Raw genomic sequence first — 70410 nt, 5'->3', positions numbered from 1 at the left:
CAGCACTATGAGAAGAAGGCACCATCCTATTTCTTGAACTAGGAAACTGAGGTTCAGAGAGGTGATGTGCTTTACCCGAGGTCACACAGCTGGATTTGAACCCAGATCTGTCTGACTCCACAGTTTGTTCTTTCTCTCCACTCTGGTCTTATTGGCTTCTGTGTTACTACCTTACCCTCCATCTCCAGAGTGATAAAGTGGATTATTATTAGTGCCAGCGAGCAGTAGAGGGACTATTGGCTCCATTGTCCAGTCATTTGCTATATGTTAACAGTGACAAGGGCAACCATTTGTTGAGTGTCTACCATGCATTGATATTGAGCCGGCTGCTTGAGATCCATTATGTTCCCCATTGAATCCTCACGCACCCTCACTCACAGATGTGCAGAGGTAGAGGGGGGCTATGTGACCTGCACCGGAGCATGCGATTAAAGAGAAAGTGGCCGATCCGGAATTTCACCCGAGTTGGCCTGATGCCGAAAGTTTGCTCTTTCCTTGGATTCTCAGGTTGTTGTAAAATCCATGGCCCTAAATAGCCAGCTCAGTCTGGGTGGGGTGACTCGTCTGTTTCAGGGTCTGATACACCAGGTCCCTCTGCAATAGCTGCCACTGAGACGTCCCCAAGGCGAGTCATGAGCCTTTGAGGCTCTCCTTCCCTTCCCACCCCACGCCTGCCTCCTCAGCTCCATGGGCCCTGTCCTTGCTGCCCGGCACACCATCATTGCCTGGCAAACACCGAAGAATGATGGCAGCGCTTGGCGCCCGGCCTCTGCAAGGTCTCTGTTTAACATCCAGGGAGGCTGGAAGGAGGAGATGGGCCAGCAGGGAGTGAAGTGGCTGCTGACAGTCATGATTGATGTGGTCTATGCCGGAGCCTCCTTGAGAAAGCTGCTTCGGGAAGGCAGTCTGCTCACCTCCCAGTCGTCTTCACCGTCAGTCAGCCTGGCTGCTCCGGGAACAGCAACCTCTCCCAGGCCCAGCTTCCCTCCCAGGGTCACAGCCAGGCTCCTGAGTGTGGCATTCAAAGCCCTTCACATCTAGCTCCAGGCTCCCTGTCTCTCCAGCCTTATCTCTTGGTCGTTCATTTATTTAAAAAAGATATTTGTTGATCACTTATGTGCCGGGCAGTGTGCTAGGTAGTGGAGAGACAGCAGAGAGCAGAGCAGGTCAAATCTCTGCTCTCCTGGGAGGAACTGACAGTAGGCAAGTTAACAAATAAAGGTATAATGTCAAGCAAAGAAAGGGACTTAAAAAACATACAACACCCCAGACTCCCCCCAAGGGATCTATAGGCCGAATTCAGGGAGTTGGTGAAGTTAGAGGGGGTGGAGGGGATGGAAATTGCCTTTTTATTTCATTAACCTTTAACTGAAATATAGCGTTTCTCTCCAGTGATAAATGCTGGCCACACACCTTGGTTGTATTAGCAATGCCTGAGAAGTCAGATATTTCCTATCACGTTAGAGTTGTTGCGGATGTTTCAAAATATCATTGACACTCATCATTGCTTCAAAATTGTGGTGGTTAACAGAGCGGCCTCCGGATCTGGTTATTTAATGCATTAATAAAGAAGCACAGTAGCACTCTATCGTACATTTGTTTTGCAAATATTTTGAAAACTGTATTTCAATATCATTGATTTCCTTTGTAATTCTACATATTTTCTTCTACGCATCTGGGAAGGGGTCTCCAGGCTTCCCCAGAGGCCCAGGAGTCTGAGGCCCCAAATGGGTTAAATTCTGGAGAACAGAATGATGCCCAGGCGGGGGTGAGGTAGAACGGTCAGGGGGCCTCTCTGGGGACATGGTATTTGAGCAACAAGCTGGAGGAGGAAGAGGAGCCTCCACGTGAAGGTTCTGAGTGAAATTCGCTCTGTGCAGTGGGAAGAGCTGGCGGAAGGGCTCCGGAGTGGGAGGGAGCCAGAAGGCCAGCATGACTGGAGGGAATGACCGGCAGCGAGAGACAGGGGCTACAAGCACGGCCTTGCAGGCCTTGGTGGGGACTGGGGCTCTCATTCTGAGTGAGATGGAAGCTACTGTAGGGTGTTGAGCAGGGAGCCAGTCTTTCTGATTTATTGATCAGGGGTCACTGTAAATGCTGGGCAGAGAACAGGGCACTGAGCAGTGGGTCAGAAGGGAGCAAGGAGACCAGGTACAAGGCTGCTGCTATGATCCAGGTGAAGGTGATGGTGGCTTGGACCAGGGTAGGAGGGGGAAGAGTAGTCCTATGTTGGAGATGTGTAGAAACTGGAGCCAGTAGGACTTAGACGGAATGCAAATGTGGGACATGCCCTGAGCTTTCACACCTTTGTGCCTTAGGGTGTGCTCTTCCCTGGGTGCACCCTGCTGCTGTGTCGATCCCCAGGCCCAGAGCTCTCCTCTGATTCTGCACCCATGTAGCAGAGGCTGCTAGCTGCCTACTCTTTATTCAGTTCCTCTTTCCTCCTTACTAATAGATCCCCAATATTACCTGGGGAAGTAATGATGTACCCATCTTAAAAGCCACACATCCCAGTCTCCTTTGCATCTAGGGGTTGCCAGGGAGATATAATTACGGTCACTGGGTGAGACTTCCAGAAACAGGCTTCCTATAGGAGGCTGATTCACCCTTTTGCCCCTCTTCTTCCTCTTACTTCCTCCCTGGGGCATGGTCCTGATGCGTGAGGCTCCCTCCCCTACTAGCTCTTTTGAGACCATGAAGGAAAGGCCAAGGGTATCACAGTGATCTCAACCCTGATATCCTTGAGGCTGTACCTCTATTGGAACTTCTCATCCTGAGGAAAGTAAAACCTTTGTGGATTCAAGCATTTGCAGTTGGGTCTCTGTTAGGAGCAGAATAAAACTCTTACTTGATACAACCACAATCCAGCTCCTTATTGGATGACTCCATCTGAATAACACAGGCCCTTCTGATCCAATATGTCTAATGCTGGGTCTGCCATCTTTCCCTGAAGGAGCTTGTTATTGGGGAACACAGACATCTTGGAGAAAAGAGAACTAATAGTACAAGAGCTGTACCTATCCACCTACCCACCCACCCATCCACTCTTTCACCCATCCATCCATCTACCCCCCCATCCAGCCATCATTCATTCATCCATCCACCCATCCATCTACCTACCCACTCACCCACTCATCCATCCATCTATCTCTCATCTATCCATAGATCCAACCATTCATTCTTCCATTCATTTATGCGTCTAACCATCCACCCATCTGTCCATCCATCCATCCATCCATCCATCCATCCATCCATCCATCCAACCTGTTTGTTTGTTCATCCATCTATCTGAGAAAGTTTTATAAAGTATCTACTATGTGCTGGACCCTGTGCTAGACGCAGGAGCTAGACATGTGAATAATGTATTTGATACCCATTTGCTTTGATCTGAGCAGAATATCTCTGGAAACCATGACTGTCCCCACGGAGGGAGACTGGGAACCAGAAATCATGGCTATTTATTCCTTTTAAACCCTTTTAATTTTGTATAACATGCATGTATTCACTAAACATTTTTAAATTCAAAATATATGTACATCTCATCTGGATTTTCAGAATTTGCCTTGCTCCTGAAAGGATTTGAGGCAGCTTATAGCACAGAGATGAATAGATGCAGCCTGCTGTTGGGGAGTTGACAGTCTCGTGGAGAAAGGGGTGAGTTAGCAATTCCAATACAGTGTCATACGAGGGGCAGAGGGACATGGGATACCACATGGCAAGGTCTCGAATGATGCTGGTGGCTGCCCTCTGCCATGGCCCCCAAGCCATGACCTTGACCACCTTCATCTCACTCCTGGCTGGACTGGAAAACCAAGATGCTCACCTCCAGATTATATGGCCAAGACTTCCCCTATCTCACCCCCTGACCCCCCACAGGTTCAGGCACATCCGTGAGCTGACCCCTAAGTCACTGAGCCACGGTTAGGTGCATACACCCAGGTCAGGGGTGACTGGAAAAGCAGCCTGGGCCCGGGGAGCGTGGAGGCTCCACGCAGGGGTGTTGGCGGTGTGTTTATGTCGCCTGAGCCCTGCGGGCCTGGGGCTGAACACACAGAGCACAGGAAGGAACCTGTCTCTGGTGTCTTGGTGGCCAGCACGGCCGTGACTGCTTCCACGGCCTCGGGCCGGGCAGGGGGCTGAGGGCTGAGGGCAGGCAGGGCTGGGAACGCGCGGCCGGAGGAGAGAGGCGCAGCCCGGCTGCCTGGACAATGCAGCTCTTTTCAGAACAGTCCTTTGAAATCGAGCAAGAATAACTTTAAACAATAAGATGCTTCTCTCTCCCCCTCAGCTGTTGCCCAGGCAACACCAGAGTGCTCAACAACTGTTTAGTTTTTTAAGAAACCAAATCTCCTTTCCTTTGGTCAGCTACTGCCAGGAAGATGAAGAGACAGCGGAGGCGCCCCTCGCGGCCCATTGTGTGGGAACCCGGGTCAGCCGCCTGCAGCAGTGACATTTAAATCTGACGTTACGTATTATATATGAACCCGGAGCTGCGCTCTCTCACCGGGGAGGCTTCAATCTCCCGCCCTGGACTCCTCGCCAGCCAGCCTGTAGCTCTGGCAGTTTGGGGGGTGGCAGGGTCACAGCAGAGAGGCTGCCCTCCACCTGCAAAGCATCTGGTGGCCCGTGAGGGTGTCTGAAGGTGCTCTGTCCCCAACCCTCCACATCTCCTGACCCAGGAGAGTGCTCTTCCAGGGTCATTGTGTCTATTGGGGGAAGCGCTCAACCCCCCAGAGGCTCCCTGAAAATCCCTGCCTTTGAGGGGCCTTGACCAGGAACCCCTGCAGCTCGCCAGTTTACATTTCCCTGCTTGCCAGGCTGAGTGATGCCCATTATCTCTGCGGGGCTCCAACAGCCCAGCGAGCGAGGTTTTTTGTTATCCCCGGGTTACATATAAAGCAGCCCAGGTGCAGAGTTCTGAAACAAGGCTACTGGATGTTAGGCACTTTCAAACAGAAATCCTACGATCGTGCAAGGAGGTAGGTGTTGTTACCGAGAGTCCACTTTGTCAGAAGTGGAAGCTGAGGCTCCAGGGTCCATGTGGCAGGTAGGGGGTGTGGCAGGATTTGGACCTGGGCCAGCCTGTCTGCAGAGCTTGTGCAAACTGGTGTCTCCTCCCAGACTGCCTAGGTGAGGCTCTGTGACCTGGGCACAGAGGGCAGATCTTTCCTGGGTCCTGAGACTTGGTCAATGTGCTCTTCTGGAGGGGCGATCGATCCCCTACTTTGCTCCGTGGGAGGAAAATGATGAACTTTGGCAACATGAAGTTCTGGGTTATGCGTCCTTAGACAAAAGAATGTATTTAAAACGTCACTTAGCTTATCTGTAAAATGGCAGCATGGTTGTGAAGATCATAATAGCGCCACTTAGACAACTTGTGCTAGGCAGGGTCCCCAGTACTTTACGTGTATTACTTCGTTTAATCATCACAGTAACTCAGCACACAAGTATTCCTAGTCTCTCCAGTTCCAGATGAGGAAATGGAGCCCTGGGGAGTGCAGTCGCTGGCCCAAAGTCACACAGCTAAAAGTCAGAGCTAAAGAACATGAACCAGAGAGACAGGTCCTGACACATAGTAGGTTCAAAGCAGGTGTTGGCTCTGGTTCCCCAGGAAGATGAACAGAGGGGCTCCTGCCTTCTGGGAAACAAAACATGGGAGAAAGTTAAATTTAGAAAAGCCAAACCAGGTTAGAACAAGCCCCTTCTCCAGCTCAGGTGCAAAACCAGGATGGGAAACTGGCGTTAGCTACAACAAAAGCTGAGGAGGGGATGTCTCAACACTGGTGAAATGAGGAAGGTTGTCGTGGGGGAGGGAAGCCCTGAGACTCCAGGAAGACTGCCTAGCTCTGCTCCTGTCCCTTGGGCTGAGGATGGAGCCCCAAACCTGAGACAGGTGGCCTTGCCCTGTGTGGGAATCCCTGGAGGCCGTGCTGAGTCCCCAGCAGGGAGCAACACAGAGCAGAGGCTGATGGCAAACTGCAGGAATAACAGCTGACAGTTCTGCCCCGCCCGCCCCTCAGGCCCTTCCTCTCCGGGAAACCGGTGATGTTCAATGTCCACTTCCCAGCTGCACCCTAAGGTCCCTGTCCACTCACATCCCCTCACGCCCTACATCTCGTTTAGCACTGCTAAATGGCAAGCCCAGAGGTGTGGCGACTGGAGGGGCCGGGGTAATGAACTCCCATTGGCTTTCTTCACAAGATCACTGTCTTAATTTACGAGGCCTGAGTGAGTCTCATTTCCCCAGTGTGCGTTGAGTAATTAACTATTAATAAAAGCATTACTGAGTTAACCATGGGGGCATGTTTAATTCATGTGGCAGCCCTGCAACAGGACGGAGGCTCTGGCTCAGTAGGGGATTCCTCCCAGAGCAAAATATGGCCAGTGGGATGCTGCCCTGCTGTCCCTTGGCCCCCTGCGGTGGGCCATTCTTTATGGCTCTAACCAGAGGAGCTCAATCTCAGGAGGGTGCTGAGACCACTGGCATCCCAACCAGAAGGCCACACAGTCATGTGCAGGGCACTAGGGTGGGGGTTGAGCCATGGGGGAGGGCTCCTGCTGCTCTTGGGAGCTAGGGAGGTGAGGGACCTTGGGCACGTTGCCCAGCCTCTCTCTCATCTGGAAAGTGGGGCAACTAATAACGCCAACTGCCCAGGGGTGGGCTTCAGGAGTGGAGATCAAGGATGGGTAGGATATGGTGAATGACCCTATGCTCTTCACTCGTGTGGCATTATCTTTAGGACCTCTCCCTCCCCCCACCTGGAGACACAGGCAATTGCTGAGTGTTGGTGGAAGGGGAGAGCTCCTGGAAGGAGATACCAACTTATTCAAGAGCAACTTTGGGGAACAATTCCTATCAGGATGCCTCCTGGTGTCTTTTCAAAGGAGGGGACCCCTCCCCCTCCTCTTACCCAGGTGAACTAACTCCTACATACAGTACCCAACACACAGTTCCCAGCCTCTGTCTTTGCATCTGCTCTTCCCCCGTCTGGTATGCTTTACCCTTACATCTGCTTGGCAACTCTGTTGGTCTTCAAGACAGTTCAAAATGGTCAGCTTCTCCTGAAAATCTTTGTTCTCCTGCCCCAGGCAGAATTGGTTGCTCCTTTGTGCGTTTCATTCATTCTTCTGTTATGACATCTATCCATCCATCTACCCATCCACCCATCCATCCATTCATACACCCATCCATCATCCGCCCATCCATCATCTATACTGAGCGCCCATAGTGTACACCTCTGATCATGTTATTTTACAGTTTGGGGCAACTTTGGCTTTCCCTAGACCAGTGGCTCTTAATCTTTTAGGGGTCAAAAGTACCCTTCCCCAGAAAAAATGCACAAATGCACATACATGCCAGATGTTTTTTTCCCTCTTCAGGGGCCCCTGGTGTAGAGCAGGCTGTGATGATCTGTTCAGACCCCCTTGGGGAATGAAAGACTGTTTCTGTAACTGCCAGGAGTGGGGCTAGATGGCCCTCAGCTGTCATAGCTCTTTGGAGGTTCTCTCAATTGGTAGGAAACAGCCTCACACAAAGCCACACCTCCTGCCAGGGGTCGGTCCACTTCCAATGACAGATCCTTGTAGAAATCAAAGGCCTGAACCTTTCACCTCACCTGGGGACAAGTCTGAGGGTTGTCTCAGCTCAGGGCTCCCGTGAGGTCCTGGGCCCTTTGTCAGGACTCTGCTTCTCCCACTCCCCAGCCGGTGTCCTTCTCCTCCTTCCACTTGCATTTCTCCCACGACCATTTTCTAAGCCTCATCGACACTCTAATCTCCATCCCTGAGTCTGCTTCCCAGGGAACCTACTGGATTAAAAGATCTGGCAGAAGTTCCTTGAGGACAAGGATAGTGTCTTAATGACTATACCTCCAGCAGCTCTCACTGGGCAGGGTGCATTGTAGATGCTCTAGAAAAATTTATTAAATGCATTTCAATGCGTTTTCTCCTGGTTCTCTGTTCTGTCCCTCTGTTGTCCCAGCAGGAGAGTTCTCATCAGACATCCAGGAGAAGGGGACAGCCCTACCAGCAGGATGCCAGCAGAACCAAGGCTGCGGGTCTGTTCCTGGGAAATGTACTAGTTGCCAACGAAACTGCAGATAACCATGGGAACAGAAGTCAAGCTAACTGGTTACTACAAAGCAGGGGCAAAGGGGACCGGCTGATGTCAGAGTGAAGGCTCAGGGGATGGCTGCGGGGCTAGGGGCTGGCAGAAATGGGTGGTGGACAGCTTTTTCCTGCAGGACAAATCATTTAGAAGTGAGGATGGTCCCTGGAAAAAACCCACTTTAATCCCCACTGTTGGAAATTCCTGCACAGAACACGTACCTATTAAGGGCTCTGCTGTGCCAGCACTGCAGCAGCAGGACTCCAGGCTTGCTCCTCCTCTCACTTCTTTGTCACCTAGGCAAGTTATGTCACATCCTCACTGCTGACATTTACTAAGTGGCTATCACTATGTGCCCAGCACTGTGCTGCTGCTTTACAGACACTTCATCTTCACAATAGCTTCAGTAGGAGATATGGATTAGGATTCCTGCTTTATAGACAAGGAAACAGGCCCAGAGGGGATCAGCAAAATGCCCAAGACACGCAGCTAGTCACAGGGCAGGGACGTGACTCCAGGTCTCCGAGGCTCGCTCTCCGCCACCGTCATGCTTAACCTCTATGAGCTTACTTTCCACAGCTATGAAATGGGTACAGCCAACTCCTACTGCACTGGGGTTTAGGAATTATATAGCTTATGTGAGAGCCCTCGAGGGTGCCCAGTATCCGGTCCATTCTGTTATTCTCCCAGTTTCCCTGGTCCCCTGCCTCAACACTTCCCTGGGCTGGGAGGAAGGATGGCCCCATTTGCCGTCTCTACAAGAACAAACGTTTCTATCCCAAGTTCAGTGTCTGGCATGGGATCAGCACTCCCTGAATGCCATCAACCCAAATGGATGATCAGAGTCCCCATCCTCGGTTCTCTGCACATTGGGGACCCAACTCAGTCTATCAACAGTCATGATGCAGAAAGCTGTGGCAAGTATCACAAAGACCATTCTCTTGGTTCCATGTAACTCTACTCTCAAACCACTGGGATTTTACTTTTTTTTCTCTCTCAGCAGAATGGAGCAAAACAGATGGAGGTGATGCCCCGAGCCCTCGTTGCAGAGAGGGTAGAGAATGAAGATGAAGGCATTCCAGGCCCTGCCTGCCTTTGCAGGTTTCTCCCACAGGCAAACTGCAGCTCGTTCCCATCCCCACCACGACCTCGACTACAGACATCCTCCTATATTGGGGGCAATAACCTTCCTTCCACGGTAGGCTCCCGGGAGAGTCTGTGGGCATGTAAGCACTTAAAACTCCAACCTACAGGTCAGCCTACATTCCCTCCTCCCTCTTCAGAAGCCCTGGAGCTGTAGGCTTCATGGGGACAGACACCGCAGCCTTGGAGAGACAAGTCACATCCTCAGCTTCCTGAAACCTGCGCAAGCACCGAGTTACTATGGCAACACTGCAACCCTGAGATGCAATGGCTGCAGAAAGCATGGGTGCTTCTAGGGTGAGCAGGGTCTGGCCTGGGAGGCCAGGTGATGGGGCTGACAGAGGGGGAGGGGAGGGAGCCCTTCTCTAGGATCAGCTGGTAAATTGCTGCTAAGTGAGGGGCTGTCATTGAACCCAACATGCGGGTGGCAAGGGCCCCGCTCTGCACCCTGTAATTACTGCACCAGATAGCAGCTCTTGCTCCCTGTGTGGGAAGACTGGGATGGTGTGTGTGTGTGGGGGGGGATAGACAGGAAGCTCTTGTCCATCTGAGCCAGGGGGCCTCTGGCAGGCTCTCCACAACCCAATCATCCTGCATCCCAAGCAGCCTCCCAGGCAGAGGCAGAGAGGCAGAGGAGCAGAGGGGCAGAGGCAGAAGCAAGGAGGTCCTGTCTCCTCCTTTTTGCTGGTTCTCCCCACATCATCTCTTATGGGGCATAAGCTTCCTTTAATCCTGGCCTCTGAGCTTAGAGAATCCAAGGGGAGCAGAGGTGCAGGGACCAGATAAGGCACCACCTCAGCGGAGCCCTTGGTGTGTCACACCTCCATGTGTGGAAGGAGTCTGAGCCGTGAAGCTGAATTCCTGAGCCTAGAGGCTCTGAGGACCTCAGACTAGTTCCCCCCCCCCCCCCCCCGTTTCCCTGCTGTAAGTCTGGGAGTAGGACTAAGCAATTCTTAAGGTTTCTTCTACAGCAGGGGTTGGCAAACTACAGCCAACAAGCCAAATCCTATTTCTGTAAATAAGGTTTCACTGGAACTCAGCACGCCCATGTTTCTGTATCTGTTGGTGGCAGCTTTCCTGCTATAACAGCAGACTTGAGTAGCTGCAACAGAGACCATATGGCCCCCAAATGGGAAATATTTACTATCTGGCCCTTTACAAAAAGTTTGCCGGTCCTGTTCCTCAAGTATTAACATTCTCCTAGGCTTAAAAGAGCTTTCATGGCTCCAATCTGATCAGAACAGTTCATAACAAGCCCATGTCCAGGTCACCACCCGCAGACACCCACTATCCTCTTCCAAGGACCCCTGCCTGGGTTTGGATGGTGGTGGGAGTTCCCACAATTGGAGTCACCTTGTGGTGCAATGGCGCCACCTGCTGTGAATGCCTAAAAGCACTTCTGCTTGGGAGGATGTGACCCCTTGGCAAGCAGCCCCCTCCCAATCCAGGGGAACCAGCTCACAGGAGCAGGTCAGGCCTCAGAACCACAGCACATCAGAGCTGGGTTCTGGTGCTCTCCCTCCCCATTTGATAAAGTCTGCAGTCTAGAGGGGCAGTGTGACTCCTCCAAGGTAGGTGATGGGAAGGCCCAGAGGCTCACAAACCCATCCATCTACGCTCTATGGACAAACACTGGGCACACAGACCTGGCACAGTGAACCCTAAGTTGGCCGCTCATTTAGGGTCTTGGATCCATGGTTGTTGAAAGGCTTTTCAAAATAAACATACATATTTAAGCTGTTTCCAATCTTTAGGACAACTCTGAGACAATTATTACCCCCATTTCAAAGATGAAAACACTGTGGTACAGAGAGGTTAAGTAATTTGGTTAAGGTCACAGGGCCAGTAAGTGACACAGTCAGGTTGTGAAAGGGTTAAGATCCCCAGAATATGGTGCTCAGTGCATATTACTGTTCTTCCTGCCTGCAGGTGTGCTTGGGCCCCGAGGAGGTCCTGGGACTCAATTGGGAGCACACATGATGGGAAGGCCTGGAGTCTGACCAGTCATCTGAGAGGCCCCAGGCACAGAGACCAGGCCGGACTGCCCCTCCCTGCCCCCACACCTCCAGGCAACAGGAAGTGGCCAGTGGACTGTAAACCCTTTATTTCCAAAGTATAAATAGATCTGCTCTCTAAGCAAAGAGCTCTCCAGGTGATAAGTCCCTAGCCTCTCCATCTCCCCTTCCCAACTGCTCTGCAGTCCAAACCCAGTCCCCTCAGAAAACCATGAAGCCTCTGAAATCATAATCTTGGCAACCAGAGCATGGCAGCAGTTGAGAACAGCGCTCCTTTTGTCCACTGTGACTCCGGCACAGCTTGAGGCCCCTCAGGCCAGGTCTGAGGCTGGCCTAGTGCTCACCCCTCTGTTTGACCAATTCCCCGACCCAGCCCAACCATGTGGTCATGTGCTACCCAAGGCCCAGCCTGGGACACTTCTGGCCCACTGCTTCCAGCTGCTGTGAGCAGTCACCCGGGTCCCTGAGCTGCCATCAGTATAAAGGCTGGGAGAGGCCTGCTTTCAAGCTGCTCCCTGGCTGGTCGCTGCTATCCTTGGGCCACAAAGTACTCATCTTCTTCCTCCGCCTCATCGTGACCTTCCTCTGGCTGGCTGCTCCGGAGCAGCAGCTCCAGGTCAGGGTTGGAGCCCAGCCCCTTCAAGGGCTTCTCACCATCACCTGGGGATAAAGAGACCAGTTACAGCCCCAATCATAGGTCCTTGGTGTGCCCTGATGTGACTGCGTGCTCAGTCACCCAAGCCCCCCATCCCAGCTCCTTAGAGATGACTCCTGTCTTTTCAGAGGAATGGCGGGGTGGCAGAGCCACCAGGCATACTTCCTGAATTAGAGCAACAGCCAACGCAGAGGCGGCTGAACTGTGTAGTCTGGAGCTACTTTGGGGAAGCAGAGGGCCACCTGCCTCTTCCTGGCAGGGCTGGGTTGAGGGGAAATCTGAGGGGCTGTCAGGGGGAGAATGTCATCAGAACACAGACTTCTGAAAGGGGCGCTGGTTACCTTTGGAGTGCAGGGCTTTGAGGGCGACATGCAGAGATATTCCTGAGAGGCAGAGGGCAAAGCCCAGCCAGTTCAGGAGGCTGATCTGATCACCCAGCAGATGAGCTGCCAACAGCAAAGTGCAGACTTCCTATGGGCAGAGAAGCAGGAAGGGGAAGTGATTAGCGGGATGAGTTGGCCCCTTTGCAAGGAGGGCCGAGGCACTGAGCATACCCATGGGAGAGAGCCAGACTCGCCCAAACTCCAGGGCGGGGCAGGCTGGCCTGCAGGGCAAAGAGGAAGCTTCTACTGGGCTCAGAGTGCTGGGCCTGCCTGTAATGCTTTCCTCCCTTTGTGTTACTGAGATGAAACAAAGGAGGTGCTTTCACAGAATTGTCAGAATAAAAAGAGGCAAACCAAATGCAGTCATGTTCCCAGGAATAAAGGAGAGCTGCCCTTCTGGAAGGTTCAGATGGGGAGTTCTCAGCTGCCAGGGGAGAATGCTTTGAGGGACACTCACTAGTCCTGGGTTCTTGGTACACAGTGGCTGCAAATGGCACTATGACATGACTCATTCTGAGAATGACAGCTTATGTCTCCTCATTTGGATGGCAACCAGAAGACCCTTGGGGAGCCCTATATTTCTGCTTTCAGGCAGCACTGCTCCAATATCAAAGCACAAACTCCCTCCATGGCCTGGAAGAGGGAGCGAGACATGGTGGAGAAGGGAAGGGGAAAGTGACGAAGAGAAGTAAGAGTGCTGCCAGGAAGAGGTAAAGACAGGCTCAGCAAGCACAGGCACTCCGACTTAACTGTGCCCATGGCAGACATCATCAATCAACCACAGAACTTGTTACTGATGAGTCTGGATGGGGGCTTCTCAACCCATGGTTCCAGGCCGCTGCCAAACGATCAGAGTTGGCATTCCTGGTAAAATGTAAATGTGTCCCAAACCTAGTGGAGTCAGACCTGGCTCTGCAACCAGCTCAGTCACCTCGCTGTTTTCTTGGGTAGGAGCAGCTCTTCATGTCTGATGACCATCCCCACCTCACAGGGCTGCAGTGAGGGTGGGAGGGGGTACAGATGAAAGCATGGCACTTAGCACCCTAGTGAGGTACCTCTATCTCTTCTCTGTAGGCCCTGGGATGCAGGAGCTGCTGGTGAGAAATACCCTCAGGGGTTCCTCTCTAAGACAGGATTGGGGTCACCTCTGAGTCTGTACCTTAAAAATGCCGGCAATGGAGAGAGTGAGGCTGGAGGTTCTGGAAACCAGGAGGAACTCGGAGAAACCCAAACCAAAGGCAAGAATCCCGCCAAGGAAGAGGCTCCCAAGTACCCGTAGGAGCAGCCCTGTGTCCTGGAAACGGAAGATTTTCTCAGATGTGGACAAATGGAGACCTGAAAGCAATGGGGGAGAGAGGGACGACCATGTCCTGGGTGTGCCTGCCTGAGCGGCCTCACCCTCCTGCAGCTGGGTGAGATCTGCCAGTCGCCGAGCATACTTACTAAGCACCTGCTGACTGTGGGAGGCCCGGAGGACAAGGATGGGAGAAGCCCACACAGATGGCCTGAGTCTTAGGAACGCTAGGGAAGCAGTGATGGCTGCCAGAGCGCCCTGGGGCATAGGAGCCTGAGATCCTAATAGGGAGTGATGGGGAGGGCTTTGGAGCCCCTGGGCTAAATACAGGGGATGGCACCACAGAGAAAATCCACGGGAGCACCCTGCTCTTTCACAGGACATTTCCCTCCCATCTGTGGAAGGAGCAGTGAGGGTGGTGACTTCCTGTGGCCTTGGCAGCTGAGATAACTAATGAGCCAAAGAGAGGTGGGGCAGCCAGCAGGTGAGGACTGTTGATGCCCTGGCCCACGGAGGGAGTCCCTTGTTCTCAATTTCAGGCAGGGAACCTATAAACAGGGACAAAACTCTGTCCTTACTAATCTTCGCCATTTTAATCCGGGCCTATTATATGGTTGTGGGACGTAGCTGAGACATGCCCCCTTTCAGAGCACAGTTTCCCCACTAATAGAATGAGTGGGTTGGGACTAGACCAGTGTTTCTTGAACAGATGGTATAGTCTGATGAAGAGTTCTCAAAAAACAAACACTGCATATAAATACTTGACAAAAGCCAAGGCCCCTCGCTCCAGAGACACCCACACAGGCACCCATGCAGTGAACTTTGCTTAGGCTTTCAGAGGGTTCTTGGCCCTCCAATGCTGCCCATGTGAGAGGATGATTTCTGGGGTCCCTCCCTGCAGGAAAGCCGCTGGGAGCATTGGCAGGATCTGAGGTGAGCCCAGACTAGGCACAAAGGACACACCTGCGGGAACAGGAGGCTGGCCAAGGGCTTTGAGGTTTTTGGAGGGAAGCACCAAAGAATTGCAGAGTGACAGCTCCCCCACCCCCCACCCCCTCAGGCAAATAGCCTCACGATGCAGGACATCTTGTCTGGTGCTGGGCTCAGCAGTACTGCAAAGGCAGGGGCAAATTGGAGAGAATTCGGGGAAAGCAACATAAGTAATGAAGGCGCTTGGGGGATTAATTTACCAGAAAAGATTAAAGGAGCTAAATCCATGCAGCTTTGCTAAGTGACGACTAGCAGGGGCTTTCGGATGAGGGTTTGTAGAGATGGGGAATGGTGTAAGCACCCAGGAAGGGGGGGTGCGTGTGGCACTGGGTACAGGGACATAATGAAGGAATGGGGAGAGATGTTAAAAAGGAAGAAAAATGAGGCTGCAGACGGAAGTTTCCTGGACAACGGGGCTGCAGAATAATTTTCTCAGAGAGGTTCAAGACGCTTCGCTGCTTGAAACTTAAATGAATGTGGGACAGAATTTTCTGTAATGACCCTGAGGACAGAAGGGACTCCTGGAGGAAGGATAAACAGGGGACAAAGTAATCCCAAAACATCAGAGGCAGGAGCATGGCGCTGCACCTCCCAGCCCAGACAATTCTCCCCACCTCTCCTCTCTGGGAGATGACCGTGGAGAGGAACTGCTCACTTGTCAGGTTCATGTGCACAGGCTCCCAGTACCACCCCCTCCGGCCAACACACACTCCATTCCTTTGAGCCTACAGCTCAGACTTTCTGGGATGCCCCGCCCACACCAGCCTGTCAAAGTCCCATTCATGCCCCCAGATACACTGTCTGGGAAACCTTTCTGACTAGCCTTTCCACCCTATCATCCTGAGACAATTCACGACCCTCTGCTCCTAAGAGGCAGAACACAGCCTAATGGTTAAGAGGAGGGACTCTGGAGCCAGCTCCTGGACCTGAATTCAGGTTCATTTATGAGCCATGGGACCCGAAGCAAGGTTATCTTTACTTCTCTCTGCCTCAGTTTCTCTCACCTGCAAGATGAGCATATTAAAAAAACTGCCCCATGGGATTTAGGGGAGCATTAAGAGTTGATATATGTAAAATGATTAGAACAGCCCTGGCATACGTTTGGGACTGAACACATTCACTGTCATTACCGCCTGCTCTATTTCATACACTTTCCACGTAACATTTATCATGCTGGATTCTAGCCATTTGGTTTAAGTGTCTGTCCAGACACCCAAACCAGGCACTGCCGGGGGAGGGGCCACACCTTTGATCTCTGTATCCTCTGTAGCTACCACAGTGCTGGGCACAGAGCAGGGATTGGGGATCTGCTGTACAGAGGTGCCCTGAGGTGGACGGCACAACCTACCTTCAAATATGGCAAAGAGAGGGAAGAGCCCGAGAAACATGAGTGGCTGCAGGTGGAACATGGTGTCGATGGGGTTCTGGAGCCCTACAGGATGGGGACATGGGTGAGCCATCAGGCCTGGCCAGCCTGCCTCCACCCTGCCTGGTACCCGGGCCCGTCTCTCACCAAGTTCAGCCTTCTGCAGGAGTATCTGGGTGAGGGTCCAGCGAATGCCACCAATGAACGAGGCCCCCAGCACCAGGGCAAAGCCCTCCACGTTGAACTGCGTGGACTTGTAGGTGAACATGAAGAGTCCCCCAGCGATGAGGAGCACCACCAGCACCAGCGCTGCACGCTATTAGGATGGGGAGCAGGTGGCAACTAACTTGGGAGTCTCAAGGTCATCCTACCTGGAGTTTGGGGGTCAGCAGCCACCTTGGCTAGCTCTTCTCTCCCCACCACCTTGGCCAGCTCCTTCCCAGAGATAAACACAGGGCTGATGTTCAACTGACATGTCCCCAACATCCCTACCTGCCCTAAAATACTGAAGTGCTTTCCTATGGCTGTCCTAGGCCCCCAAGTGGCTTCCCCCCTCCTCTGGACTAGGAAACAAAGGGTACTGCCTCACACAGCAGGGAGCCTCCGACCCAGCCTGACCTGACCTGGCCCCTCTTCCTTGAACCCTTCCTCCTTTGGTCTTTACCCCTGCGTCCCACACCATTTCTAAAATTCTCAGTAGTGCCCAGTCCTAGGTCCTTCCTCAGCTACAGGAGCTTCTGCCACCTGGACTGGGAATGTCTCTTCTATCACACAGTGATGAGCCACTGCTCAGATCCCTCTTTTCATTTTTAACATCGGTGTGGGTAGGAGGGACAAAAGGGATGCTGGTGCCTCACCAGCTCCTCCAGCTTGAAGATCAGAGAGAAGATCAAGATGAAGAGGACGGCTGAGGATTTGGTCATTGTGTACCTGGAAGCAAAAATTACCACAATGCATGGCTGCAGCCCGGGGCTCATACCTGCCATCCAGAAAGGAGCCCATAGTACAATCAGTGGGCTGTAAAGGGGGGGGAGGCTCCTGACTTCCCTGAGGGCAACTGGCTCTGCTCAGGGCAGCAGGGCAATCTGGGTACAAAAGACCAAAAGAAGGTGGCCTGAGTCACCTGGGCTGATACGTGACCTTTAATCGAAAGAAATCTCAGAGGCTTCTAACCATCACCAGGGAGAAAAGGCTGCGGGTCTGACATTGTGCTCAACAAGGCTATTATTACCCACCCCTCAGTGGAGACCAGGATGGGGAAGAAAGGATGAGGGGGGGAGAAGGCAGGGACGTGCTCTCTGAAGCACAAAACCGAAGAAGTAACTGCCACGCCTCCCTGCTGTGTAGGTGTGTGCACTGCACACCGTCACCCCCTTCCTCCGGAGCTGTGATTGTCCCCGTTCTGTTTGAGCCCCTGACTTCCCCAGGGCGCCTGGCAGGCAGGCACAGCATCCCCTGTGTGCCCCAGGGTAAGGAAGAGGCTGGTCAGTTTCTGGAGAGCTGCTGGGTGTCAGGGAGGAGCTAAGAGAGGGCTGGTCCCACAGACTGGTATAGAGGCTGGCTTGTCGGTCAGGTGTGCAGATAGCCAGCTGGACAGACAGACAGAACTTGCACCTGAGGGGAGGTGGCAGGTGTGGCAGTACTCACAGTGAGACGGTGATGTAGAGGAAACTCCAGTTGGACAAGCCCACATCAAGCGCCGTTGCCAGTGCTGTGGAGACAAGGGATGCCCACCAGACACGCGGGGGAGGAAGGGCAGGCGGTATGGGGGCACCAGTTATTAGAACACTTCTGTGAGGCACCCAAGTGCCCCCTGCTTTGCACTGCTCACCCTGGCTTTCTCTGGAGCCCTCAGGCCTTGCTTTATACTCAGCAACTAAAAGGTTAAGTCCTGACCAAAAGAAGGTGGGGGGGCGGGGGTTTGCTCCAGCATTCAGGCTGTGGTGCATTCTGACTGGCTGGGGCCTGTGTTGTTCCCACTTGTTAAATATTTTGAATACCCCCTGATGACGGGTATTAACCTGATCCTGCAAACTCTTCAGAGAAGTCACGGAGGAGGACCTGGCCCTCCAGGACCTGATCTCTTCCACCCTCTCATTCCTCTCACTTCCCCTCACCAACGCTGAGTTCTCAGCACTTGGAGACACTCTCTGTTCCCTTTCAGACTTCCACATGCACTAAACCTCCAGGGGCACAGAGTGCACTTTCCTCCCAGGACCAAAGGTCCCACTCCAGGTCCCAGCCAACTTAGTCCTTGCTCTGAGGAACCCTCCCTGCCCAGCACCCAGCACCCAGCACCCAGCACCCAGCACCCAGCACCCAGCCCTGCCTTGGTTGGTTCCCTTTCTCTGTGGTCAGTACAGCAAGGGCAGGGACTATAAGCTCTGTTCACCACTATCTCCAGGCCTGGGAACACAGCTCAGGGTGCATGTTCAAGGCCAAGGGAACTAGCTACAAGGCCACTGCCACACTGGGGCTTTTCCAGGTGTGCATGGGCAAGTGAGAAGATGGGGAGTCCGTAGGGGACACAAGTGGGGGTGAGAAAGGCATGCAGACAGGAGGAAACATGGGGTGGGGCAGGGAAAGAGGGGCCTAAGCTTCAAGCCACAAAGGCTTCCTTTTGTTTTTGGCCTATGGCCTCCCAAGCAACTCTCCTCCTGTTTGGCCCTCCCCACAGGCACACACCTGTTGGAGCTACTCTTCTGAGGTAGTCAGTCCAGCTCAGCACCACGCGGGCCCTGTGACTGGAGCACTGGACCAGCGCCCTGGACAGGGCGGAGAACAGGAAGATCACGGCCAGGTGCAGCATCGTCATGAAGAGGGGGAAGTGGAAGCTCTGTGTGGAGCCCAAAGCACAGCCAGCCCAGGCACGGTTTAGACAGCCAGACCGCACCTGCCCCCCACCACCACCCTCCCTTTACTTGGCGGCAGTGGCGCTAACTGGGTGCTTCCTGGGGGCTCTGCAGTGTATGAAGGGCTTTCACCCACACCGCAATCAGTTGGCATGAGAGGGTTGGTCCCAACTTTGGAGGTCACAGAGCAGGTGGAAGAATGGGGCCCAATCATAGCTAGATGCTGTCTCCACCCCTTTAACAGCCTGTTAGCTGCCTGCTTCAGCCCTTCTCCACGACCCACATCCAGGTAACAGCCAGTGTGGGCCAGGACGGCTGTGCCAGTTTTTAGAGTACTGAACTACTTTTCTACCTGTTGGTCAACAGCTGCTGCTTAAGCCCCCCAAGTCTCCCCAGCTCATTCCTCACCCAATTTCCCCTTGATCCAAACATTTCAGTGGAATCCCTGGCGTGTCAGGGCTGGCTGTAGGGCCCTGTCCCATCACTAGTGTGACTGGGCTCCAGTCTGACTGGCTGAAGCCTGTGCCTTCCTGTTGTTAAATATCAGGGACACTGTAGCCCCAGCCACCTCCCTCCGAGTGTCCCACCCCACAGGCCTCCGAGTCACCTTGGTCAGCCATTTGTTGTAGAAGGTGATGCCGATGGAGAAGCAGTAGTAGAGCAGGACCAGTCCCAGGGTCAACACTGCCTTCCACACAAAGGCCACGTCGAGGGCCCACCTCCCCATCTGTGGAAGCGGCAGCTCCCTAGCTGGGGTCAGTGGGGGCAGGCACCTCTCCTGAAGATGGGCCGTGGGAAGAGCCGCTGGCCCTGGGCCACGATTTTCAACAAAAATGTCGCCTGGTTAGAGGAGTTCTCTTCACCTTCATGATTCAAGACGGTGAACGGAGCCCTAGGCGGAGTCCTCACCTAAGGGGCTGGTGGCCTGTGGCAATCCCCTCCATGGTTAACCGGATGCAGGGCTCACAGATCCCCAGGTCTGAGGCTAGAAGGATGAAAAGGCAGCTCTGGTGGCTTGGGCAGAGTGAGGGCCACTTGACTCCACCCACCACAGGCCCAACCTGACCTGCAGGGAGCAGATCAGAGCAGACAGAACAGCGGGAAGGAGCCCACGCAAGGCACAGTCTACCATAGCAGAGCTCCCGGTCACATCCACTCTCTTGTCACCTCAGGCTGTTCTCCATGAATTGCTACCAAAGTGACCTTTTTAAAACATAAATCTGATCATATCAGACCACTGCTTAAAGCCCTTCTGTGGCTTCCAGTGCTCTTAAGATAGAGATCAAAACCCTTCTTGAGGCTAAAAAGGCCTGATAGGGCCCCAGCCAGCCTCTCTGGCTCAGCTCCAGCCCTCTTGCCCCAGTCCTGCCAGCCAGCAGCCTTTCAGCTCCCCAAGCACACCAGGCTTCTTCCTGCTGCCCAAAGGAGCCAACGCTCCACCCTGCCTCCGTTACTTTCTCAGCTGATCTGCTCATCTTCAGCTCAAATGCTGCTTTCTCAGGAACCCGCCCTCGATGTGATGGGTGCCCCTGAGACACAGGCTGCTCTCACAGCTCCCCCATGATTCCTTCATCAAACCTATGCAGGGCAGGACAACCTGAGTGATATCTGCGCCCCGGGGAGGCTGTGAGCGCCACAAAGACAGGGCCCACTATGTCCGTGCTGGCCTTATAGCCCCACCTCGAACACTGTAAGTTCTCCATATGGTGGTGATTCATTTCAAGAGAGGGGGCCTGTGGTTTTCAAGGGACTAATCCGGTCGGTCTTTAAGGTTAGTTAAAATGGACCAGGAAACCAACACCTACCTTGCCTTAGCCTCTAACAACCAGTTTCACAGACATGGAGCCTACCTCGGGTCTTGCCAAAGTAAACCACTTCCTGGCTCCCTATCAACCCAACCAACCCCAGTGAGTACCCAGAGCATGCCAAGACCGGGGGAGACCAGGCAGACACCCCATTCTAGCATTATTCCACCTGCTGCTTCACCTGTGTGTCCCTCCTCCCATCTCCTCCTCTGAAATGTTCCTACCTTGCTGAAATGCCACCTCCTTGAAGCCTTCCTAGAACCATCTGATCAACCAACTTCCCCTCCCCAGGCCTTTCCACAGGGAGTATTTACACTGTTTCTGTACTCTGGAACCTGGGTTATCATTTCCCCTCCCCCAAGGCAAACTGGAAGCTGGCACAAGGCTCAGGTCCCAAACGATACCCTAGGGCTCTGATTCTCTCCAGTGGAACTCTGGAAAACTTTGGTGGTGTTTTGGGGGGACATTCCTAGCTTTTAGTGAGTGGGGACTATGAGGGGGACAGTCCACATAACTCAGAACTGTTCTGCACCCTGCATGACTTTGATATTCCTGTAGGTGAAAGACCTGCTTATAATTACCTGAACCTAGAACCCAACTCTGTTTTAAAGCTAACACAGAGCAGTTCTTCCATGGTTCTCCCAGGTACTAAAATTTCCAAGAACACCTTTACCATGTACACTAGAGGGAAGCTGAACTGTTTTTGATAAAAGGGTACCATGAGCTCCCAGTCTGGAAAAACCCCATCACCTACAGTCCTGGCACGCATGGGTTTTGAGCTTCCCACAAAGCACGTTGTAGCAGTGGGCACTGTGGCCATTGAGTTCCCACAGGTTCTACAGGAGTGGTGAAGGCAGGGCCTGCTTCGTTGTAGCTTCTAGTATCCTGTGCCCAGGAACTTACATATTGAAAGTTCCTTTTATTTCTCTTTTACATCCTGGTTAGGGCATTGGCAATTTTTTATTTTATTTTATTTTTTTGAAACTTTTTTAAAAAAATATATCTTTTTTATTGATTTCAGAGAGAGGAAGGGAGAGGGAGAGAGAGAGAGATAGAAACATCAATGATGAGAGAGTCATTGATCAAGCCCGCAACCCGGGCATGTGCCCTGACCAGGAATCGAACCCCAATGAGCCACACCCGGCCGGGCATTGGCAATTTAAAAAAAAAATTATGTGTAGGCAGTTTTTTTGAAACATAAGTTTCAATTTAAGATAATAAAGAGGGTGGGGGTAGGTTGTTAACACAATATTTGTCCTTAAAAAGATGGTGTTGCATCCATGAGGTTGAGAACCACTGTGCTATTTTGCCTACTGTAACTTGAAATGCCTTCTGTAGGCTGACTTGGCCCTGTTGTACATCCCTCCCTCTGACCTCCCCATCAAATGCAGAATATCCAACTGGCCCCTTGTCCTCTCCACTTGGATGTCTAACATCAGGCGTCTCACACCCAGCCTGTCCAGAAGATGCCTGTCATCCACCCTCTGTCAAACCTGCTCCCCTTCCCACTTCAGCTAGGGGCACCACCATTCGCCTAGTTGCTCAGGCGAGGAACCTCCTTTCCATCCTTGATTCCTCTTTCCTCAGCCCACAGTCAATCAACAAATACCATCAGCTCTATCTTCAAAAAATATCCCCAATAGGATTACACTTCCTGGCCTCCACCACCACCATCTGAGCCCCACCCCCCGATGATGCTTTAGCCTCCTGCTGCTCCTCGCACACCCCCAGTCAGAATCCGGCTAACACAGCTGGACAGTGGGGTCTAACAGATCTCCAGGCCCCTACTCCTTCTTCTAGACCAGGGTTTCTCCACCTTGGCATTACTGATATTTGGAGCCAGATAATGTCTTGTGGGGAGAAGGCCTGTCCTGTGCACCGTAGGACGTTTAGCAGCATTTCTGGTCTCTAACCACTAGATGCTTGTAGCATCCCTGTCTCTCATCCCAAGTAATGACAAACAAGAATGTCTCCAGCCCAGCCTGTGTGGCTCAGTGGTTGAAAGCCGACTCATGAACCTGGAGGTCACCATTCAATTCCTGGTCAGAGCACATGCCTGGGTTGCAGGCTCGATCCCCAGTAGGGGTGTGCAGGAGGCAGCCGATCAATGATTCTCTCATTGATGTTTCTATCTCTCTCCCTCTCCCTTCCCCTCTGAAATCAATAGAAACATATTTAAAAAACAAACAAAAAGAATGTCTCCAGACATTGCCTAATGTCGCCTGGGGGCAAAACTGAGCCCTGATGAGGACTGCTAACACCCCACAGGTGACCACAGGGCATGCTGGCACTAAGAAATCTTTCTTCTAGCACCCTCTCCCTGTGGTTCCTACGCATGACTTCCAAGCCAGGGCAGTCTGCACCCTTCTGTAAATGAAGTTATTGTACCTTCTGCTTTTGCTGCTGTTCCTGTTCCAACCCTGCAATGCCCTCCACCCTCCCTCCACTGTCCAAATTCTGCCCTTCCTTCAAAGAGCCAATCCGGGCCCCCCACCTCTAGGAAGTCCCCATGACTACCCCAGCCCACAGGAAGCACTGTCCCAAAGTTAACAACACTCCTCTTGTTATCATTTGGAACGTCACCGAACCCCAAACACAAAATCGTACCTCAGCTAGTAGGGTTCTCGGAAATCATCTAACCACTTACTCAATGTGCATTTATTAAGCACTTCTGTATACCTAGCATTGGAGATAGAGACATGTAACTGATAAGGTCCCCACCCTTATTTTATGATAAGGAAAACCAGGCTTAAAGGGGCAAATGCTCTTTTTCAAATCTTACTTGCCCAGGAAAGGAACTGCATATTCTGCGTAACTTTCCTCAGGAAGAGGCATAGCTCGGAGCAGTAGCCACATAAACTGGTGCATCACCATAGCTCCTGGCTTCCCTTTATCTCCCCAGCTGGAACATGGGCAGTGCAGCTCAGTGCTCAGAAGTGTGGGCTTGAAGTGAGAAAGACCTGGGATCAAATCCTGGCTCCTCTCCTTACTACTTCATGACCCAAGTTACCTGACTTCTGGACCTTAGTTTCCCCAACTGTAAAGGAAGATAAAATCATGAGCCTCCTGGGAGGGGAGTCAGTGGCATCAGGTACAGCACGTGACATTGGCTCATGGTAGAGGCTTACTCCCCTCCTGGTCCCGTGAAACTTCCCCAGCCTGTCCCCACTGCTCCCCTAGTCACTATGCCCTCCCCGTCACTGCCCCTTCAAGGGCAAAGTCTCTAGTCTCATCAGCATCTTACACAACTGACCACTTCCTCCTCCTGGGAAAACCTCTTGGATGTCAAACCCACACCCTCCAAGGTTTCTTCTGCTTTTCTGAACTCCTTCTTGGTCAACCCAACCTGTGAAAACTGGGTGCCTGATGTTGGGCCCTGGCTTCTTTTACCTATCTTAATTCTGATCTTGCTTAATCTCATCCCACTGATGGACATGCCAATGATTTCTAAATTCCTTACATCAACCCTAACCTTTCCTACAAGCTCCAGGCTAGCACACTAACTTGAGCTCCACTCAAGACACCTAAAATTCATAGTGCCCCACGCCAATTCTTCAACCCATGCCCAAAACATCACTAGTAAATGCCAGCATAATACATCTGGTTACTTAAGTCTAAACCCCAAATCAATGATGGAAGCTATCCTTGACCACTCTTTCCCTTTTTCCTCAAATCCTGTCCTGTCAGTTCCGTTTCCAATATACTTCTGGACCCATCTATGGTCTTCACCTCTACTCCACCATCACAGTCTAAGCCACAGTGATCTTTTCACCTAGTGGCTGCAACAGTTTCCTAACTGGTGTCCCTGCACCGCCACCATCCATCCCCACGCGGCAGCCTGGAAAGGTGGCTTAAGCACAGAAAGCAGGCGATCGGCCACAGGGCAAATCCCAGCTCCACCAGAAGGCCCACCAGAAAGGCCTCCTACCACCTGGGCTCCTTGGACCGCTGCACCCTCCTTCTCCCACCACTCCCCCAGCACCCAGCACGCTGGCCCCTGGAAGTATGGAAAACACATAAAGCCTGTGTCCTTTTTCGCACCTGCTGTTCCCTTTGCCTAGAACACTGTTCCACACACCTCTGCGTGGCTGAAACTCTCCTCGAGGGCCCCTCCCCATCCTCATAGCACCTCCCACCACCTGACGGTTCCTTGTTTGCCCAGGAGTTTCCTGCCGGCCCCTCACTCCGAGCCCACCGCGGGATGCAGCCTCTTTGGGGCAGAGCCGGACAGGCGTGATTCCCGTCGGGGTCCAGGCCCAGCTCTTCGCCGGGGCTCAGGAAATGCCCGGGGCAGCGCGCCCACGAGGGCGCGTGGAGACCGGGTCCCCCCCGCTGCAGGGCAGGATCCCAGGCGCGCCCCACACAGCCCGGCGGGGACCCGCTCCCGCGCCCTCCGCGCCCCCGGGAGCGCGCGGGGGCCGGCGGTCCGCCCACTCACCTCGGCCGCGGCAGCTCCCCGCCCGGCTCCTCCCGCCGGAAGTGCGAGGTGCGGCGCTGCGGGCCGGGAGGAGCATTTCCGCCAGAAGCCACGGGGGGCGGGGCCGCCTGCCCGCGGGGCGGGGCGCGCCGGGTAGCTGGGTCCGCACCCGGGGCCTCCGGGACCCCGCGTCGCGTGCCCTCCCCCGGGGGCACGCCCTCCCCGAGCCCACCGCTGGGCACCCCCGTGCTGTGGGTGTTGGCTTCCCCTGCGCTCAATCAGGGTCTCGCTCTGGAGCCCCGGTGCCTGCTGCAGAGCCCCGCGCACCGCGGGCACCCAGAAAAGAGCCACCTACTTACTAATGTTGAACAGATGGTTTACCTTATTCCAACCCAGTGCTGGGCAACCATGGAAGGAACCACAGAGATCAAGCTCTCATGGGCTTTTTCTTATGGTTCCTCAAGCTAGCTGGGGAGCGCTAAATCAGGGCATTACATTTTAGGATTTAGATCCATGGAACGTAGTAAATAACAAACATTTGTGAACCATTTTCTGTGTGCCTGAAACTTTGTAAGAATGATCTCCATTTCAATAGATCCAGTACAGGGAGACAGAGGAGATGCGGGGAGGAGGATGGGGAGGACAAGAACTACAGCTGGAAATGTAGCCAAGGGCAGGATGCAGTGGTCCCCAAAATGCCAGCTGGGGAGTTTAGATCTTACTCATCTTGCAGGATGGATTAAAGGGGGCAGAGCCAGCAGACAGGGAGATCCATTAGGAGGCCAGGGCAGGCTAGGGCTGCAGACTGAGGCCCACTTTGGGGCTTTTTGTACCTCCCCACCCCAACTCCCTCCTGGGATCTGTGGCCCAAAGACTGGCTGCAAACATGGGTCCTTGAAAATGACCAGCTGGGTTCCCTGGCTGCTCTGAACACAAGGTTCAAGGCCGGAGTGTAAGGGGTTATTATGCAAATCACTGCTGCCCCCACCACCAGCAGCTGGCATTGCACAGGCATTAGTTCATTCTGGGCTTAGCAATCACTTACAATGGCACCCACAACTGCCCAAGGTCTTGGCTTTATTCAGTCCCCAAGGCCTGTACTGCATGTACTATCTATGCCTTTTGAAAGAACTTGTCCTTGCCCCCTTCTGTCTCAGAGGCAAGAGAAAGTATCTGTTTTCATCACAGCCCTCATCCAAGCCTCCCAGCTACCAAGGCTGAGGTTTGGAGCAATAGCCTAAAACCTCAGCTGGAAGGCTGGGCACTAAGCACGGCGACACACAGGGTGAAGAACGTGTTTTCCTTGTAAGGTACAAGTACTCGAGCTGTTCCCTGGCTGTGTCCCTGGCAGGAAGAGGGAGGACGTGTTCACAGAGGTGTACAGTATGCCTTTCCCTTAGGTACTCAGCAGGCCTGAGCAGAAAACACTTTGTCCTGATGTGACAATCTGTGAGCATCTTTACTCAGCAGGGTGTGTGTGTGTGTGTGGTGAAGGCAGGGTGGTTGAAAAGGAGAAAGGGGCTCTTGGAAGGTGGCTGAGGACTCCAGCAGGAGCTCTCCCAAGTCTCCCAGACACAATGAAATGAAGTCTTGTCAAGGTGAAAGTTCCCTTTGGCAGGAAGCCAGTAACAGAGAAAGAACTGTTAGTAGGAAGTAGGTACCACAGTTTGTACATGAAAGAGTATTTATTGAAAACATTACTGACAGGAAGCTCCTGGCTGTTCTCAGGTTACAATCTTGGCTCACAACTGGAAGTGTTACTTTTTTTTTTTTGCCTCCAATTTTATTTTCCCTCAAACATTCCATCCTAGGATAGGTAGAACTTATATAAATATATATACATGTCTGTATAAGTATGGCCTATAGTAAAGAAAATATATAGTACACTCTTCATTGGGTGGTACCTACCAAGCCAGGCTACCAAAACTGAATGCCACTGTGTTCACGTATGTCCAAGGAGAGAGGCTGTGCGTGTGGTTTACAAGTGTGGCAGCACCAGGGAAGCCTGTTGGCACAGCTGTGGCCTTAGCCAGGTCCCTGAAATCATGGCCAATGACAGAAACCACAGCGCTGGGATGGGAAGGAAGGGAAGCCAAACTTCCTGAAGTCTGGAAGGCCAAAGGAAAGCCAAATGGAGGGAGCTGCACTTCAGGTTAGGTGGGAGATCTCTTCTGGAAGAAAGGAAAGATTTAAGTGTAGGGGGAGGGGAGTGGACTCGAGTGACCTCTCCACAGTCTAGGCCCAGGCTTGCCTGGGCTCTCCCTGCAGAGTTCCTTGAGACTAAGAGGGTGGGACTCAGCCTTCATGTCTCTGACTTGCCAGGATGGGAGGCTGAGAGCTTGTAGGGAGAAATTTCCATCTGCCCTAACAACTACGTGGGTGAGAGAGACCCGGTGGCTCTAAAGACGAGAGATGCTAGGGCCAAATCTCAGCAGCAGTAGCATGTTAGCCCTGTGTGAGGCCGGAGTGAGCCCTCACAAAGACGACAAAAGCAAGGGCAAGGCCTCTGCTTAGATCTAGGACACTGGCACGGTTCACCCAAAGGCAGTCTCTCCAAGGCTCTCAACATGCCCAGCATGTCTATCCTCTGCAGGCAGCCTTTCCTGGGCCAGCTCTTGCCCACATGGGGAGCCTGCTGACCACTGGAGAGGAAGCTCAGGAAGAAAAGGTGAGTGGCTGTTGTTAAATCCAGCTCAAGAAGCAGTTTCTTGACCCAAAAGGCAAGGGCATCTGCTGTTCATTCCTCATAGCCCAAACTCAGACTCCACAGTGATGGGGAAGGCAGAGCACCTGCCTTCAGGACTCATAGTAGATGGGGACCAAGAGGAAGCTCTGGGTGGTCAGAGGTGGGCTGGAGGAATGGTTGGCATTTACTGGCCACCACAGTCACCACAGATTCTGTACAAGCAAAAGTCAAGGCACCAGACTGTGAGTGTTTCTCCTGGGCCCCAAATCCCTTCCTGGGTGCCATTGCCTCTGGCTCAGGCTCAGCCGTAGTGATAGACAAAATCATAGCTGCTGGGCTCCTTGGGCACTGGCGGGGGGGCTTCTGGAATCTGGATGTTCTCCAGGTCCAGGAGCCGCAGCTTCATCTCCATGCTCAGCAGGGTGTCCAGGTCACTCTTGGTCAGCTCACTGGACATGTCCTTCCCCAGAAGGGCACTGAGGCCGTCAATCCAGATGCAGTACTAGGAAGAGCAAGTTGCAAAACATCACATGGTGGCCCTGGTCAACAAGGGGTCCTGTTAAAGTTCCTTTTCTAGGACTTACACTGGTCTCTTTGGCACTACTCTGCACAGGCAAAACTGACTTCAGATAATAGAAAAGATAAATTGGGAGCTGATCATTCACTTTCTCAAAAGACCTTTTGGTTTTTATGAGGGATTGACATTTAAATTCCCTTAGATATTATAAAATCTGATTTTTAAAAGTGCAATTAAAGAATACAGCAAAACCAGACCTGAGAACAGGGGCATCGAGTACCTGAAATTGCCCCTGAAATTAGTAATGGGAAGGGGGAGACTACAAACTAGGAGAAAAAAGCAGGACACAAAAGTAACCACTGTGGGACCTTAATTTTGTTTCAAAAAAAATAAACTAAAAAAACCCCCAGTCAATAAATGTTAAGATTAAGTACTGGAGAAATTGAAACTGAGGGTTTCACGATAAGAAGGAATAACAGAGAATTCTCAGCCTATCCTTTCCTAACCCATCCTGTTCCATCTTGTTCTGTGCCTTTGCTTGGCTGTTTCCCTCCTCACCTGCTGGTCCTTCACTTCTTCCCAATAAAGCTCTTCAGCAGCTCAGGCCCTGCCTAAGTGTCTCCTTCTCCAGAAGCCCCGCCTCTAGTTTCCTCTGATGGCTCAGAGCTCACCAGACACGTGGGGTCTCAACCGCAGTGACTCACATCAAATCTAGCATCTCCCAGGACTGCAGATGAAACTGAGAGCCCATGTCAGCCAGACCAGAGCCATCTGGCTTCAAAGCCCAGGCTAGATCTACTACATATGGCCAGGAGCCCTGAGGAGGCGGGATCTGTCGGGTTCACTTGGATAGGTGGCCACATGGAAACTGAAAAAAGGGGAATTTCCCTAGTCCCAAGCAAGTAAGTTACCCCTAGTTGGCACAGTCTTTCTAATGACAACCTACAGCTACTGCTGAAGAGTGATCTGGAGGGGCTGGCTCAGGGGAAAAGGACCCCCGGGTGGCACATCCTCAGTGACAAACAGCCTTCATGACAGGCCACAGCTTCTTGCCTTTAGGGAGACAGGGCGTTCCTGTTTTGCCCACCCCTCCCCTCTAGCTGAAGAATCACAGGGAGGACTCGGCTGTGCGAGGCAGTGCCACAACTGCTCACCTCATACTTATTAGGTGCAATGAAGTTTAAGGTCTCGTCGGGGTCATAGAGGATGGAGAAAGCCAATTCCAGCACCTCCTGAAGGACAAAGGTTTCAGTTAGCTGGAGCAATGGACTGGCCTGGGCTCTGCACACCAAGATCTTGGCCAAAGTCCTAGTAAGTTAGCACCATCACTGAATGTGCTGATTCAGATGTGACGCCATCCAGGGCCCAGAGCATGTGCACAAGAGTGGCTGGAGATGGGGCCCAGTGGTGACTGATCAACCTTAACTCACTCCTTCCCCACCCAAGTCACACCTATGATGTGGTGATACTTTTGAGACTGGAGAAAAGTCATTACTCAAGATTCAGAAGCTTCAGAATGGCAGAGTCCATGACTGTGTATTACCTTAGATATGTACCTTGGTAATTAAATGGAAAGGTCTTAAGAGTTTAAAACCACAATGAAAGCTAATTGTGGCCAAAGAAGGGGCAATTTGAGTATCAACAACATAACTATAATGGGTTGAAACAAATGTAATTTGCTTAAACCCTCAGTTCATAATAATACTAAAAAACAAAACACGTACACAAAATTGGTCACTGTCGGATGATATCAGGGCACTAACTCTTTGTTTTAAAAGAAGGTACATCATAGGAAAGACTCCAGCATTTATTCTCCTTTCTTATACAAACTGTACCACTGGGAAACCAATAGTAGGTGAGAGCAAGTTTCTCTGTAGAGAAACAGTTCAGCTAATAAATGAAAAGGATGTGCTGCACTAGAATACCACTAGTTAGCAAGCCTTAATCTACTAGTGGAACAAGACGAGGCACTGAGCACCCAGGGTACTGACACCACAAAAAGAGAGACGGCCACACAGCATGTGTCTCTTGATATAACATAAGACCGTCTAGGAAGTATTCATATCAAAAAAAAAAAAAGGTCAAACCTGAACTGGATCAAGGCTCTAGATCTCCCCACAGTTTACAGATCTGGGACAGAGGAACAAGTTAAACTGCACCATGGGGAGACAAATCAGCAAATTTCAGACTCTGGGAAACTACCAAACAAGCAACCTGGTTTCTTCAACTAATAAACTGTAGAGAGAGAAAAAAAAGATGGAATAGATAGTGGGGGAACTAATGAATTAAGAAACTTAAAAGACTAATCACATGCCTGGCTGGTGTGGCTCCGTGGTTGAGCACTGACCCATGAACCTGGAAGTCATGATTCAATTCCTGGTCAGGGCACATGCCAAGGGCATGCAGGAGGCAGCCTATGAATGATTCTCTCGCATCACTGATATTTCTCTCTCTTCCTCCCTCTCCCTTCCTCTCTCTAAAAGCAATAAAAAAACATACTGAAAAAATTTATAAAAAAGAGACTAATCACAAAGTGTATCCCCTCTTTGGATGCTGACTTTAGCAAACAAAATGGGGATGAGTGTTTGTATGTACATACATATGTACATAATATAGATACTTACATATTTTTATACAGAGAAATTATGATATCACATTGTATGTGGGAAACGTATTTATACGTTTTACGTTGACTGGTAGTAGAGCGCGCAATAAAAACTACCCGCAAACAATGTGATATAAGACAATTAGTGGAAATTCAAACATCAATGGAATAGTTGACATTAAATAACAACTTTTTATTTCTTTTTAGGTGAGATAATGGTATTGTGATTACATTAAAGGAGTCCTTATAATCTAGAGATACATTCTAAATATTTACTGTGATGAAGTTTCCTTCATAGTAATGAGGGAGAGGGAGGTAGACGTATAGACTTTGCCATAGTTGTTGAGGCTGGGTGATGCATATATGGGTGGTGCATCTATTTTTGTGTATGTTCAAAATTGTTCTTAATAAAACATTCAGGAATCATTTAGAAAGAGACAGGATGCGGACGAGAGAGTGTGCACCTAAAAAACCACCAACTGTCCAGGAATCACTGACAATGACTCAGACTCAGGAGTCAGGTCTGCCTCTCCACTCACCTTGTTCTGTTTCAGAGCACTTTTCTCTTTCATGTGGGGACAATCTTTCCCAGTGACAATGGCCTTAATGTCTGCAACAGGAACTGATAAATGAAGGGAATTAGTTTCTGGGAGCTTTATGCAGTAAGTTGGTCCTTGCTTCGGTGCTCGAAGGGAAGCCTCAGCCCCAGACTCAAAGGGCTGCAATAGCTCAGGGAGTGTGGCCTTGTACTGTTCCCTCCTCTGTGGTCACTTCCCAAGGACCATGGTCTGCTGGACTGTGTCAAATCTGACTGGGGGTCAGTTCGGGGCTTTTGGATAGTTTCCCCAATGCATGGGGCCTCTGACACTCACCTCACTTTCACGTCCCAGTAATGATGATGACAACACCACCATAGCAAACAGCAGTGGCAGCAGCTAACAGTTTCACTTGCTATCTGCCTGCAACTGATTCTAAGTGCTTTACATACACTACTCATTCAATCCTCTTATGAGGGAGACATGGCTGTTCTTCTGACAGAAGAAACCAAGGCAGAGGGGAGAATGAACTCACAATTGATTAGAATTAGTTAGCAAAGCTAGGATTTGAATCCAGGCAGTCTGCTCTTAACCACCACCTTTCAACTTAGTTTTGTATCACCCTTTACAATATGCAAAACCCATTCCCCTCTGGATCTCACTGAATTCTTCAAGTAGCCCTATGAAGTAGACCAGATAGAGATGGCCTCTGACAGATGAGGAAACAGATCCAGAGAGATAATGGGCCCAAGACCAGATAATTAGTTTGAAAGAGCCAGGACTAGAACTCTCCTGACATTGAGTCCAGCTACCAGGACACAGCAACAGAATGAACCTACTTTTCTCCTGCAGGGATTCAAATGTCACCTCCCCTTGAGGGTTGTCGTCCAAGTCACCATAGTGCAGGACCTTGTGGTTCAGTGCCAAGCGGCAGTACCAGAAACGTTCTGGAACACAAGGGAAGCCAAGCAGGTAAGCAAGGACAATTCTGGGAGAGGCCTGGGCACACAAAGGGCAGAAGATGCCATGTTCCCTGCATGGTCCGCCAAGGCAGGCTCCCTCCCCATGCAGTGGCTCTGGGCAGTAAAGACCAGTGCAGTGCCCAAGACGCCCGTCACCTTGCCTTCGGCGATTCCCAATCTTCCGGAAGCTGCTGCCCTCACAGAGCCGGTTCAGGCGCTGCTGCTTGATCAGCTCAAGGATCTCAGGCTGGATTTTCTCCCTCAGCTCCCTGGGGTGGCCATGCACCGGGTAAGGAGAAGGTCACAGTAACACTTTGGAAGGAAGGCAGAGCAGGGGCTGCCTCTCCATCCTCGCCCCCTCTGGATGGCACTTACACAATTGGTGGGGACTGGAAGTCATCCTGGCTCATCCTCTCGGACTGGCGCAGTCTCAGAATCTCAGAGTAGCTCAGGCTGCGCAGTTTGCTCTTGAACTGATCCAAAGAGTTGGGTTTGGAGGGCAGAGCGCGAGTGATCTGCTCTCGGACAACCTGCATAACCTAAGGGAAAGGAAGAAGGTGGCCTGCTCTGACACACAGAGAGGCTGCCTCTGGGCACTATGGCTCAGCCCTTGCCCTGGGTCTTGAGCACAGCAGGCGCTACAGATATGTGCTGGGGAACAGAGCACAAACATGCTAAGGCACACTTCAGATGGATATTTAGGACAAATGACTGATGGTGGCAAATGCCTTATTTCTCATAAATTTCAATTAGTCAATGGTGTAGAATGAGCATAGGTTTCTGGAGTCAGAAAGAAATGGATTCAGATCTTGACTCTGTCCCTTAATCTGTTCCTTCAACAAATCACTTAACATCCTCAGGCCTCCACCTACTCTTTAAAGGGAGAGAGAGAAAGACACATCTTCTGATACATGCTGCCTGAAGGATTATGAGATGCTACATGAAGGCACTGTGCCTGGCATACTGCGGTGTTCAAAAAATGTGTTACTCCCCTAAAACAACAGTTAGAGGAAAAGCAGGATATCACACTGCACATCCAGTCAGCTCTCCACCAGTGAAGGAAAAAACTATAGGAAAAAAAGATTACAGTGAAACACATAAAAATGATCATCACTGGGTGGTGGAATTGCAGAAAAAATTTTTTCTTTATACTTTCCAATTTTTTTACAATAGGATGAGCAGCTTCAAAACACTCAAGTCCTAGTTTACCAGCTTTTCAGAACCTTGCATGCTGCACAGAGTGGGTACTCAGAAAGCATCAAGGAATGACTTCTGAGTAGGTACCCTTGACTTGCATATCATGCCAATCCACCCTGACCTCTCCCTGATGTTTCCAGTGCATGAAAAGGCAACAGTGCCTGCAAATAGTAGGTGCTCAGTAAACCACAGCTGCTATTGTTGTGCTTATCCTCTTGGCCCCTCAGGAAGACAGGAGGGGTAAGTACCGGCTCCATGGGCAAATGAGGGAACCAGGGCAATAAGGAGAAGATACCTGCTCAAGATGACATAGGAAACACAACCAGAGGGGACCAAGGCTCTCCAATGCCTCAGTCTTGTGACTCAGTGCTGCAGATCAACCTAATTTTCCAGCTCAGGGATTTCCCTGGCTCTGGCCAGCTGTCACAGGCTGTCATGTGATGGTCTCAGCCCATGGACCTCAGAGCTCTGTGACACTGACCTTGTTGAAGTCCTCGGCTGTTGCCCTCATCTCCTTCCAGGTTTTGTTCAACAGCTGGATGCAGATTCCAAAGAGCTCTTCAAAGGCTCGGTCGTGAGTAAAGAACATCGGGTGGTAGTCGTTGCGCCCTTCGTTTGCTGTGGGAGGAAAGAGGCAGGGAAGGGATGAGTTGGGAGCTCATGTCCAGAAACTTTGGATCCTCTGCACCAAAATCCTGAGGAACAAAACCAGAGCAAGGACCAGGGCTAATGAGGAGTGTGGGCTCTTCCCCCTTTCTGAGTCTTCTTCTCCATGGTATTTTCTCTTGGTCAGCCTCTACCCTGTGCCACACTCAGCCAGTCCTTGCATACGGGAGTGAGGAGATGGTGGCGTAGCTCTCGAACACATTCAAATTGCTGGCTTGAACAAAGCAATACCCAAGACTCCCATTAACTAAGATAAAATGGATTGCATCTCAGTCAGGGATTATGGGTGTCCAGCTCCACTGACACCTGACTTTATAACCCCAGGCCTCCCCAGGCTCCTGGTTACAAGGACTGGCTGAAGGAAGCGAGGCTGCTGCATGGACTTACGCAGTTCCCCAACCTGGAGGATTTCACAGAGCATTTTGGTAAGCTCGATGGCACTGCGGCCAAAGGGGCATTCATGTTTGTCTTCACGGCTGCTGTTCTCTAGGACGATCTGTGGGGGGAGAGGAAAGAGAGGTAAGGGAGGGGAGGAAGGGAGGGAGACCAGAGATGTGGCACTAGGCCTGAGAAAGCTGGCCCCCAGCCTTTACCCGGATATAGGTGTCCTGATGGACTTTAGCCAAGTACAGCATGTTGTCCAAGGCCAGCATTCCAGGAGGAGTCTGTGTAAAGTCCATTGCTGGGTTGATATGGTTCTGGAGGAAGAAAGAAACCCGATATGAGACTCAGCAGTCTCGCTCTGCATGGTGTCACCTGAGGGAAGCCCTGTTGCCCTCGTCTGACTGCTGCTAGCACTGCATACTCACCTCTATCGTAGCTCTTTCACACGTCCATTGCTACTAGGAGACTGGGCCCTTAACCACTGGGCCGTGGCTGACTCACCTTGTATCCCCAGCACAGAGCATACTGCTGGGCACTGAGTAGGTACATAATAAGTATTTAACTGAATTAACTCCATCCTCAAGCTGTATCCTATCACAAAATATCCATGCCAGCTTTTCAAAGAACCTCCCTGCTGTGGTGAGAGGTCCCCTCTCCATCCATTTGGCTGCCCTCCTGGGCCTGCCTACAGATGGCTTTGTTTCACAGGGCCAAATGTTGCACATAAACTTGTGAATCTGCCATCACAGAGGCAAACCAAGCATCAAGGTCCCTTAGTGCCATCTACTCCAGGGCCACCATTATGAAGGAGGGGTGCCCAGGGCTCGCCTGGGTGGGCCCTCTGACTTCCTGTCAGAGCAGAAGGCCTACTCAGGTCCGTGCTTTGGGAAACTTACAGTAAATCCCAGCATTTTGTAGTCCTTGGTATACATGGCTTTGCGTTTTTCAGTCCCACTCCCAGGGACATTGCTCGAGTCAGACTCTGCGTCAAATGCAATCCTCCTCAGTTCGAATATAATGTCTCTTTGAGCCTGAGAGGTGAAACAGACAATCAGCAGGTGAATCAGCTAACTAAGGGAAGCAAGGAAAAGAAAGAATGAATGGGGCTTGGGCAGAACTCTGGCCCCAATGGTTCTCTGAAGAGGCATCACCTCTTCTTAGCAGGACAGAGATAGGCTTGGCCCAGAGTGTCACCAGTAGGAAGAGCTCACAGGGAGGGCACACAGCTAGATTTCTCAGAGCAGACCAAACCATTTGTGCAGAAACATCTAAGCAAGGTCCCTGGCACAAGCAGGTACTCAGTACACAGCCTGAGGGTAGAACATACATCGAACAACATACAGCTTAAGTCAGGAAAGCTCTGCTCCAGTTAGCGTCTACCTGGTCATTGGGGTCCATCTTGGTCATCATCCTTTCTTCTAGAAGGTTAAAGGTCAGGACTTGTAGGACATACAGCTGATGGGCCATCTCGGTTTTGATTGGGCGGTTCCCTCGGATCACATGCTGAAAAAGCAAAGGCAGGAAACAGGGGGCTGAACTGATTCTTTTACTAAAGACTCACATCCACGCTGGTGAAAAAGAGAGCACGCTGGGCAGGGAAAGGGCTTCCCTCCCATAGACAGGGATTTCGTGTTCTAGAAGGGGATGGAGCACGAATGGGCTTGATGCAGGCAGAGAGGATTCACTGCAGGCCAGAGGGCACCATCCTCTTCTCTGCACTCCCCTGGAGAGGGGAAGTGGACTGAAGGGTGGAGGCTGCACCTGGCCACACCAAAGAAGAGGCTACCCCATTAAAATTATGAAATGGAAGATCAGCGGCTAGACCTTACTCCAATCAGGTAAGTAATTGCTGGTTATAAGTGGTAAGTAATTACTAGTTTAAATTTGGATGAACCACATTTCAAGTGTTCAACAACCACATGTGGCTAGTGGCTACCAAACTGGACTGTGCAGGTCTAAAGAGATTGATTACTCAATCCAAGATGATAGCTAGTGTGCACGAAGAAAGATTTGCTTATAGAATTGGGCGATATAGTTCTTTTGTTTTCCCTTAGAAAAATAAAATGTTTTGGATGGCCTCACCAGGTAGAATGGTTTTAGAAAAGGTCATTTTCTTTAAATGACATGGAGACACCTACACAAAGGGGGCATCTAATGCTCCTGTCCAACCCCCCTCACTCCCCCTTCCCTCCTTTCTCTCCTATACTTGCCCCTCTCCTTCTCGCCCATCAGTGTATGTCCCCCTCCCTGCGTCCTGTGTTCCCACCATGTTCCTCTTCCCCCTCTAACTCTGCCCTGCCCACTGTCATTCCACGGCCAGCTCCCCACCCTCAGCTCATCACCTCCTCCCTCTGTCCCTCTGATACCCATTCCTCTCCTATTCTCACACTCTGTCTCTGTCTTTTTCTTGCATGCTCCATCTCCTTCTGTCCCCCTCTGGGCTGAGCAATGCTTGGTTATGTTCTTGTCTCAAGCTGTTCTGCTCTCACTCCCACAAGAGCCTGCTCTTTCCTGCTTGCTCCCTTGTATTTCTCACCACCCCCACCCCTTGTCTCACTACCATCTTGAATCCTGTCACTCTTGCTCTTTTCTCGGCCAAATGAGACTCTCACCCAGTTTCCCATAGGAACCACCTGTGTCCTTTGTGTTCTCATACTCAGATGAGCTGTGTCTCTAGGCCTGTGCTGTCTAGTATCGTAGCCACTGGCCACATGTGGCTATTTGCATTTAAATCACTCACATTTAATTTAAGTTGAAGATTCAGGTCCTCAGTAGCACTAGCCACATTTTAAGCTTACCAGGCACATGTGGCTAGTGGCTGCCACCAGATGGTAGGGCAGATCTGGAACATTTCCATTATCACAGAAAGTTCTAGCAGATAGCTCCACTCTAGAGCTTCTAACTCTAGATCAGTATCTTTTTCTAGCTCCCTCTAACTTCAGATCAGCTCTCTCTGGGACCTGCTCGTCGGCTCCAGCTCAAGCTCGTTAGACCTGTGCAGTCCAGTCTGGTGGCCAATAGCCACGTGTGGCCATTGAACATTTGAACTGTGGCTGGTCCAAACTGAGATGTGCTGTAAATGAAAAATGCACACCAGACCTCAGAGCCATCGTACGAAAAACAAAATGTACTGTATCTCATTAATGATTTTTTCTATTGATTACATGTTGAAATCATTGTATTTTGGATATATTGGGTTAAATGAAATGTTATTGAAATTAATTTCCTCTATCCCTTTTTAAATGTTGCTGCCAGAACATTCAAAATAAAATAAGTGGTTCCTATTATATTTCCAATGGACGGCCCTGCTCTAGGCCTCATCTCCCCACCATGTGACCCCAGAGTGCTTTTCCTTTCTGTCTCTTTCTCTAGCTCTGCAGAGCCCAAACAGTAGCCACAAGCCACATGTAGCTATTTCAATTTCAACTAAAATTTTAATCTAGATCCTTGGCTCTTTCCCGGCTCCCACCGTCCCCACCTCCCATCTCAGCTCTCTCCCACCCTAATCCACCATCCTAGTAACAAGGAATTAGACCTCTTTCCAGATGCCTCCCCTCCCCACCAATTCCTACTCTAGTTTCTTCCCTAATACACCCCTCAGTAAACATACAAACCTTGAGGTGTGATCTTTCTAAAATGCCAGACTGGTTATTTCACGATCTGATTAAATCCCCTCGGCTGCCCTTGGGGAAAAGACTAAGAAAGGTCCTACTTGATCTGGTCTTTGCTACCTCTGCAATTTCACCACACATCTGCTCCTGCTTCACCCTCTACCCATCACACACTCCGTCCAGGTTCTGCCCCTGGCCCCGCCTCCTTTTCTTCTTGGTCTGCTTACTTCTCCTCAGCCTCACCTGAAGAGAGTCCTCTAAAGGCTTCCTGATCTCTCCTCCAGCACAGGACTGACTGCCCCTCCTCTGAAATCTCCCAGACCACAAATCTCTATGGAACCTGACCACAGGGTGCTATGACCTCTTGTCTTTCCTATTGGACCGGAAGTTCTTCGAGAGCAAACCACTGTCTAATTCATGCCTGCTGGCACCCTGCACTCGGGTTTATGACCAGCGTTAGTTCAATGAATCACTTTCCTCTTTTGCTCTATTTTAACACATTCCCCCTAGATAAAAATTTCTGGATTTGCGGGACAACAAACAGTACGGCTAGCCATAGTTCCTCCTTTGAGGCTCTGTAATTCCTGGTGGGCCAGCAGGCCTCCTAGAGACAACTCTGCTTACAGAGGATTACAAAAAACAGCTTTTCACCTTAACAAGTGTTTAGTTCCTATTGGTACGTTCTAAGTGCCCTCCCCACTCAATAGTAATTTCAATAATAATACAACTATAATATAATAATAGTAATAATTGTTATTAATAGTAACAAAACAATAATAAAATACAGCTTGTTCCCGAACTTACATTTAGGATTATGGATCGGAGGTGCTTCTGTGCAAATGCATTGGCCATATCCTATAGAGGAAAATAAGAAACGTAAGGCAAGGTGGCAGGCACACAGCTGTGACAACTACCGAGAGGAAGATGATGTTACAGCTCTGGGGCTTTTTCTTTCACATTTTTTCCCTTTCAAGCAAAAAGTGGGCAAATGGAAAAAAATCCATGGACCATCACATGTATCTTGTACTCTAACTAAAGTTCCCTCACATTTTGCTTTGTGAGTGCAAAGGAACTCAAATAGGGTTTCCCATCCCAATGGCACAATCGACTGCCCCATCTTCAAAGAGGGACACTTAAGGACAAGACACGGTGTTACAAGGACATTGGGCAATGGACAATGAACAAGGAGCACAGAGCAGCATGATGGTCCCCAAGGCGCATGCACTGGTCACTGTTCCAGGTAGACGCCCAATGCCCTGGCTGGAAGGGACTCCAAACCCAGGAAAGGTCTTTAGCCCTGCACTCCCTCCAGTACCCAGGGCCTCACCCCAGAGGAAGTGGACATGGGCCCCCTGAAACAGTGAGTAGTTCCCACTCACTTCTGACTAGTGTAGAGAACGTGTTGGGTGCTTTGGGGTAATTTTTCATAATAGGGGCACTTTTTAAATTATATTTGGTTCTGATTTTAACAAAAACACTTTATTATTTTAGCACACTCAGCAAAGTATCCTACTTAAATGCATCTTCCAGGGAGCAAAACTTTAAGGGTCCTTTCAGAACCATTACTTTGACCATTCTTATGCAAATCTAAAAATACACTGAATAAATGTCTTTATTTCAGAAGAGACTACAATGATTATAATTTAATCACTGCCAAGGACTTGGCTTCATCAAAAAACCATGATTTATTTTTCTGGGTTGTGACACTGACACCCTAAAGGAGCTATTGAAATGTGAAACTATTTTCCCTAAACAAAACGGTCCCAGATTACCATGCTTTTAATTTCTCTGACAGCTTTTCATAATTCTTCTGTCTCTGTCTTCCAATGTCAGCCATCACTTCTTATAATGTTAATTAGTATGACTTCACTTTCTAAACTGCTGCCTTAATTTCATTTTACAGAGCACTGGAAGGAAGTCCATTGGCCTGAGGGAGCTGTCACACCTCTCCCAAGAAGCAATATCCTCAGAACTGAAAGGCCTTTCTCTCGTTCTCACCTCTGGGTTTCTGGCCATATTCCAAGCGGTTGGTGCTGCCAGGAACATTTAAGTTTTACTATGCATGCCCTGAGCACACACCGATGGGGAGGAGGACGGTGGCCTAGAAACTTCTTTGGTAGCGACAGGAGGTCAGCTTGAGATTAAATCCCGCTGTGGACAACTAACAAAGTGGGTAACAGAGAGTGGTCTACTACTAGAATAAAGGCTTTAGACCAAAAGCTTCTCTGTGGGGCTGACCAGGGGGAAGCACTCATCCTCTTTCAGATCCTTGTAGAACTGACCTTCCTAAGCTCCCTCTAACAAGAAATGAGCATCCAAATTCCCTCTTGTCAACTGTCTAAACCTTTTCAAATGCCCATGGTCTAGTAAGCATCCAAAAAGGCACGGATTTACCTTTACCCTTTGCTATATCAAGTTAGGAGTTGATGCGTCATGGCATCATCTGATGAAATCGACAGGCTATTTCTGAATCTGATCTTCGCTGGCTGAACCACAGACCCACATAAAGGCAAGTTACAAAGGAAAGACTGGGCCATATTCCCCAGGAAAGGCATCGCCTTAATCCAGTATATAAATAATCTGCAGGACATCCTCAAGTGTCCTGACAAATGAGGTTTACAGCCCACAACCTTTTCCTGTATCCTGGAGTTCCCTGAACATCTAGATCAGAGATTCTTGCCCAGGTGCGACCTCCCCAGCTGGATGAGAGCAGGGACCCTTTCCACACAGCAGTGCTACTTACAGTGACAGGCAGGTCTAGAGGATTAAGGTGCTTGTCCTGCTGGCAGAAAGCAAAAAGCACAGAGAGAAGCAGATGGAAGAATGAGCTTTAAGTTTACATTCAAAACAGGACCCGGAAGGAAGAGATTAACGGAGCAAAGCCATACAAGAAAGACAGGACAGACAGAACCACAGGTGCTCCTAAGTCCTCCCACTAGAATCCACCAAGAGCTTGGTACCTGATCCCACATGAATTCAACTTCCTGAGGCCAGGGTACTGACAGACAACTAAAGTCTTTCTTTTGTACACCACTTGGGCTTTTACCAGAGAAACCTAGAAATTGTGGGGTCTTTTAATCTGGCCCTTTCATTTGACAGAAAGATAAACTGAGACCCAAAGAGGTTAAAGCATGCGTCCAGCCATTGGCAGGGAGCATCCTCAGTCTTGAGGCCCTGGACTCTTATGTCAGTGCTTGTTCCCTGCCCAGCTGATTCCTGGTGTCCCCACTTGTAAAATGAGGGGTCTTGTTTGCCTCATGACAGCTTTCTTAAGGCTCTCATTTGTTTCAGTCTCCTTGGACTCAACAGTGATGCCCAGAGGGTCTCCTCTCCCTTCCTGATCCTCAAACCTATGGGTCAACAAACCAAGGCCAAATTAGGCTTGTGGCCTGTTTGTGTAAATAAGGCCTTATTGGAAGACAGCCACACTCATTGGTTAACCTACTATCTGAGGTTGCTTTTGGCTACAATGGCAAGGGTGAAGAGTTACCACATGGACAATGGCCCACAAAGTGAAAAATATTTACTCTCTGACCCTTTAGAGGAACCAGTGTGCAGGCCCTGCTCTGACCTAAGACCCCATCTGGTTTCCCTGCTACTTCTCCACTGGGTCTTTCTTAGCAAAGCCACTCTGATGGGCTCTGACCACAGAGGGACAGGAGGAAGGACTCTTGGGGAAAATGGCTCGGTTTCTGCTTTCTGCACAGCAAAGGATGGGTGGGTGAGAATTCTTCTCTTGGAAGAGCCCAGATGAAAAGCCTGAAAAGGCAGCCACAGACCTGTCGCTTGTCTTCAGGAGCCTTCAGAAAAAGTGCGTTAATCAGGGCAATGGCGTAGGTCTGAATTTCCTGGTTGGAGCTGTGTCAATGGAGAGAGAAGGCAGAGGAGATTAGAAGAGTGACCAGCAAGATGATGCTTAGAGATGGTTCATAAAATCACTCACAGATTGCAATCAAATAATAATTTGGAGTTAAGTCTCAAAAGCCTTTTTAAAAGTGTTCATTCAACAAATGCTAATGAGCTTCTGCTTAAATCAAAGCAGAGCATACAAAAATGATTGGTCCCTGTTCCCAGAGAGCTCAGTTTAAAATGGGAGACAGATAATAAGAAAATAGAGTATTTTATGTAAATATAATTATCATAGGTACAAACAGAGACTGTTTGGCCCATAGAGGGGAAAGCATCTAATTCTGCTGGTACCGTGGTGGTACAGGAAGATTGGGAAAAACTTCACTTTATCGGAAGGGTCAAGGAGAGTTACAGAGAATTTTACACAGGACCATGACATGATCAAGTCTGAGTTATGGGAGGAATCTGGCAGTAGTGTGGAAGAGGTGATGAATGAATGAACAAGCAGACCAGCAGCTTGGAATACAAGCAAAGCAGAAGGAGGACTGGAAGACTTAAGCAGACTAAGAGGGGAGGGGAGGAGAGACGAGGGAAGGGAGGCAGGGTCAGGGTCTCTTACTCACACCTGCAGGTGAGAGATGAGCTGTCCCACAGTGATTTCCTCTGCTATCTTCTGGTACAGACTCTGGCTGTTCAGGACCATGCTCTCCAGGATGGCCAGGGACCTCTGAAGGATGGACACATCCACCATGGACTGGCTCACATACCCTGCAATCTAAAGCCAGAGAGGGGCAAATCAGTTAGGAAGTTGAGGGCCCATGGGAACCAGGGGGCTTAGGTTTCTGCTGCTAGCCCACAAAGGCTCTCTCCTCTCAGGTGTGCTGCCCACATTAGGGCAACTGTCCCGAGGTGGAGAGTGGCATCTGGTTTATGGCTTCCTTGGCCAATATGCCAGGGATTCCCTAGGTGTGAAAAACTCAATTTCAAATTACAGTATCCAGTCAACTGTGTTTCCTCAAAATCTAAGGTCTTAATGCTTCGTTTTCAGAATAAGGGTGCAGGTGTGAAAAAGTTGACTGTAGAAAGCAGAGGATCTTACTGATATTAGGATATCATTTTATCTCCAGTTACTCTTCTCTCCTGACAGGCACTGTGTCCCCATACATGCATAGCACAGCAGAGGCTTGGAGAGGTAGAAAGGACCTCAAAGTCTTGTCATCTAATCCTTCTCAATCCCCATTATAATATCCTTGACACATGGCCATGTCACTTTTGTCAAAGTAGCTCCAGCAATGGGAGGTTCCCAAAGTCCCAAGCCAATGATAGGTCAGGACATATTATTCACTGGTTTTAGTTCAGTTTTCTGAATTAATCCTGTGCCTTCTTGCAGAAGAAAAGAGGGAAATGAGAAGTCTCCACCCCCACGGTCTGAGTTCGATCTTACAGTCCAAACAGGCTACCTGGCAGATTTGTAAACAGAAAGCAGACTTGTAAATACAAGGAAAATGAATTGAACACTTTCTATCAAAGAGAAGGGAGGGTCAGGAAGCAGGTCAGAAGATTCGAGGATGGTACTGGGTGATGCTGGTGTTCTCCCAAGCCTCACTGACAACCCAACACCACTTGGGCCAGATTCAGCTCGGAGAGCCCAGTTCATCTCAGTGCAGGCACTGAGAGTACAGCAGAGTAAGTCTTTCAGGAGCCACAGGAGGAGCAGAGCTCAAGGATGAAAATCTGGCCTTGGAGATAGAAAGCAACCCTCACCAGAATGTGGTATTGCTGGCATCTCCACCTTAGCCTAGAGAACAACTGATGACTGAGGGAGAAGAGAAGGACAGATGCTAGAGGCCTCACCTGCTTTATGAAGGTGATGGAAACCATGTCCCAGGAGACAATGCCATGGTCCATGAGCTCTAAGAAGGCAGTCAGGGTGAATGCCAGCATCTCACTGTAGCTGAGACATGTGCAAAACACACACACAAGAATACAAGATTCAAAACCGGGAACAGGTGTGAAGGCAGCCACAATGGGACGGACTTCAAGGTGAGTACCATACAAGCAATCAGCCGACGCAACTCTGAGTCAGCGCCCACACGCACACTTAGGCAGATGTGGAGCAGATGCTGCCCAGGTGTCTATCACTGAAAATATAAGGGCTGCTGGGAATTCGGCTTTCCTTCTCCATGTCGCCTCATCTCAGGAAAACAGAGTAACATCCATTTCCCAAGAACAAAAAAGAGAGCAGACCTCTGTCAAACCCCAACACTTGGTGGGAGGGACCTACGGAAGCTTATGTACCATGTTCGCTTTTAGGCCTGGAGGCAGCAGAGCACAGCAGAAAGAGTACAAACTTTGGACATGGGTTCAATTCCTGCTCAGCTGTTTCCTAACTGCAAATTTTATCTTTCCGAAGTTTCTTTTCTTCCTCTGTAAAACTGTTAGTCGCACAGCATTAATCTCACAGGGTTGTGGTGGGGACAAGATGACACTGTGTGCAAAGCCTGAGCACCCTACTGGTGGAGGATGAACATGTTCTCTCTCCTTTGTCCCTCTTTATACATTAAATTCTTTATGCTCCTGCAGGGTGCTTTACAATCAACGCACAGTATGCCCACGGACAAAGCACGTTCAGACCCATTCTCATTAACAATGCTTCTCATGACAATGCTGGGAGTATTATCCCCATTTTAAAGAGGAGGAAATGAAAGTCCCTCTAATCCTGTACTCTCGGGAGATTGCAGCATTCCTGGGGGGGTCAGTGCTGATGACAGCGAAAGCTTTAGGAATTCCTAGGACTTAAACAAATACTCATGATTAGTTGCTGGGTTTGGCTGAAAATTTCAATAGCTGATCTACTAGCTGAAAGATTTCTGACTCCCTCTCTGCAGGCTTAGGCTCCACAGGCTCAGAAGGCAAACAGTTTATTCACTGCTGATCACAACAAGGCAGTTTCCCACCATGTTCATCTTGGCACTGGAGTAGTGTAAAGATGTTCGTGGTGTATCACAAAGTTCTGGATCTCCTCCACCCTGTGAAAAGGGGTGGCAGGGAGATGGTGCATGGGCAGCAGGTAACCTATGGTAAACACAGAGAGAGGTGTGTGTGTGGGGAGGGGAGGTGACTAGAGAGGGAGGGAGGCAGGCGGTGGTTAAGAATAGACAGACACCTGTTCTAGTACATAATGGACAGACTGCTCACTAACCTCCATCAGGCCAATCATTTTCCATAAATGTACAGGTTTGTCTTGAGCTGACCTCTCTCTTCCTGAGTTCTGCAGTCCCTATTTTTACTACTCACTTGACAAAGTACTATTTTGTGAGAGCCCAACTAGACTATATGATTTAAGACCACAACAGTGAATTATATCCCTGTGTAGACTCTAGTGCTTAGCACACTGCTCTGTATGCATATGGTGTTCAAAAACCTCATTTGACTCAATGGAAATGAGAATAGGAATGCCCTGCGGAGAGTTGCAAATCTCTGCAAGCCCCAAACAAGACCTCAGTAATACTCACTGGGACAAGAGTTTGGTTCCACTTTCCACGAGCCGCGTCAGCACAATGATGCCATCCATGTTGATGAACTCAGTGGCGAAGGTCACGTCAGCAGAGAGCTTGGCCAGCTCCTTCATGGCATCTAGCCGGGTCTCCATGCTGGATGATTGGGTCCTCTCCATCAGCTGGCGTGCAGCCCGGGACTGTGAAAGCAGGAACAAGATATCTGCCATCTGCTCCTTGCGGCAGGTGACTGCTCTGTGGATAGCTCTGAGGCCCTTTCTGTGAACACCCAAGCCTGAGGCAGAACTAGCTTTTCCACTGCTTAGGAGCTGCTAAATAAATGTTTATGGGATCAAATGGGGAATTACCAGTATGCCAAGACTATACCACTCTGGTCTATGGATTAAAGAAATTCCCACCAAGGGAATACAAGAGAGATCCGTGAGATGATAGTTCACTAACTGTGGCAAGTCACAGAGAAACAGATAACTGGTTCCACATAGGGCAGTTTTCTATTAACTAAAGCTATCAGACAGTGCAAATGGATATCTCTTGAGGTAATGAGCTCTTGGTCACTGGAAGCAATCAAGGAGAATCTAGACAACCATCTGTCAAAGATGCTATAGAAGGGGTGCCTGCACTGGCTGGAGAATTTAAGCTGATGACCTTGAAGGTCCCTTTCAATCTGAAAATGTGGTAAGCCTCACAATTTTTTAAAACTTTCTCTTTAAGTTCACATCATTGTTCCTCAAAGTGATAGTCCTAGGAAAAGTTTAAGAATATCAAGGAGCAGGAAGCAGCTAATTTCAAAATAGCTTTTAGAAGAGTGCCCATCTCATCAAGTGTTTGTCAGGATTAAAGGATACAACATATGTGAAGTATTTAGCAAAATATGGGTGTTCAGGAAATGTTGGCTGTTAATTACTCCAAGCCTCCCTTCTCGCAGATAAGCCAGTCTCTCTTCAAGAAAACACGTGCCATTATGCCCTTAATTTTCTGGCAGCCCTTCTGCAAATGTACCTAAGCTACCCCCATTATCGACTGTCCTCCACTGGGGCTGAGCAGCCAGGGTGCATCCTTCCACCTAGGCTTTGGGTTTCTCCTGTCCTGACCTAGGGAGGGTCCTGTTCCATTCATTGCCCCCTTTCCTACACTGTCAGCCTTCCTCTCATCCATCTTCATAGATTTTCAAGGACACCAAAAAAAAATGCAACAGAAGTTAACAACTCTGAAGGGTCAGAGGAGGTGGGAACTGGGTAGATGAGGGAGGGTAGTGGGAGGAAGACCTTTCACTGTATCTTTGTCAAAATTTGTTGACTTTTGAAACGCTTGAATGTTTTATCTCTTTCTAAAGAGCACATCTTTTGGAATCCACATTTCTGAGTTACTACCATCTCCGCCTGTTTCTTTTTATAACCAAGCTTCTTGATACTGTGGTAAACTTGAGGTTCTCACTTTTTCACTTCTCTTTATTCAACCCACGGCAATCTGGCTGTCATCCCACCAAAACAGTTCGCAGGAAGCTCACCAGTGACAGACTGACTTCCCAGGTCACTGGTGAGCCTTTCTGTTCTCAGTTTACTTTATCTCTCTGCTCCTTGGAGACCACACCTTCCTCCATCAGGACACTCTGCCTGCCCTCAGCTCCTGAGCCATTTCACACTCCTAGTTTTCTTCCTGCCCTTCTGGTTGCTTCCTCAGTTACCTTTAAAGGCTGCTCTTGCAGAAATCAGGGGTCATCCTGGATTCTCCCCTTTCCTTCCACATCCAGTATGTAACTATAGTCATACAATTTACCTCTAAATATTCTTCATGACCATCCTTTCGTCTCCATTGCCATTTGCTTTCACGAGCTGTTAACATTCCTCATTAGTTTCCTAGAGATTCTTCCTGCCACCAATCTTCCTTTCCTTGGCCCATCTTCCACCCTATCACTAAAGTCATCTTTCTAAAATACAAATCTAAACATAATATATCTTTCTGCTCAAAATCTTTCAGTGTTTCCACATTCCCTTCTAGATAAAATCCAAACCCATAAGCAGGCCGTCAGGAACTTCAGTATCTGGCTTCTACCTGGTAGCCACAGGCCCTCAGCCATCCAGTATCCCACCTTCCCCAGACAAAGCATATCTCTATGTTTGGGACACTTTTCATTTTCTGCTTTTTCAACTATTCTTGCTCAGCTTTCGACATCCGAACTATGTGTTCCTTTCTCTGGGAAGCCTTAGGCTGAGTCCCGTGGTCCCTTTTCTGAGTTCCTACAGCTCCCTAAGCAACTTTCCATCAAAACCCTTGAGAAAGCTCATACATTGTATTTGTTTGTTTACTCCCAACCAGGCTGTGAGAGCAAAGAATGACTTGTTCATCTCCACAGTCTTAGTTTCTAGAACAGTCTGGCCCAAGGTAGATATTCGTATATTTTTGTTAAATAAATTAATTTCTAAGGAAAGCAGAGTACCTACCGGGGAGATAGCCAGCTGTAAGATTGTCCCATTCTTAATGTCACTGCGTGTCTGAGGAACAAAGAGAAAAATAAGTAACTGAGATAAAAATATTAAAATTGTGAAGCAAGTTGAATCAACAAGAACTTTCTGTCATTTTTAAAGGAGTTGTAACTGAGACTCTTCAGCCTGGCCCTCTTCCCCTACTGCTTGTTTCCTGGCAAAGAATTTCTAGGGTCCCCTTCAAGTGCCCTGGGCTCTCAGGAAGAAAGCCCATGGCATTCCATCCAGTAGCGGAGACCAAGGACTGGTCTCCCTACTCTGCCTGGGAAGCAGTTCTCCTATGAGTAGAAGCTACCTGGATATGAATAAGGCAAACAGCATGGTCTCCTTGGGTGGTTCGCTGCAAAGCAAGGCCTGCATTGATTTGCTTCTCTTGGTGCTGACCTGTTCGGTGATATAGAGCTGGGGCCCGTCTGCATAACGCAAGGTGTAATACTCCGGGTTTGGCAGTGACCACCTGCATAAGAGAAAAACAGAACAGCCAGTTTGGTCACTCCTCTGGACCTATCTAGAAGCTACAGATAAATAATTTCAGTAGAGTTGCTCAAGGGATCAGGTGGCATGCTTGGAAGACTGGGGGACAAAATCAAAGCTTTAGGTTGAGATGTTGAAAAATAACATCCTCAAGATTACAAATAACCTTGTAAGACTGGCACCAGAAAAGGAGGTACATACAATTCAGTGGGGGCCTCATACCCCACCAGGACCTCAGGCAGGGCAGTCCTGGACTTAAAGGAAAAACTAAAGACTGATAGATCTAAGGAACATCCTCATTAGCTATACTTCCTTTGTAAGACAATGATGCACAAAAGCCCCATACTGGGGACCTGACTCTCTGGAGTGCCTTCAGCAGAAGGCCTGTCAAGATCCGGTAGTGCTCCTTTAGTCTTTAGCTTGCCATCATCCAAAATAAAGGAGTTTCTACTTACCCATCACAAACTTCCTTGATGATGGATGCCAGGGGCCGTTTCTAAAAGAAAGAGAGAGATCCTTCGACCACATCCTCCTCGTGCCAAGGTTCTGACGAGGGGCTGCAAAGCAGGATCAGCCTGGGGCCTGAGCACGGACTGCATCACTGTTCATGCATCACTGTTTCTCATTTTAGGAGCTTACCTGGTCGATCTCAAGGAGCTGAGCATTAGCACCTGGCCACTCAATGGCCACTTTGACAATATCTGATGGTGGCGGCATTGTTCCCAATGGGCCCTACTTTGCGAAGATGCACACGGACACGGCTGCCTGGGGAGAAAGAATCAGAAAGAAGGAAAAAGTCAGAGTTTGCCTTCATGTCTCCTTTTGGAGAACTAGAAGGCAGTGTCCAAAGGCCGAACACATGGAACTACTTAGTTTGAATTTTTCTAGATCACACCACAATCTCTCCTTGGGCTTTTTGTCTCTTTGGATTAAATCAGCAAGTAGAAATGGGACAAACCTATCTATCAACTGCAGATCAGCTGGTAGTAAGATCTGCCAACGCTGCACTTCAGTTTAAGGGTCAGGAGGAATCTGGCAGAAGAACACATTTACTGTAAATTCCCATCTTGGGACCTTAAAGGGAAAAGCATATGCTCTGAGATGGGTAAGAACAGGCAGAGCCTTTTCTTGGTTGAGCAGTTAGCTGAAGGAGTCAGCCTACTTCTGTTGTGCAGTCAATCTAGGAAGATCCCAGTGTCAGCAGGGCCTGGCCACATGCTCTCTTGCCTCTTCCCTAGTTATTGCTGCCACTCCTTCCCCTTCAAAGGACACAATGTAGAGCTTCCTCTGTGTGGGATGATGCAGAGTTCAGAAAATGGGGAAGAGAACGGGGACAGGAAATGCTATTTTAGTGACTATTGCCAAGGACAAGAGTGCTGAGAGCTCAAGTGTAAGGAGGTGAAGATACCCTCACACAACGCCCCCTAGAGAAGGACAAGGCTTTGGAAGTACCTCTGAACCCCTCCCCCACATATCTCCAAAATAAAGGAAAATAAATCATTTTGAACAAGTCTGGAAGATGCATCCATGTGATTGATATCCTAGGCAACTCTGCCAGCTTAGTGGTATTTCAAGCAGTAGCTAAAACATTCTCTCTCCAATGTCTGACGAAGGGAAGTCACTCAACTAAAGGATTATTTCAGGTATATTTACACTCCCTGACTACAGGGTCAGGAGAAGCCTCTCTCTTAATGAAAAAGACCTTCCTCCAGCCCCCTCCAGGTTTAGCCCCTCACCCGCAATCATGCTGGAGACTCCATCACTGATGGAGACCGCCTGCCTCCCCTGGAACATGCAGCAGAGCTGCTGCTGAGCTGTATAGTTCCTGGATGCTCCCTGTTTTCCAGCCCAAACACAAAGGTCAGTTCTCACAGCATTGTAAGCACAATAAAAGGGGTAAAAGTCCTGTCCCCCACAAACCGCAGGTCTCACAATGAGGGAAACTTTCATGACCATGTCCTGATCAAGTGGGCTGCTTCACAAGTCAACGGTAAAAAATACAAGCATTTCCAAAATGTGACAATGTAAAAGAGATAGTTTTAAAGTGTTTTTACTTAGTTTGTTGAGTCCTCCAAGGAGCCTTATAAAGTAGACAGAGTAGGATTATTATCTCCCTGTGAAGATGACAAAATGAAGCTCAGAGTTTGGTTAAGTTGTCCGAGTTCACCCAGCTAATAAGTAGAAAAGGGGACAGAAGTTGGAGCTGACTTCGGCCAATGCTCTGCCCTTTCCCCCTGAGCTAGCATGAATTTCTGTTCATTGCAACTAAATCAAGCCTAAAGGGAATAAAGTGGGCTGGCCTGATGGCCCCTAAAGCTTCCACAGCTTCTGCAGCTCCAAGCAGAATTTTTCATGTGTAATTTTTATGTGCCCACACATACAACACACATCTGAATAGAAACTGGCCCCATAAGAATAACTGGTTGAAATGCTCTGCTCCAGCGATACAGCAAAGCAGGGGTGGTACCAAGAATCTCTGGGTGCTAGGGCAGGCATCCTATCCTATGGGTAAATCTGCCCTAATTAGGGGTATGACTGTCAGTTGTGAGATCATTTAAAAAATTTGGGATATCATTTAATACAATAAAATGCACAGAGCTTATATATATATCTCTATTATATGCATTTCTATTACATATAAGTTTCTATTATATAAATATATTATATGTGTGTGTGTATACACACACACACAGTAGAAATACACTCATCTCCCTGTAACCACCACCTAAAACAAGACTTTGAACGTTTTCATTCCTCCAAAAAATTCCCTCCTACATCATTCCAGTCAATCCCCTACCTTCCAGCCCTCCAAGAGGCAACTGAACTGAACAGTATGGCGTCTTAGACCATTTGTTATTTAGTTCAGGTCTCCTTGTTTTTAAAATAAGTAGATCGCATAAGTACAACTGAAAGAGCAGTGGGCTGGGATGACTTTCCTTGCTGAAGCAGCAACTGGATTTATAGTCAAAGGACTCAGGACCTAGACCCAGTTCCCCTACTAAGTGTCTGGGTGATGTGCATATGTCTCTTTTACCCAGGTCTCAGTTTTCTTCTACTGTGAGATATGAGTGTTAAACTAAAGCATGTGTAAGATGTCTTCTAAATCTAAAAGTCTGTGATTCTAAAGTGGAACTTAAAAATCTGAATGTAAATTGCCCATTTCAAAGTCCTCACTGAAAGAAGCTACCCCCTTATTTCGATTGTGCTGCTAAGAAACACATCATACTTTCTGGAACTCCTTTCTGGATACTGTCATTGCAGATAAACAAGCAAAAGCTGATTGGTGTACAGTTCCACTTTACTGTGGCCTCAAATGGCATTTTCTGAGTTGATTGTCTCTTTTTTTTAATCCTCACCTGAGGATGCTTCTTTTCCCATTGCTTTTCAGAGAGAATGGAAGGGAGAAAGAGAGAGAGAGGGAGAGAGAGAGACATCAACGTGAGAGAGACACACCGATTGGATACCTCCCACATGAACCCTGATAGGGGCTGGGGATTGAGCCTGCCGAGGTATGTGCCCTTGGCCAGAATCGAACCTGGGACCCTTCAGTCAGCAGGCTAATTCTCTAACCACTGAGCCAAATAGGCTAGGGTGATTATCTCTTTCTTTATTAAAGTTAGGCCTGAGTGATTCCCAGCTGTTCCAAAAATTTATACCCATTTTAAATCTTGGAGATTTGCAACCACCAATACTATTCCAGAGACACTATAAACCCCATTCTCAGCAACTCTGCCCTTTCTCATAAAGCTTAGGCAGCCCGGTGTGTTCAGTGACTTCTTCCCAACCATGTCACAGCGGATGACACCAAGGTAAACACTCAATTTTAGCTGGACTAATCCAATTCTTGCTCTTGAACTTACAGACACAAGCTAAAAGGGAGTTGGACGGCGACGGGCCCTGGAACAGAAAGGTCTTAGCTTCAGAGCAGGTACCATGGCAAGCTGAGGCCATTCATAAGTCAAAGATATGGAGAAGCAAAAACCAAGAGCCTTGCAGAGGAAGTTGCTCTACAGAAAGAATCCAGAAATGTGTAGACAAGTGGAGGCTAGAAACCAGAAACCACAAAATCCCAGAAAGAGATGGAAGAAGCCACTGCCTGAGGACTTTCCAGATTCCATGGCTACACCTCCTATACTTGCGGTACCTGAAATTCCCCTGTATCATGCCAATAAAACTCCTTTAAAGTAAACTAGCCTGCATTTCTGTTCATTGCAGCTAAAAAGCCTAAGACTAAGATTGAACCCTAAGCTTTGAAAAAACTTCTAAAATGGAGGTCTGAACAGACAGCAGCATAACAGGCATAACACGATGCATCAAGCACACTCTTAATTCACACTGGATGAATTAATGAAGAGCAGAACCCACTTAGACAAGTCTGGCTTATTTAAAACAGAGAAGTTATATGGTGAGTTTATAGCAATCATCTGTATAGAATAGTTGTGTATAGATGCCTCTTTATAGCTGATTGCTCACTCTATAGCATTATTATAGCTGATGCTCACAAGAACCCTGAAAATCACCCCCATTTTACAGGCGAGGCAACTGAAGTTCAGATGGGTTGAGAAACCTGTCTTCCATATGCCTCTACCTCAGAACTGGGTCACAAGGCTAGGTTTTAGGACTGTAAAGTTAGTTTTCTTCCCTCTACATAAGAATTCCTTTGATGATGATGATATTAGCTAACAATTACATAGTGCTATGGTACAGTTCTAAGGGCTTTGCAAATATTAATTCATTTAATCCATACAGCGACCCTGTGTGGTATATTATTACCCTCGTTTACAGATAAGAAAACGGAAGCACAGAAAAATTAAGTTCCATGCTCAGTGTCACACAACTAGGAAGTGGCACAGCTAAAATTTGATCCCAGGCAGACTGGTGTTGTTTGAAAGCCATGTGAGAACAGGTAGCACTGTACCTGGCCCTTAGCAAGTGCTCAGGGAAGAATTAGGTTTCCTGTACCTGAAGCTAGAGTACACTGAAGCTAAGGGACCCACAAAACAACAGCTCACTATTTTAACAGATAATGGTACTCCTCCACCTAAAATATTCAGTCCTTCACAATCCAGCCAGATCTCCCTGGACTACTTGCTATTTCTATGACACAGGCCATGTTCCTTCATTTCCTCTGTACTTTTGCACATTCTCTTCCTTCCCTTGACCGTCAAAAGAGCTCCTATTCAAGTGTCAAAGCCCAGCTCAAATGTCACTTCCTCTCTGTACCATTCTGTAGCTTTCTCCACCTTTCCTTAGCAAAACAAAACAGGATTTACAGGCCTCTCTTTTCATTGGCAGCTCCTCCAGGGCAGGTACACCCCTGTGGTCTGATAACCTAGCACAGCACCTGGCATACCGTTACAGTTCAGGGAGCACCCATGTCTGCTCAAATCCACCAGCTCCGACTTCAACACCTATGCACCGGCTGGCTCTAAATGGAAAGGGACTGGCATGAATTGTTTTAGTTGCTGATGTTCCCTTCATGTCCCACCACCTCCCAACTACACAGAATACAGAAATATAAACAATGGATGTTTAAAGTTTTGTTTTCATATCTAATGTTAGAATGAGTTTCACTGGAAAACCAGATTTAGTACCCCTGACTCTAGTTAAAAGAAAGGGGGAAATATCCCTCTGTTTTTCTCCCTGTAGAAACATCAGGAAACAGGAGAACAGAAGTAATAACATTCTCCAGACAACCTTCCCAGAATAAAGGACCTCCTTGTGGGGAACTCTTCCAGCACTTGTTTGCTTACTCTTTTCATTTTCATTTTAGAAAGGAAGTGGGAATTAGGTCGAAGCAATTCAATAACATTGCAAAATTCTTGGGTTTATAAATAGCCTCTTGCTCCACCACTCAGCAATACTATAGAACTCACTAGCAAACGGTCAGGATAAGGGAGCTGTAGCTCCACATCCAGGCCCAGGGAGCAAAGAAGTAAAATGCCCCTTCCAATTACACAACTCTCCATCCCTCACCCTCCCACCCCCTTGGAATTATTATGAATATAAAGATGACTTGGAAACTCAAAATGCCACAAAACAGGAGAGAGGTACACACTGATCTGAAGAAAGTAATTCTATAAGACAGGAGAATTGAAAGCCCAGGTTTTCAAAAGCAAAGCTGGGGCAACAAGAGAAAAATAGTAACATCAGTGTCTCCAACGAAGCATTCTCTAAGTGGCTTCTGGAAGGTGTGCTTATCAAATCAGCAGCATGGAGCTTTCTCAATCAATCACCCATGCAGTGACTCCTTTGTGGAGCTGGATTCTGACAGGGGTTGGAGAGCCCATCTTCAGAAAGGAAGTGAAAAATGAACCCTTCCCATTAGTAAGGAATTCAGAACGAAGAATGCTAGAGGTTTCCAGCTCTCCCCTCCCCCTTTCCTTTAAGGATAGGATTGCCTAGAGCTCTGACTTCTGCCTTTGATTCAGTGAGGGAAGTAGGGGTAAGTTTGGTTTATGTTTCCTGCAGCAGAACAGCCACACCAGGAAGGCAACTAGAGGTCACACCATCATTCTAATCAAGAACACAATCTCAATAGTGAGATCTTCTCATCTGAGAAGTGACTCAACTTCCCTTAGTTCCAACCACTAAATGATGACTAGGCTCTGAGGTAGAGAAGAGGGGAATTCGGTTGGCAGAGGTTCATGTTCTGACATTCACTGCTAGGAACTCTGTGAAGGATCATCATACCAAAGGCAGCTGAGGTTTCTCCTTTTTGTTGAAATTTGTTGGACACAGGACTTATTAAAACATGTGGTTAAAAGCCACTAAGTTAGATAGAGCCAAAGCGTGGTGAGGAAGGGTGTGGGAACAGGGTAACTCTTTGGACGACTTCTGTTTAACACCTACCCTAAGAATCGCCTAGGTCTCCTCTTATCCTGCTTAGAAACCTTCTACAGCGTTCCTATACTTCCAGAATGGAGCTTACACTCCTGAGCAAAGCATTCCCTTACTCCAGTTCCCTATGGCTTTCAGACTCTCCCTTGTAGATGCTACATCCATCACACCAGGCCGCCTCGTTCCCTCAAATATCCTCTAAGTCTGGAATTTTGTTTGCCTTCACCATGCTCAGCTGATAACCCCCTACTCATCCTTCAAGGCCCAGCTCAGACAATCACTCTTCTAAGTGGATTTCCTAGCCCTGTCACCCCGTGCCCTCATCTGTGCACCCAGTCTTTTATACATACCTTCACAGTCCCACTGACTGCCAATTCTCTACAGGCAGTGTCTTCTCTCACTACTCAAAGTGTGATCTGCACACCAGCAGCATTGGCATTGCCTAGGAGTCCACAGGAATGCAGAATCACCCACTGAATCAGAATCTGCCTTCAAACAGGTCCCCGGGGGAGGGGTAGCATTCACATGCACCTCAAGGTCTGAGAAGCAGCTCTAACTGAGACCAAGGTTCTCAACTCTGGCTGTGCATCAATGTCCAAGCCACAGTCATTGAAACACTCTCCCAGGTGATTCTAATGGGCAGCCAGCATTGGGAGCCACAGCTCCAGACGGTCAGCAATCTGAGGACAGGGACTCATTGAGCCTGTGTCTACTCTCCAAAACTTGAAGCACAGTGCACGGTACAACACAGCTATGCCCACAGAATTCCACACCAAAAATACCCTCCAGGATGGCCCTAGACCTCACTGCCTTTAAAACAGAATAAAATCATCAATGACAGAAGATTATCCATTGCCTAGAATTTTGTGAATCCCTAACTATAATAATAGAGGAAATGGATTTAGAAGGGGGTCAGTGTTTACAGACACTTGCTTCAGTTTTGGAAATCAAAGGAAACTGAAACTGAGATGAAAAATACAGATGAATTTTAAGAGACTATTTCCCTTCAACAGACAACTATGTTTGCAACCAGGAGGCAGAGCTGTGTAGGGAGTGTGGGGAGCTAAGAGTCCTGGGTTAGGACTGAAATCCAGGCTGTGGGCCTGACTCCTTCAATACCAGCCATAACAACACAGCATTGTTTTTGTAAAATCAAGCCAAGCCCTCTCATTTTATAAATAAGGGAACTCAGGTCTGAAGAAGTTGGCAAGGCCACACTACCAGTTAGGGACAAAAGAAGGCGTAGGCCCTCATTTCTGGGTTAGTTCTCCCCCCTGGAGCACAAGGGACCTGACTGCCTACAAGCACAAGCCTCTCTGGACCTCAGGTCCTAATCTACTAAGGGGATTGGACACGGATGTTTTTGAGATCTCTTCCAAACTTGACCTTCTAGTGAGACAGTGTAGCTTAACAAGAGTGTAGCTACGTGTTCTGGAGTGGGACAAACCTGGGTTTCTTTATCTATAAAATTTCCTTATCTATAAAATGGAGATTAGCATCAATCCTACTCTATAAAGTCGTTGGAAACATTAAGTGGGATAATATATGTAAACCATTTAAGCCTAATACCTGACACAGAGTAAGCAGAATTCCAACTGTGTCAACTTAAAGAAGTCACAAAGGCACTGTAACCATGTTTCCCCAGTGTAAAAGAGCCCTATTTGCTAGGCTGAAGTATAATGATGACAAAATGAGAGAACATATGTGAAAGGGAGAAAAATCAATATAAAAGGCAAAGCACTGCTGGTGTTTATTTATTATTATTATTATTATTATTATTAATTTCTTCAAGCAGAATAACCTTGGAGAGTTTTATAATCAGTTCCAGAGTTGTGGCCAATAAAATGGCATATAATAGGTACTCAACAAATCTCTTCTAGTAACTGTCTTCTAAAACCAGCATGTCAAATGGAGTTACAAATTCAAGTGCCTTAAGCAGCCAGGCAGGTAAGTAAATAAGTCAAGCAGCATCTATGTAGGGGCTATGGCAAACTGCAAAGTGCCCACCCTGCCTAAAGGAATTAAAATTAAACACTTTCATGCACATTACATAGTAACTTAGATAGCCACTTTGCAGTCTCTGCACACCACTGATTCTGGTTCTTCATCACATACCATGGTGTCTTGCACATCTAATCATTCTGTGATCTGGTCTTGTCTTTCCAAGTACACAATAAGCACCCTGAAGATGAAGACTGTGACTTATACTCCCTGTTCATCCTAAATGGCCTTGAACAGTGCTGGCCTCATGGTAGTAAGGACCTCACTCAGTGAGCAATTATTGAACTGAACAGCCAGATTGTTAACACAAGCTTAGCACTCCCAGCACCTTTGAGGTGCTGCAGGGTGTGTACATTTTTCTACCCAGATCTGGGACCAGGCTAAGTTGGTGCAGGCTGTGCTGAGGCATGGTGACTGGGTCAAAGAAGGACTTGCCAGGTTTTTCCTTCAACTGTATCAGATATGCATGTTCCTAGGCAGGTGGTACTGAGGTACCCAGAAAGATTATCTCTGCATGGAACAAGATAGAATATGCAATACACCCAAAGTACCACTGCTTCCAATAAGTTTAGTCCCCACTTCCTGCACCTCCAAACTTCCTAGGCACCTCCTAGAGGCAGCATAGGGTATAGAAAGACTCCATATTACAGATGGGGGGGGGGGGGTGTCCTGTTCCTAATCTTGCCTCTCCTACTCACAAACTCTAGGATGACTGCTGGCAGGCAATATAACTTTTAGGAGCTTCATTATTTTTACTAGTAAAATGCAGATACTAATTACCTTAAAAGACTCTAAAGGGGATAAAATGCCACAGGTATATAAAGCTCCTAGCACTGCACAGCCTAACACAGCAGCTCCTAGCACATGTGGCTACTAAGCATTTGAAATATGGTTACCATGAACTGAGATGGGCTATAAGTGTAAAACACACACTAGATTTCAAAGACTTAATACATACACAAAAATGTGAAGTATCTCATTAATAATGTTTTTATATTGATTACAGGTCAAAATAATATTCAGGAATATATCAGGTTAATTAAATATATATTACAAAAATGAGTTTCACCTGTTTCTTTTTAATGTGGCTATTAAAGATTTAAAAATATATGTATTGCATTATATTTCTATTGGACAGCACTGCAGTAGCACAGAGCCTGGCACACAAAAAGTATTCCAGTTTTGCTTTCCTTCTCTCATTGGTTGGACCACACCCTTCCTCCTGCCAAAGCCAAGTCCTCCATTCACTTTTGAAATAAATATATACAGTGCCTGGCCCTGTGCAAGATGCTGAAGATACAAGGAGCAAAAGCAGACAGTCTTCTTCCCTGTGGACCTTACTGCCTGGTGGGCTGGACAGACATTAATATTCTCCTAAATTAATGTAAAACTGCAGCTGTGCAAGAGTTGTGAAGAAGCACCCAGGGTGATGAAAGAGGGGAATTCGCTTGGTGGGGGAGTGGGGGACCACGGATGCCTCCGGAAGAAGTGATACTTGAATGGAGATTTGAAGGATGAGGAGTTTACTGGACTAAGTCAGGCAGGAAGAGTGGGAGAGGAAGTCTAGAGTAAAGACCCTGAGTAAGGCCAGAGCTTGGCTGGTGGTGTGAGGAAGAGTACTGAGCAAGAGGGACTCACAGGCTTCGAGGAGGGAGAGGTCAGAGGGGCCAGCTCTCCAGGGCTTGGGAGAGGATCTGGGGCCGAGGTGGGAAGCCCGCCAGTTTTAAGTAGCGGAGTGTCCGGATCTGATCTGCATTTTGAAAAGATCCCTCTGGCCGTGGTTCGAGGCCCACTGGAGAGCGATCCGAGTGCGCGTGGGCGGGTCAGTACGGGCACTGGAACAGTCCAGACAAGGGGCGAGGGAGGCCTGAACTAACTGCGAGGGAAGCAGAAGATGGAAAGGGGGTGGGATGCGGCCAGTGAGCCGCCGGATCGGTGGGGCGCAGTGAGGAGGAGTCTGTGGCTGTGCAGCGGAGCGGCGATGTCAAGAAAGACGCCCGGGCTTCGAACATGTGCCACCCAGCCCCAAACACTCTCCGGGCTCCTGCTGAGCCCTCTCCCACCCGGCCCCTCTCCCAGCTCCGCGCTCCCGCATCTGCCGTCGCGCCCTGGGCTCCATCCTGCTACCCTCCTCCTCCCTCCGACCCGGCCCCCGCTCCTCAAGGCCTGGCCCGCCCTCCTTCCCACCCAACACTCCTTCCTGGTCAAGTACTCGGTGGCCTCCCGGGCCAGCCGGACCCGGCAGGGTCATCACCCCTGGGGGGCCCGCCGAATCCGCGCGGTGCAGCCCAGGCCCGCCCTCCCCAGCCCCTCAGACCCCAGGGCAGAAGCAAGCGGCGGCCCCCGGCCCCCTTCCCAGCCCGACCTCGCTTCTCTTAGCCGCGTCCTTAGGGCCAGGCCCTTCTCCGGAGCCCGCCACGGCCCAGCCCCCGGCGCGCCCCTTACTCACCAGGGCGCGGACCTAGGCCCAGCTCCCGCGCTGGGGTCTCACAGCCGCGGCTCCTCCAGCCTCCTCCCGCCCCGCCTTCCCGGGACCCCGCCCCGCGCAGGCCAACCCGGGCTTCTATTGCTCCGTTTCGCCGTCACGCTGAACTCTCTCCCTTCAATTAGGCCATTTGCCTGTCATTCAAGAAAGGGCGGGCCCAGCTGTCGCGGGAAACGCCGGGGGTCTCGGCCCCTGCAAGCGGAGGCCTCTTAAAGAAACAGGCTGCCTTTCTCCCCCTTGGGTTATGGGGTCGGGAGGAATGGATTTCTCAGCAAATGCAAAAGGCAGCATTTTTTTTCTTCTTCAAACTTTTCTTTTGGCACAGCCCGGATGTGAAGGAAAAGGCTTTGCTTCCTTGTGACAAATCAGAGGTTTTGAGGGCTAGGCTTGTCCTCTGGTGGCACTCAGACCCATGCCCAGCAGTGGCGATAACTGAGTGGGAGGTGACAGTCGTGTCAGAGGCTGTGAGCTTACTCGCCGCCGAGATGGAGCTAATTATACCGGCACTTAGGGCTGACCGTGGGCGCTGAGCAAAGGCAGAGGGGTACAGCTCAGCTGTACTGTTGATAGAGACCCGTGGGCGGTGGCATTTGTCACAGCAACTGCGATGGGAACAAGGCCGGCGGGGCGCCAAGGCCTCACTCCTGCTCTCTGCCTTTATACTCACAGCAGCTCTGAGGGAGGTGTGATGCTGATCCCCGTGCTACAGGTGAGGAAACTGATGTTCCAAGGGGGCCAGAGATCATACAGACGATAGTGGGCAGAGCGAGGCACCAGCTTGTGCCTGTTTGATTCCAGTCTGCGCTTTAACCGCTTGTTTCACAGATCCTCAGGAGGGCGCGGGGAAGCAGGTATTTAGTTGTCTGTTTTACAGATGCTCAGCAGAGACTAAGTCATGAAACTGACGGATACTCAGCAAAGAGACTAAAGAATGACAGCCCTTCATATGGCACTTAACAAAACGGCCTTGCAAAGCAGTTTTACATTTGTTGTTTCATTTGATCCTCAAAATATCTTGGAACTGAAGAGGATTCTTATTAGCCCCATTGCACTGGTGAATAAAATGATGCTCAGGGAAGTTGAGGCTTAGTAATAGCGGACATCACGACGGTCCTTGCAGAGGTCATGGAAGCAAACTTTCCATAAAGGTCCGGACAGGAACTACTTTGGGCCATGTGGTCCCCGTCACGACCACTCGAGTTTGCTGTTGCAGCGTGAAAGCAGCCACAGGCAATACACGAACAAATGATTGTGTCTGAGTTCTATTGCAACTTTATTTACAAAATGGGTGGTGACCTGTGGCGGTCGGTGGTTTGCCTGCTCCTGCTCTACACTTTGCGGGATCCCTAAGCCTTTCACAGACCATTGCTCTGTGGGATCCTCACATCCACATTGTTATTACTCATACTACCATTGTTTATTATTAATGTATTATTAATGTATTATTATTGTCGATGATGCTGTTATCAACCTTGTCTTTTCACAAAGGAGCAATCTAAGGCACGTCAAGGTTAAGGACTGACCCGAGGTTAACGCAGGAACCGAGGTCAGATCCAGCTCTCCTCACCCCGCATCCTCTGTCTCCCACAGTGTGTTGTGAGACTACGTGAGAGTTCCACCCTGGTCTAGCAGATCTCCTGTCCCATGGCAGGATGACTGGGTGCTGATTTTACCTTTGTCCACCCCCAGGGGTTACTCCTCTTCAGGCACATTGTCCCACATTACACCAGCCCATGAACACCTCTCCTTCCCTGAGCCACCATGGTGCTTATACCTAGCAGCCTTTAGTATTACCCAGAACAGAATCTGCTGGAAAATAGGTTCCCTGTGGGTAGGGACTGTGGTGGAACCTGCTAGCTGTCCACCGAAACCCCTTCTCCCTGCTTTCCACAGTCACACGGCTGCCCAGCTAATCTTCACTTCCCAGCCTCCCTTGCAGTGAGTAACTAAGTTCTTGCCAGTGGACATGATGTGTGAAACTTCAGGCAAGGCCTTTAGTCAGAGGGCCTGCCTCCTCCCTGCTCTGTCACCTTCTCACTGGCTGGGCCCAGCCTTCACCTTATGATGATGAGGATGGGCTGGGGGGTAACAGCGCCACAACACAGAAGATGCCAGTGTCCATCCCATAATGATCTCATGGAGCACTTCATACTCTTCTGTGAGAGAGAAATAATCTTTGTTCTTTAAGCCACTAACTTTTGGGGGTGGGGGGGTGGGGCACCTGCTTGTTAGAGCCAGCCTTGCACTTACACAACCCTGAGAGTGAAAGCCTCCCTAAATTTTGTGCCCATGGTGTCTCACTTGCCTCACCCTAGCCCTGGCCCTGCTTAGTGCATATTTTATCCAAGGAATGAATCATTCACTTTAGCTTTACAATACTTTGTCTTTTTTTTTCTGATGTGCCAGGGCAGATTCTTTAATTGCAAGTCAGGAACCAATTCTGGCTAACTTTAGCAGCAAGGGAGTTTATTGGCAGGCTAGTGGCAAATTCACAGAGGTGGCAGGAAGCTGGAGAACTAGGCTTAGAAAAGAACAGAGACTGGAGATGCTTTGGGTGTTTAGATGGCGAAAATGGATCTGTTCCATCTTTTTTTCCCCTTTATTGATCTTTCTTTGATCAATGTCGAAGTCCCTGGCTGAGCTCAGGTAACATGCCCTCCCCTTAGCTAAAGAGGGTGGGCAACTTGATTGACTGCTCACAAGGAAAGAATTCCAGAGCCCTCTACCTCCACTCCCAGCGTCTACCCCTGGGAAACAGGCCAGGAGCCCTGTTTTCAGGCTGGGTTCAAGTAGGAGAATTACCTGAATCTGAATGTCATGATTACACAAACCCAGCACGGTGTCTGGAGCATTATTGACCATACTAGATAAGATCCTTGGGCCTTGTAATCATACAGAGCTCTCTGCTACTTACCAGCTGTGCATTCTTGTAGAAGTTACTAGATCTCTCTAAATCTCAGTCTCCTCATCTGTACAGTGGAGATAATAACAGTATCCACTTTAACTCCTTGTGAAAATTAAATGAGATACAGTAAAGGTACACTTAGCACAATGCCTGACACATAACAAGTACTCAATAAGTCGTAGGTAGTTTTTAAAATTATAGTAGGTCTTCAATAAGTACTTACTGTATTTTGAGTTCCTCTAAAATCACATCTGAAACTGGAGTGTATTGAAATACCCCTCCCAGTTCTCTAATCCACTGACCTTCCACATTTATATAGCTTGTCACCCCCGTTGTGGCTTCACTTCCCTCCTTCCCCAGCTTAGAACGCTGGTCTTCACTATAATCCTCCCTGTGTTCACCCTCAACCCCCAAGTGCCCTTCTCTCTCCATCTACTCACCTGGAAAATCTCAACTGTGCTTAACCCCAACTCATTGTCTGTTCATTCCACACATGTACCCAGCAATAGACTGAGGCCAGAGAAAAATACAGAACCTTTCTGGCTCAAGTGGGTCCTCCCCACTCTGAGACAATCCTACAGGACCTATTTCCTTGGCCAGTTTACTTTCCACTCACCCAGAGGCTGTCTCATATCTTCTCCTCTCTTCTGCCTTCAGCTCCTCACTCTTAGTTGGTGATCTTCTTATCTCTTTGACAAAAACAACACAAAACAAAAAACAATAAGGAGCAAACCATCTCCTCTTCTCATTGCCATATCCACCCATCCACCTGCATCAGTCCCTGTGCGCTCCACCCTCTCTCCTGTAACCATAAATGCACCTTCTCAGATCCTCTGTAAGGGCAACCCTGCAGGTGTGCCCTAGATTCCATCTCCTCTCACCTACTCAGAAATTGTGCTTCTGCGGTTATCCCTTTGCCCCTATAACATCGATGCCTCTGTCATTCCCATCAGCATCCACCTCTACTGTAATATGGCACATCTGCAGGATGCTGGGGGCTTAGAAAGACCAACCCTTCACCATGGTCTACAAGACCTTAGCTCATCTGGCACTTGACTGCTTTGTCTTAATCTACTTCTCCTCTCCTCCTAGCTCTCTCTGCTTGAATCTTACAGTACTAATTTCTAATTCCTCAGAGTTTCTTCCTACCTCAGTGCCTTTGCACTTGCTATTCCATCTCCCGGAGTGTTTCCCCCTGATCATCACACGGTTTCCGTCTTCACTTTACTCGGGCCATGCTCTACTCTCTCCTCAGAGAAGCCTTCCCTGACTACCCTGTTTTCTCTAATCCAGCCCCTCCAACTTCAGTCTGTTCCCTTAACCGGCTCTAATCTCCTTCACGGCACTTGATGTCATATTAGCGTTTTGTTTTCACATTTGTTGTAAATTCCACAGCAGCAGGAATGTGCCTGTCTTGTTCCTAGCTGTATCCCAGCGCCTAGAGCGTATCTAGTGCATAACATGTGATCAGTATCTTATCATATACTGCATCATCGAATAAACAAATCGAAGAACATGTGTAAACGGAGGGTCTCTGAGCTTGGCTCATGTTATGTTTGAATCTTCCTTAACACCCATAAGTTAAGCATGGCCCTTTTCACAAACAGTCATGGCTGAAGTACAATCCCTGTCACCACAGCAGGATTTCTGATACGGCTCATAAACGTCAAAACCTAAGTTTATGTGCTAAAAGAAAAGGGACCAGTATCTATTGAGTTGTGCTGCGGACTGTTATATACATTATCTCATTTAAAACTGTTGATTTCCTGTAGAGCATCAGAGTGCCCATTTTATAGATGAAGGAGACTAAGGTTTAGAGATGCAAAGAAACTTGCTAAGGCCACACAGCCTGACTGGTATCCGTTAGGCTGACTTCAAAGTATGTGTCCTTCTCTTTATACTACTCACTGAAAAACATATACCTGGGCAGTTCATTCTTCAAGTTGCTCTTATTTTAAAACACTTATTAAGGCTGGATATATATGAGACTTTGTGCTAAGGTCTTTATATGATTTATCTCATTTGATCCTCATGTTCCTATACGGTACATACTCTTATTACCTTTATTATACAGATGAGGAAACAAGACACAGAGAGGTGGTGACATTTTCTCAGGTCTATTTGGTGGCGTGGCAAAGTCAAAATTCAAATCCAGCTCTGTCTAATTTCAAGGCCTGGGTCTTTTCTGCAACATTATGCTGTTCCCCTGAAGACAACTCTCTGCCTCTGATAGAAAGAGAAGAAAAATGACTAACACAGGCGCATAAAGTATCATTAAGAAAATTCATGGTGACTTGGCTCTTTAAGCGGGAAGCAAAGGGCAGGCGGCAGCCAGCCAGTCTAGCATGGCTCTTGCGGGTTGGGGGTTCACATAACTCACGATAACTTAATTTGTGGAGATCGTTCTTCCAGGAACTGGGGCTTATCGTGTATTTGTGTGAGTAGAGGCCAGGAGATAGATGGAAGGAGGGGGACGGGACTGGGACACCATGGTGAGCAGTCAGCTGTCAGCCCCAGCAGGGGGTCGCTTAAACCTCCCGTGAGACCAGCGCCTTCTGCTGGCACAGGAGATCATCTTCCAACACCTAAAGCTCTGTGTGTGTATGTGATTGTGTGCCTGGGAGGTGGGGTGGGGGAGAGAGAGGTAGCCTTGCTGACTGAGGGCAGCTCTGTGTCACCATCCCTTGCCTTCATCCTTCTAGTTGTAAGCCTGGCCCAAGAGATCAGAGCCTGGGTAGGGAGGGCCTAGGGGTTCCTTTGCTCCTGTAGACACAGACATGAGTTTTATTGAACTGGCCTGCTTTGTCCAGAGCACTTGCCCATTTGTTGAGAAGCTGAGGCAGCCATTGTGGAATAAATGAAGGCCCACACTTGCCAGAAAGCCTGGCCTTGGAGGTCTGGCTGGGGGAGAAGACCATCTGGAGATAGACTCCTATTTATTGTAAGAAGACACCCCCCCCCAAGGAGTTTATCTGTTCTTTCCATAAACATTTGTTGAGGCTCAATGTATGCCAGCCACTGGTTATATAGTGGTGAGCAAAACAAACATGGTCCCTGTCCTCAGAGCATTTACAGCCCCACTGGGGAGATAGACAGCAAACAAAAGCCACACAAATAAAATATGTTATTACAAACTCTGATAAATGTTATGGGAAAATGATTAGGTTCACTTCTTTACATTCTGGCAACTAAAGCAGGAGGACTGCATGCCATGGAGGTCTTCTCTAAGGAGGTGATGATTATGTGGAGACTAGACAGATAAATAGGAGTTTTCCAGATGAAAGGTAAAGGGTAGGTTATTTCAGGCAGATGGAACAGCAATGTAGGAGAGATCCTGTCTTGAACTGGGTGGTTGGATCATAAAAGCAAAGGGAAGAGGAGGGGAGGGAGCAGCCAGCTAATGCAGGCCTTGTCAGCTCTGCTGCAAAGTGGTTCACTTTTGTGTGAGGCAATTCATTAGAGAGTTGTAAGCAGGGCAATGACAATATTTGATTTAAATTTCACAAAAAGCTCTTTTGGTTGCTGTGATCAGAGGCTAGAGGTGGCGATGGTTTGTCCTCTTGTCACTGCTGAGGACGTCCTGCTGGGCTTTGTGCTGCTGACTCTTGCTGGTCCAGGCTTCTGTGGCTGACCAGCCCCTTTTGAAGGACTCTTCCTCTGGAGATTTTATGCCTGCATTCAGGTGTACAGTTTCACCTTGTCTTGGGGATGGTTTAGCCTTTCAAGGGATGCGTTGGCCAGGGTCTGGTCAGGAGGTAGAAACCACACCAGGTATTTGAAAGAGAGAGATTATAAAGAATTGTCAACCAGAGATCAAGTTGTTAAATAAGGATCTAAAATAGGATCAAAAGGACTCTCAGGTCTCGCAGAGTTAGAGAGCATCTACCCACCACCTCCAAGGCTGAAGGAACAAAGGAAAGATGTTGGAATTATTAAAATTTACAGACAGTGATAATAAGTGATGCTGGGGTGATGCTCATAGGATTCCCACAGAAACAGGAAGGAGCAGGTCTTTCCTTCCCCCAGGCTCGCAGCTTCCCGTGAGTATCCCCACTAGCAGAGGCCGGGAGGGAGCGGCTGGCAAAGCCACAGGGCGGCTCTCAGAACCCCAGCTCCAGCGTCACAAAGCAGGGAACGGAGAGGTGGGTTTGGAGCTGAGACACCATAGCTTAATAATCACATGGGTGACATTCTAGATCTCTGTTTCTATCCCTCCTCCCCTTTGGGGGGGTTTGTTTTATCATTCAATTATCAGAGGGCAGCTTTGTTTCTAAGATTTTGGGAAGTCATCTCATTGTCGCCTCATACACTTCTTTCAACTCGCTCCCTATATGATGGGGGGGGGCACAATTAGCTGATTTCCCAGAAAAGTCTGGTGCCTCCGGTGAAAGAAGGGACAGAGGAAGTAGTAGAATGTGGTTAGACTTCACCCTGAATGGTTCTAACCCTTGGAAGGGGCCACAATGCCTTTGTACTGGCATTGAAAGAAGAGTGGTAAGCAGCATTTCAAAAGAATTGACAAACAAGGCAACTGTAAAGCCCATTATACAGAAGAAGAAACTGAGACTCCGAGAATCAATTTCTTGAGTCAGAAAACTTCGTCTGTCTGACTGCCTAGCCCAGATTTATAAACCATGGCCTGTGATTACGGCTTGTAATTTCTTCAGGTTTTATCATCCTATAAAACTGGGTAATGACATCTGCCTCTCAAGGGGGTGGTGAGGGTTAACTTGGCTTCATATATTAAATTGAAGCATAAAGCCATTTTTGGAGACAGATGCTGGGCACATTCCCACTCCTACTCACCAGCCTCGGAACTTGTAGTTCAAATTCGTGCCTCCGCAAAGTCACAAAACAGTCCGTGTCATGGATCTGGGGGTGGGAGGGGCGGTGGTGTTCTCAGATTGAAACCAAGAATGTAAGATCCTCGAATGCCATTGTCTCAGCAAATACTAATAGTGAGATAGTGGTAGGAATGGTAATATGCTTCCACTTAATGGGGGCTGACTCTGTGTGCCAGGTGTTCTATATATTGTTTTGCTTTGTCCATTCATCAAATAGGTATTCCAGTGCCCTACAAGCCGAGCCTCGGGTCATGTTAACTCTGATCATCATAGTGACACTGAGCGGTAGGTATTATTATCCTGTTTAGCAGATGATGATCCTGAGTTGAGAGCAAATAGAACCAGACTATAGAACAGGTATCAGTAATACCTTGGACACACGAAAGAGCCTATTACATCATTGTTTTAAAGCACCCGAAGGTTTTAGAAACTACCAAGCTTGATTCTTTTTAAAATAAAAATAATTATTTTTAAAATAAAAAATCTCAATAGACGGGTTGAATAACAAAATGGACTGAAGAGTTAATTCGTGAACCAGAAGACCAAGCTGAGGAATTCTCCCAGAATGCGCTGCAAGAGAGTAAATAGGTGGAAAGTGTGAACAAGGTGCTAAGAGACACGATGGGCAGATACGAACGTTCCACTGTCTGCCCAACGTGAGCTACAGAACGAGAGAAGAAATCAGAGCAAGGAAAGGCAGTAATTCAAGACATTGCTTTGGAACTTAAGAAATACATAAGCCCTTATATTGAGAGGACCTAGGAAGTAATTCCTGTAAGTTACAGAAAGGATATAAAATGACCTACATCTAAATACATGGTGATGGAATTTCAGGCCACTAAGGATAAAAAGAAAATCCTGAATGCTCCCAGAGTGGGGGCAAAAAAGATCCAGAATGGAATGAAAATAAGATTGACCTCAATCTTTCTTCTCCTTTGCAACTTTGTAAGCAACACAGCAGATTGCTGTCTTCAAAGTTCTCTGGTGAAGTACTTGTGAATCTAGGCCTCTTTACCCAGCCAAGCGATCAGGCAAACGTGAGAGGAGCACAAAGACATTTAAAGACACAAACGGACTTAGAAAGTTTACAATCTCAGTACATGTAGAATAGCATTTCCCAACAGGGTGCTGTTGGCATTTTGGGTGGACATTTCTTTATTGTGCAAGACTGATCCACACCCCGCAGTTGCTTAGTGTCCTTCACCGCAGTCCACTAAATGCCAGCGCTTACTTCCTTAGTCACCGTGACGACGCAAAACGCCCCACACTGGGAAGGAGTGCGGGGGAGCCTCTGGCTGAGAACCCACTGGTGTGGAAGGGGGATTCCACCAGAGCAAATGAGTCCACGATCGAAACGTGGGGTGTAGGAAGCACAAGCAAGCAAGGAAACCAGCGAAGTTCATTTCTAAGTCTAAATAAATACCTTTCCTTATAAGAATTAACTAAAATCTGAGATGATAACATGGGATGGAGAGGCTTGAATTCTGGAAAGGAGGAAGGAGAGACAAGTAATAGTGTGCTAAAATTCCCATTCTATTTAGTAGAAAAATATAGATATTAATTAAATCTAGATGTTGATTAAGACACTATGTGTGTCAAAAATATAAATATAATAGGAAGAAAGTGAATATATATGTTCCAAGTCATTAGAAGACAAATTAATTGGGAACAAATAAAATGCTATCAACTAACCAAAAAGCAGGGATAAAAAAGAAACATGGAAACAGCATATCCAAAAGAAAATGCATGGTGAATGGGAAGAAATGTGTGAATATATCAACATAATAATAAATGTGAATATATTAAATTCACTGTTAAAAGATAGAGACTTGAATTTGGTAAAAAAGTCAAAGTGTATGCTGTTTTATGAGAGACAGCAAAAACGGAGTAATAAAGACTGAAAAATACTGAAACAGAAAAAGGTAGACCAGGCAAACGTCAGCAAAAGGGGAGCAAGTGTACAAGCAATCTTAGCAATAGGCAAAATGGATTTCAAGGGGAAAATAATCAGTATTATTTGAAAAGACAAAAATATATGTTGATAAAATATGCAACCTACCAATAAATTTAGCCTTTATCTTTATGCTTGGTGCCTAGTAACGGAGGGTTGAGATATGTGATACGAAAACTGATAGAATTACAGGAGAAAACAGCCAATCCACAGCTTTGTGGGAAATGTTAGGAATCTACAGGTATATTCATCTAGTAGTCAAAAAGATCAAGCACGGAACCGGGAGGATTTGAATGCCACGATTAACAAGCTTCATTGAATATATTTTTATTTTTTTAAACTATTTTTTTAATTAATTTCAGAGAAAGGAAAGGAGAGGGAGGGAGAGATAGAAACATCAATGATGAGAGAGAATCATGGATCGGCTGCCTCTTGCACATCCCCTACCGGCGATCGAGCCTACAACCTGGGCCTGGGCCCTGACGGGGAATTGAACTGTGACCTCCAGGTTCATGGGTCAATGCTCAGCCACTGAGCAACATTGCCTGGGCTGTTGAATAGATTTATAAGGAGATAAATGTTTGTCCTTTTCAAACACACATGATAACTTTGCAAAAATCATCCTTATTGGAAATAAAAGTTATTTCTTTTAACTCTCCCCCCTTTTCAGTTTTCTCCTATTCTCACATTTTTCTTTCCTCCCTTCCCATTTTTCTACCTGTGTCATCTCCTTCCCCTCCTCCCAGGTAACCTTACCTGCAGAGTGGCTACATCCTTCTATCTTCCTTTATGTTCATAAAACAGGATGTAAATAGATACACACCTAAGTAGACTTCTCTCCCTATCTCTTACACAGTGGAATCATAGTT

General features: G+C 48.6%; 2 protein-coding genes across 6 annotated transcripts; both read right to left on the bottom strand.

The window, feature by feature from the left end:
• Positions 1-11339: 11339 nt before the first annotated feature.
• Positions 11340-25096, bottom strand: SLC35H1 (solute carrier family 35 member H1). Of its 2 annotated transcripts, none has more exons than XM_081150012.1 (10): positions 25049-25096; positions 19413-19790; positions 18639-18789; positions 17601-17664; positions 16811-16883; positions 16101-16269; positions 15936-16019; positions 13463-13638; positions 12262-12391; positions 11340-11925 (listed from the first exon to the last, which is right to left on the bottom strand). In XM_081150012.1, exons 2-10 carry the CDS (start codon positions 19530-19532, stop codon positions 11795-11797), a joined length of 1098 nt encoding a protein of 365 aa, XP_081006138.1. In that variant the 5' UTR covers positions 19533-19790; positions 25049-25096; the 3' UTR covers positions 11340-11794. The 2 variants fall into 2 exon arrangements, with proteins under 2 accessions (XP_081006138.1, XP_081006139.1); XM_081150013.1 differs by having other exon boundaries at positions 13577-13638.
• A 1692-nt stretch (positions 25097-26788) lies between these two features.
• ELMO2 (engulfment and cell motility 2) lies at positions 26789-59894 on the bottom strand. 4 transcript variants are annotated; one of them, XM_081149693.1, is made up of 21 exons: positions 59806-59894; positions 49155-49280; positions 48971-49011; positions 48426-48498; positions 48000-48050; positions 45556-45737; positions 43895-43994; positions 42664-42815; positions 41971-42049; positions 38996-39046; positions 35961-36083; positions 35477-35611; positions 34790-34894; positions 34584-34692; positions 34012-34148; positions 32709-32872; positions 32490-32602; positions 32211-32318; positions 31375-31457; positions 29385-29462; positions 26789-28215 (listed from the first exon to the last, which is right to left on the bottom strand). In XM_081149693.1, the coding sequence occupies exons 2-21, from the start codon at positions 49230-49232 to the stop codon at positions 28015-28017; spliced, it is 2163 nt and encodes a 720-aa protein (XP_081005819.1). In that variant the 5' UTR covers positions 49233-49280; positions 59806-59894; the 3' UTR covers positions 26789-28014. The 4 variants fall into 4 exon arrangements, with proteins under 4 accessions (XP_081005819.1, XP_081005820.1, XP_081005822.1 ...); XM_081149694.1 differs by lacking the exon at positions 59806-59894 and adding an exon at positions 58995-59018; XM_081149696.1 differs by lacking the exon at positions 43895-43994 and having other exon boundaries at positions 59806-59878.
• Between the last annotated feature and the right edge of the window lie 10516 nt (positions 59895-70410).

The sequence above is a fragment of the Miniopterus schreibersii genome (genome assembly GCF_964146895.1).
Source record: "Miniopterus schreibersii genome assembly, chromosome: 10".
Taxonomy (NCBI): Eukaryota; Metazoa; Chordata; class Mammalia; order Chiroptera; family Miniopteridae; genus Miniopterus; species Miniopterus schreibersii.
This window is presented reverse-complemented; position numbering and strand designations above follow the sequence as displayed.

Bases quoted from the DNA above. Each gene is read 5' to 3' on its own strand.
- SLC35H1 (XM_081150012.1), bottom strand. From the start codon at position 19,532: ATGGGGAGGTGGGCCCTCGACGTGGCCTTTGTGTGGAAGGCAGTGTTG. The intron at 18,790-19,412 runs GTGACTCGGAGG...GGCTCCACACAG, and splicing joins ACAACAAATGGCTGACCAAG to AGCTTCCACTTCCCCCTCTT. The intron at 16,884-17,600 runs GTGAGTACTGCC...TTTTGCTTCCAG, and splicing joins CTCTACATCACCGTCTCACT to GTACACAATGACCAAATCCT.
- ELMO2 (XM_081149693.1), bottom strand. From the start codon at position 49,232: ATGCCGCCACCATCAGATATTGTCAAAGTGGCCATTGAGTGGCCAGGT. The intron at 43,995-45,555 runs GTGAGTATTACT...CACATGTCTCAG, and splicing joins GGAACCAAACTCTTGTCCCA to CTACAGTGAGATGCTGGCAT. The intron at 34,895-35,476 runs GTAAGTTTCCCA...TTCTTCCTCCAG, and splicing joins ACAAAATGCTGGGATTTACT to AACCATATCAACCCAGCAAT.